General features: G+C 41.3%; 2 protein-coding genes across 4 annotated transcripts; one reads left to right on the top strand and one right to left on the bottom strand.

The window, feature by feature from the left end:
• Positions 1–30,756: 30,756 nt before the first annotated feature.
• LOC135104040 (uncharacterized) lies at positions 30,757–39,032 on the bottom strand. The gene is made up of 4 exons (XM_064010915.1): positions 38,986–39,032; positions 34,030–34,126; positions 33,482–33,632; positions 30,757–31,839 (listed from the first exon to the last, which is right to left on the bottom strand). Exons 2-4 carry the CDS (start codon positions 34,105–34,107, stop codon positions 31,238–31,240), a joined length of 831 nt encoding a protein of 276 aa, XP_063866985.1. The 5' UTR covers positions 34,108–34,126; positions 38,986–39,032; the 3' UTR covers positions 30,757–31,237.
• On the top strand, positions 34,050–45,016 carry LOC135104042 (uncharacterized). Of its 3 annotated transcripts, none has more exons than XM_064010918.1 (4): positions 34,050–34,178; positions 40,829–41,523; positions 41,838–41,956; positions 43,850–45,016. In XM_064010918.1, exons 2-4 carry the CDS (start codon positions 41,511–41,513, stop codon positions 44,021–44,023), a joined length of 306 nt encoding a protein of 101 aa, XP_063866988.1. In that variant the 5' UTR covers positions 34,050–34,178; positions 40,829–41,510; the 3' UTR covers positions 44,024–45,016. The 3 variants fall into 3 exon arrangements, with proteins under 3 accessions (XP_063866988.1, XP_063866987.1, XP_063866986.1); XM_064010917.1 differs by lacking the exon at positions 34,050–34,178 and adding an exon at positions 43,382–43,515; XM_064010916.1 differs by lacking the exons at positions 34,050–34,178; positions 41,838–41,956 and adding an exon at positions 43,382–43,515.
• Positions 45,017–55,000: the final 9,984 nt, after the last annotated feature.

Raw genomic sequence — 55,000 nt, 5'->3', positions numbered from 1 at the left:
GTCTTACCATTTTTTATGAATAATTGTTCATTCATTTCAATAGGACTGTATTTTCTCGTTTATTCTTCAACTGTTGCTTGTTTTGTATGGAATTTTTATTTGTTGATTTTGTTTACGTATAAAGTTTGTATCAGATTGTTACTAACCAGATTCCCTTGAAATTTATAATAAGGCTTTTTTTTTTATGTTTCATTTTCAAATAGAGTAACTTTGTAGTATGTTTGTAAATTCGACACATGTATCCCCATAGCAACATATAGTTAGTTTCTAGTTATAGGGATAGTTTAGGTCAATACCAAGCTGTACAGTCTTAAAATTATATGTTTTGGTTATAAGGGTGACGAAATTACCTGAATTAAACTCCTACAGCATTGAAACACATTTTTCAAGGCATATGAAAAATACACTCTCTGGGGAAGATCTTTCTAACACTCGTGAAGAGAGATTATGAAGATACTGTAAACAAAAATAGAAAAAGGCTTGAATATTACGGTTGATAAAATAAAGTCTCATATTCATGCACGATTTGACGTTTTATCACTCTATTTTTTGACAAAGTGAAGTGGATGTTATTATGGTTTTCCAGAGTCAATAGGAAAAACACATTGAAAACCCGACCAATCATCTCTCTGGCGTTTGAAAATAGTGCTGTTGAGAGCCCGAAGCGTTTAAAAATACTGACCAAAGGAGGAAATGAAGGAAAAGTACGTCTAATTTTTTCTAAATAAGACGATCGAAAGTAATAATAAATGAAGAAGGAAAATTAGAGAAGGAAATGAGGAGCGTGGCATGAAAACTACTGCAGGAATTACGAGACAATTATTTTGATATTCGTGACAATTAATCAATCAAGGGAAGGAAAACAGAGATCTGGGAGTGATGAGAGCGGGTAATTTGTCATGAGAGGCGTGCATTAATTGGATCACTGGAGACACACTCGCTGCTGACGGACATCAAAGTGGTTATTTGCTACCTGGCTGCCGCGGGCTTACTGGCAGATTTAATGCTGTCAGCCAGGCGATCAAAATTGGAGTCTGTAATTGGGCACCGTCATTGAGTACTCATTCTTATTTATTTATTTTTTTTTTTTTTTCATGTTAGTGTGTTTAGTTGTGCTTTTTTGTGCACATTGATGTTTTTATTTTTATTTTTTTCTCGTTTGAAACTTTTTTTTTTTACAATGTTACTCTGTGTATGTCCGAAAGTATACCTATGTTTTGTACTTATTATCTCTCTCTTTGGACAAAATTAGAATTTTTTTTTCTATTCTTACAAAAGGTTTTGTCAGTAAGAGCACTGTGTTAAAAAAGAGTATCTCATTAAGAGAGATTACAACTGCATCAACGAAAAAAAAGAGGGTTATTTAATCTTATATATATATTTTTTTTAAATTTATTTTTAAATAAAGAGACTGAAACGTGTGGGCGGAGCAGTGTCTGTGTGTGTGTGTGTGTGTGTGTGTGTGTGTGTGTGTGTGTGTGTGTGTGTGTGTGTGTGTGTGTGACATGTATGTATGCATGCATGTATGTAACTACGTAACTGTTTCTCGCATCTTCATTTTTTTTCCACCAGTCTTTGTTGTCCTTGGCCAGAGCCTTTCTTACTTTAAAAAAAAAAAAAAGATGCAGGAACATCACAAACTTCTATTATGTAAATTAATTTAACTCGTGATTGAAAAGTGACTCGTGGTAAAATTACAATGGGAAAGGACACAATGGAACAAAAAAATAAATAAATAAATAAGTACAAAACCAGGAACAAAGGTAGTTATCAAGGAGAGAGGACAACACACACACACACACACACACACACACACACACACACACACACACACACACACACACACACACACACACACACCAGAAATAAATCACACGAAGGAATATGACCAGCGTTAGATTTATTACACTGCACTCTGGGTCTCTGGGGTCACCTTTAAGAGTCAGGCGCAAGAGTACGTGTATCTTGATAGACAAAGCTGCTCTTGTCTGCCTCGCGACGCCATGACACCACCACCACCACCATCACCATCACCACTAGCACCACCACCACTGCGCCGCCGTCTGGGATAAGCTGCGTTACCCTCAAGTCTATCCAATCGAGTGGTATTATTCATAAGCATATGCTACGAATCTTAATCTCCCCTCCACTGCGTCTTTCTCTCGTTTTCTGTTGCCTCCCTTTGCTTTGCGTCTCGTCTGGGTCTCGATGTTGTTGCTTTCAGTTTGTTGTGAAGGTTGTTGGGACATTTGTCTTGCATTGGTGTTTGGTGTGCTGGAGGCTTGCGGAAGGTAGTGTTGTAATCCTCTTTCACATTAGTATAGAGTTAATAGGGAAGTTTAAGAGAAGATTAGGCCAGTTTATTTAAATAGATGCGGGGTTTGCTATTTCTTTCTTTTTTTTTTCTTGTCTTGCCTCCTTTGTGAGTAAAGATGTGAATGAATTAAAAGAGATTGGTCGTGGGCATATATGTACGAGTATTTTACAGGGCTATTAATTTAGCTTATGTTATTATATGATTTATTTTTATTTTTAATGTAAACTCGACGTATACATTTCATTAACAGACGAGTTCTTACACTGCTTGTCTGTATATTTTTGTATTACCATGATTGTACTCAAATATATACATTCCAGCAGCAGACAATTATATATATATACCATCTATCTGCATATTTTTGTATTATTCAGCATTTATTACCATTCCTGTACGATTCTGTGTTACTTCCCGTCCTGGCTTAGTGTGGAAAGGAGCAAGTTAATAATGACTCATGCAGGCAGCCTCTCCCGCACTGCGCCACCGCCAAGTAACGTAAGGCCGCGAGGGAAGCTGCAAGAAGCCACCGGCGCTACACGTGGCAGTCCCGGTGCATTCATATACTAGTGCTATCTCCAGCGTCTTATGGTCCGGGCGCGGTGTAGTTAAACCGCTGCCTTTAATAGACTTTGGGTTCAGGCAACATTAGGAGGAACTAAGCACGGGATCTTCAGTAGTTCTAATGCTCTTATTAAACACCACTTCTCTTTAAGTTCGTTTTCTAAGACCATAGGGATGTTCAGTCAGTCTCGATTTTTTTTTTTTTTTTTTTTGCCATTGATGATGCATGTATTGTAAATTATCGCTAGAATCAGAAAAAAAAACACTCTTGCGAAAACCTTTTAACTTCCACTAAATGCTGTGAAAATTTGTCGTGTTAGACGAGGAAACGTTTGAGATTATGGTTCTAACAGAGGTGGATAACTATTTCACGATAATTAACAACACTACAGCGCGCGTTTGCGTTTTGTTCAGTTCTTCCACATGAAACAAGAAGAAAGACCACGAAGACCAAAATATATAGGAGTATTTTTCACACGAGGTAACCTTTGAAATCATGAACTTAACAAAATCAAACAACTGTTTCAGAATTAACACCAATATTGAGAGCCCGTGTTTGCTTCTCAATCCTTTAGGTTAGGTTAGGTTAGGTTAGGTTAGGGATAGAATAAAGACACACAGAAAGACCACATCAGGCAAAAGATATATACGTTTTACCTTCCCTCTTTCCCTTTATCCACAATGATATACCGTCTGGTCGATAATAACCTTTCATAAATATTCAGTGGCAATTAAGTATTTTGATGATCATTCGTGACGTGCGTCTAATGCCCCGTGACATTACCTGGAATCCGTGGAGGCCCCTAGACTTAAAGGGATTTTCAGTGTTATTCCTCCCTCTTCCTTTCCCTTAAACAGACCCACATAATGATAACAGAGAACGAGACTGACTTTTTTACTCACTCTCTCCTACGTTTACACTGAGAGACGTGTGAGTACCCTATTAATTCTCTCTCTCTCTCTCTCTCTCTCTCTCTCTCTCTCTCTCTCTCTCTCTCTCTCTCTCTCTCTCTCTCTCTCTCTCTCTCTCTCTCTCTCTCTCTCTCTCTCTCTCTCTCTCTTTCTGGGTGTGGTCAAGCGCATGCAGAGACCAATTTGAATTCATTGTGTGTTGCGGCAGGAATGTACATCAGAGGAGGAATATGTTTACTTCTGTGAATGCTGATGTGCAGAGAGAGAGAGAGAGAGAGAGAGAGAGAGAGAGAGAGAGAGAGAGAGAGAGAGAGAGAGAGAGAGAGAGAGAGAAAGTGGAATTACATAGGAAACAGTGGAGAGAGTGGGAGGGAAATTGCAGCAAATATAGATTTAAAAGCCAGGAGAGAGAAGGAGGTGGGGGAGGAGGAGTAGGAGAAGGAGGAGGAGGAAGAGGAGGAGGAGGAGGAGGAGGAGGAGGAGGAGGAGGAGGAGGAGGAGGAGGAGGAGGAGGAGGATAGGAAGAAAAGGAAGAGGGGGGAAAGAGGATGGTAAGGGTAATTACTTGCAATGATCGAAGGAGGTACCTGGACTGGAAGGAGCAATCTACGTTTTTTCCTTTCGTCATTTTTTCGCTTTCTCCGCTTTACAATTAATTTAATCATTCAGAGAGAAACGAAAAAAAAAAAAGAATACCGCGTTTAATTTCAAACCCTTCTTCTCTCTTTTAAATCGTCCCTAAGTGATCACCAACTGCGTACATAAGTGAATGCGCTTTTTGTCTTCCAGTTTTTTTTTCTTCTTTTTTGTCTCTTTCCTTTACTTGACGCAACTTCCTGAAATCAAGAACGCGGGCGATTAGCTTTGAAGGACTGACTAGGTAATAGCTGCAGGCAATTCTTATCCATTTCTTATCCATTTTGGCAAGGAAAAAAAAAAAAAAACTAAGGTGAAGACTCTTAACGTCTGGTCAGGCGAGTGAGCGAGTAAGGAAGAGAGGAGAGGGAGAGCCAAAGGGAGAATGAGAGGGTAAAGTAAGATATCAACATGAAAGGGCAACGACTTCGTGGCTTTCAAAGAGAAATGCAGATGGAATTGGCCGAGGCAAATTGGGGAGGTTGAGGCCCACGAGTAATAGTGTTAGTGGAGACGAGACAGGTGGAGGCAGCGGCGGCCAGGTGTTGTGAGTGCGGCAGCAGAGGAGGAAGTAGGAATGAGAACAACAAGAGAACAAGACCAACAACCAAAGGGAAATGTACGTAGTGGGAAACCAGGAGAGAAACAAAGAGATGGTAAAGTATTAGAATTCATGAATAACCACGAAACAAGTAGAAAGGCGAAGAACAAGAGAACAGCAAGAGGAACAACCAAAGGGAAACGAACGCAGTGGGAAGCGAGAGGAGAAGCAGAGATGGTAAAGAATTAGAATGAATTAATGTATAGTAGCCACGAAAAATAAATAACTCAATAAAAATAAGTTCACAGCGGCAAGAATGCACCGCTTCTGAAGACCAAAGACACACACACACACACACACACACACACACACACACACACACACACACACACACACACACACACACACACACACACAAATATAAATATCAAAATACGTTCTCGTTATTTCCTGTGTAACTAACAATGGTGGGAGCACAAAGGCTTGGAGGGAGGACTATTCTATTCCCAACGCACGCGTATTCATGTTCAAAGTATATCAAAATTTAACTTTCCCTCCGGTCGCCCTGTTTTGCTCTGCCTTTCTGGAAGACACTGAATGGAAATGAAAATAACACATGCATAAAGATCAGTTCCATTGTGATTCCAGACCAGGTGTTGAGGGCTCTGGGCAGCGACGCGAGGGCCGGGCGAGGACTGAGAGTATGGGGAAAGAGGAGAGGATGCAGGAAGTGAAGTGAAGGAGGACGTGGAAGTGGAAGGGGAAAGAGGAACAAGCAAGCAAGGATGGAGGCAGGATGTTAGTAGCGGATAAAAGGTGAAGAGAAGGAGCCCCGAAACGTTGATAGAGGAAGGGAAGGAGGGGAGTGAAGGAGACACGATGGACGAAGAGGAAGGAGGCTGAAGAGAGAGACAGAGAGAAAATGGAATAGAAGGAGAGAAGTGAAGGAGAGAAGAAGGAAGTAGATGAGGATGGAGAGAGATACAAAGTGAAGATGAAATAGAAGTAGCGAAAGACAGGAGACACAAAAGAAAGAAAGAAAGGAGAAAAGGAGTGACGAAAACAGACAAGAAGGTTGAAGCATTAAACAAAAAAATAAGAATATGACTTGAAAAACCAACATTCCACAAAACACAATCAACGCCGTGAGAAACATTACTACTGCTTCGAAAAATTATGGAAGCTTGTATGCAAATGAACAGCCAGTAGCAAAGAATTATACACAGCAAATCCAAGTGTTTGAAATCTGGTTCCAGTTTCACTATTTTTCTTTCCTTTTCATTGGAGGCTTGTCAGGTGCTCGGGTTTGAGTAGAAGAGGAGAGAGAGGGAGAGAGAGAGAGGAGAGGAGAGGAGAGGGGTGAAACTCAGAGAGGGGCGGGTCACTACTCCCTCAGGAAACAAGAGAGACTGGCCGCCCAAGTCTAATATTTGGCGAGGAAGTTGAGCACCGTGGACATGAGGGTCAGTCTCCTCTACCCTCTGCCCTCCTCCTCTTCCTCTTCCTCCTTCTCCTCCTCCTCCCCATCACCTACTAATACCCTGCCTTTACCCACTACCATATCTTACTTCCCATTCCTTATAACTACTAATACCCTGCTACCATTCCTTGCCACGCCGCGCCATACATTCCCTCACGCCATTCATAGTGCCTTCCTCCCCTATTGGATGAGGGTGATAGGTGGATAGAAGAGAAGGATAGGTGATGTGTTATGATACAGGGACTGCCACGTGTAGGCCTGATGGTTTTTTGGCAGCTTCTTATATTTCCTTATGTTGTTTTGTTCTTATTTTACATCACATGATACGAGGATCCGTTAAATGCTTCCTTCCTTTTTCTACAGGACTATTTTCAAAGGCCACAGAGATGATTACTCGTGTTCTGAAGGGTATTTTTCCCATTGATGGTGTAGAATCCTCGGTAAACTATAACTAGAATCATGAAGACGCCAATAACTTCCAGTACAGCATGTGATAAGAGATGGACGATGAAATGTACCGTACCACACAACACCACATTCCACAGCATTGCTTTGTACTGCACCTCCCGAAAGACACGTCACATCACAGCAGCACAACACCACGTCACCTCTTTCCTTACTCCTCCCATCCCATCACTTGTTCATATCACTGTACATCACACGCCACCTCTCTCCGCACCGCACCACACACCGCACGCCACATCACACCACACACCACAGCACTGCTTCATACCATACCACACCCAAGGAAAGCGTCACATTGTAGCAACGCCAGGCAACAAAGTACAGTCTTGTCATTCCGCGCTGTTTCCTACATTTAGTTTAACCGCATCATTCCAAACCCGTCAGTGCTCTCTCTCTCTCTCTCTCTCTCTCTCTCTCTCTCTCTCTCTCTCTCTCTCTCTCTCTCTCTCTCTCTCTCTCTCTCTCTCTCTCTCTCTCTCTCTCTCTCTCTCTCTCTGTACCAGTCACTCAATTCTGGCGTTTAGATTTCAGAGCGGATTTGCTGCTTGCCCTAATCTGTTCTGGTGCATCCGTCACTCAGACTCGCTAGGGCTTGGGGGAGGAACAGGATGAAAAGGAGGACGGCAAGGGAGCGGAGGAAGAGACAGACAAGGGACCATATTCTGAAACACTTCTGCGCCGCACCTTTACTATATTCAAAAGTATGTAGTAGTTGAAGTTCTTGTGTTTATTTTTTACGGTTTTTTTGATGGATTAACAAGATTTCTACGTTTTTACACTGAGAAACACTCTTGAGAATCTGGCTAATCATCATCTCAGCGGGCTTTGAAAATAGTCTTGGTGAGAGAGCAGAGTGTTTCAGAACATGGTTAAAGGACAAACACTGAAAGAGAGACATAAAGCCAGCATTTCACAGCATCTAGAGAGGAGGGGTTGAATATACGTAGAGTCTGGCGCACATATTGATGCTTCTCTCTCGCGTGTTCTCAGAGGCGAATTGGGCTAATGTTGTCGAGCTGTCGGGTAAGGTAAGGCGAGGCGCAGGAGGGTCAGGAGGGACATGCAGTAGGATGGCAAAGCGAGGTCACTTCTGGCCGAGCTTAGTGTGTTTCTGGTCAATTAGTCAGCTTGTGTTCATGTGACGTAACCATGCTCTTGCTCTCTCTCTCTCTCTCTCTCTCTCTCTCTCTCTCTCTCTCTCTCTCTCTCTCTCTCTCTCTCTCTCTCTCTCTCTCTCTCTCTCTCTCTCTCTCTCTCTCTCTCTCTCTGTGTGTGTGTGTGTGTGTGTTTATTTCTCTTTTATCTTAGTAACTCGATAATTTGATTTGTTAGTATTGCTCCTTGCTGTTTTATTTTCTACTTGCAGTGTAAGTTTGTTGCAAGGAAGACAGGAGGCGGGCGCAGCTCAGACTCACGAAAGACTTGAGTTTCTTTCGCGGCGCTGGGCTCCGGTGCTCAGAGACGCCCGGGGGAGGGAGGGAAAAAGTGTATAAATATCAGATATCCAGCATCATTTGCCTCACTGAGTTGGTTTTCCCTTCAGCGCCCCCACTAACGTCTTGGGTTTTGCATAATGCGCTAGCTGTCTTACCGGTTTGGATGTGTTTCTTTATGTTTATTTCTTATATTGATTGTGATGTGAGTAAAAGTATGAGAGATGTATTACTAGTCTTTAAATGTCCGGATATGTTTGTTTATTTCGTCGTGTGTTGATTTCATTGTGAAAAAAGAATGTGAGAAAGGACAAATTACTCGCCAGTTGTCTTTAAATTCATGGATTTGTTCTATTTTGTATTAGTTTCGATGTGGAAAAGGAGTGCAAGAGATGGTAAGTTGTTCACCAAGTGTCTTTAACTGTTTGGGTGTATTCGTGTTTATTCTGTCGTTTTGCTTGTGATGTGAGAAAGAATATGAGAGGTGATTGATTACTTATTTTAACTTGCCTTTAACTAACTGGATTTATTCGTCTATTTTCGGCCATTTATTGATTTCTATACGTGAAAAGAATGCAAACGGTGTTCTTTTTTGTGCTTATATTAAGGACACATTATTTTAACTGTTTGGCTTTTTTTTTACTCATTTTGGTTTCTTCTTCTCTTTCGTTTTCATTCCGTTTTTTATTTTTTACTCGTCTATTAAAAAAAAAAAAAGAAGAAAGAAAATGAAGCGGTGATTGATTAGTTATGTGTTGGTATTGTCCATTAAGATTTGAACTGTCTGTATTCATACACGTATATATTCTATTTGTTAATGCAATTCATTGTCGAAATAGTAAAGCACATTTAAGGTCATGGATTAGTAGACTGGTATTCTATCAACCATAAAACACACATAATACATACATTGATATATAATAATATTGATGTATTCTAAAACTTCAACTAGAAATCATGTGGCCAATAACAGTTTCTGGTGACTGTTTGAAGCTTACCAGCACAACACGATACTAATTGGCCGCGTGGCTGCAGTGCGTGGGATCGAGTCTCCTGCAGAAGACACATAGAGGACATGTGCCTGTTAATCGGGCTAATCGTATTATAGATCTAAGTTAGATTGTGATTTCACTGTAAAAAAGTTAATACCTACATGGAATTATGGTGTAACTAAAACTAATGCTAGAAATTAAGAGAAAATTATTTGAATGAATTACGTTTATTTTATTGGAAATTTTTAAAAATGTGTTTTTAATAATTTTAATGGCAATGAGAAGTAGTGTTGTAGCTGCATATATAAACACTTAGATTTTATAAATTCTGCGACATAGAAATGTTTTGAAGCTTATAATTCAAAACAGTAAAGCAATTCTTTCACACGCACAGATAGATAAATAGATTTTTTATTGAACACAAAATACAAACACAAAATAGAACATAATGAAACACACACACACACACACACACACACACACACACACACACACACACACACACACACACACACACACACACACATAGCATCTTCAGGCTACACACAACAGTTCTTTGGTCAAGTTCTCATGTGCACAACAATTCTCCCATGACTCTGAACCTGCGCTGCCCTCCCCGGCGGCTCATGAGTCAGTCACTCCTGTCGCGGCAAGGGTGAGATGTGTTGCTCAACTCGTCCTCCTCAGCTGCACTTTGCACCTTGTTTGCCAGCGTCCCAAGTTGTCAGCTGAAGTTCTTCTCTGGAAACACTCGCATGGCCGCCCTCACAAGGGATGCTGCCGTGCCCTGCCTCAGTTCATCGCCACATGTTATTTCAGAATTTCGGACGCCAGCGAGGCAGAATGATGCAGACGCTTGGACATACAAGAACCGTACTGGAATTTGTCAACCTGTAATAGTTGCTTGAATTATGGTGTTCTTTTGGTTGTTGGTAGAAGGAAGATACAAGAAGTCGTCAGGCCAACATGTGGCAGTCCTTGCAATGAAATTAGAAAAAAAAAGAAAAAAAAATACATAAAAAAAGTACATAAATATCTTCAAAGTTTAAATGATTATAGGATTTTTGCAGCGTAAGTATTAAGGAAAGTTTTCAAGTCATGATCCAGCATAACAGCCGATACCATAATATACAGTCATATTTCATACGTTATTTTATTCACAGTCTAAAATTAGTGACTCATTTTCCACTGCCATATCTCCAGTGATATGTCGTCCCTGTGACATTTATTATTATGCAATTTACTCCACTACCATATTTTCAGAGTAACAATGGCTTCTTATTTTTCTTTTTTAATTTTGCCTTATTAATTAGTTAGTCAGTCAGTTAATCAGTCAATCAGTTAGTCAGGCAGTCATTTATTTAGCTAGATCATTTGTTAGTTGGTGAAATAGCTAGTTACTTAGCAGGCTAGTCATTCTTTGCCAGTTCCCGCTCCTGAAGGCTTCTAGAATGGAAATACACCGAGAGCTCACAACACCATATCTCTTAGCAATCCTCACCACCACTGAGGAGAGAGAGAGAGAGAGAGAGAGAGAGAGAGAGAGAGAGAGAGAGAGAGAGAGAGAGAGAAACAAAGAATCACCCCCAACACCTCCCGCTTCCCCCTTCCCCCTTCCCCCGTCACGAATAGAAACCGCGAGGGAGAAAAATGATCAGGGATTGTCAAATGGCGCCGAAAACTACCAGCAGCTGTCACCGCGCATCCATAAATGTAGCGCTTGCAATAAAGTGGCTGGAGCTGATGCAGACACGGGGCTCCGGAGCGTGCGGTGAGCGTGTATTGTGTGGCGCTCACCAGTCGTGGCTGTGGGCTGTTTGTGAAGGCAGTGTTTGTTTATGTTTGTTTGCGTCAGGTGCAGGTTTACCGGGAGGGAGAGAGGGAAGAGGGAGAGACAGGGCAGGGAGTGGCTAGCGGCGGTGTGGTTGTGGGGGAGGCTGTGTGTGTGTGTGTGTGTGTGTGTGTGTGTGTGTGTGTGTGTGTGTGTGTGTGTGTGTGTGTGTGTGTTGTTGTTGTTGTTGTTGTTGTTGTTGTTTCATCCTCTTCTTCTTCTATATTGTCAGTCTCATCATCGTCGTCATTATATTCATCATTGTCATTTTCTTCTTTTTATTTTTATTCTTATTCCTCCTCCTCCTCCTCCTCCTCCTCCTCCTCCAGTAAATAATGCTGTTTTCCTGCTGTTGTTCCTTGTTCTGCTTCCTGAGTTTTTTCTTTTTTTTTTTTGTCTAATTCCCTTTTTTTTTCCCCTTGCAACAGTTTCTTTCCACCGAGAGAGAAAGAATGTCCCCTGTGATTGATAAGTGTCACCTTCTGTGTAACAATTATTCAGTCCCTCTTTTTTTTTTTATCTCATTATAGAAATAAAAAAGGTTTCTTGCTATGTAAAAAAATCAATGCTGTCACTCACTTTATAAATCATCCCTCCATTCATTCCATTCATCCATTCATTTTATATCTACATACTGTACATACATGCTTTTATACAGAAAAAAACATGCAGAGCTATATTTTCAACTTGCTAGCTAAATATAATCCTAAAATTCTCTCTCTCTCTCTCTCTCTCTCTCTCTCTCTCTCTCTCTCTCTCTCTCTCTCTCTCTCTCTCTCTCTCTCTCTCTCTCTCTCTCTCTCTCTCTCTCTCTCTCTCTCTCTCTCTCTCTCTCTCTCTCTCTCTCTCTTTTCCATGCCACATATCTTACACACAACACCTGCCTTGTCACTCCAGGCTGGCTGAAAAAAAAGAAAATTCAACCATGATCCGCTTCTTCAGTCCGTTGATCTGGTACTGCCTGCCTTACTGCCTGACTGCCTGACTGACTGACTGACTGACAGCAACACACACACGCATACACAAACACACATGCGGAAGACACGCGGCAACACACCGGCTTGCTTCTTTTGACCTTTGGCCGCCTTGGGGTGCACCGGCGAGGCTGCGTTGTGATCTCTAACAAAAATACAAGCATTGGATTTCCACTCTAGCTTCCCCCTGCTTCGCCTTCCTGCGCTGCTCAGGAACACGCCGGAAGCTGCCTCCCCGGAGAACACGCGTCCCTTGGCTTAACTCAGACTTTATCATGGGCAGAGTTACCGCGCGTGGAGACGTGGAGATGCGGTGTGGCGGAGCAGAGGTGGACGACACGTGTGATGATTGGCATGTCCTTGTATGTGATTGATGGCAGGTGTGGGTTTTGTGTGGCCCTATGACACTTTCAATCTAAAGCTTTTGTTGTGTACTCTTCACCAATGGGAGTATGGGGCTGGGTAGTTTTCTTTTTCTTTTTTTTTTTTTTTTCTCTCCCAAGTTGTCGTCGCCGCCTCCGTCGTCGTCGTCCTCCGCTCCTCACAAATGATTTGGTGTCTCCCCATCCCGGATCTCCATCATACTCAGCTGGAGTCCTCTTTATAAAACTTCCCATTCCTCTCGCTCTCCTCAAATCTTCCAAAAGCACTCCTTCCTTCTCTCCATCTCCGTCTTGGCCTTCCTCCTTCCTCATCTTCTCCCACATTCCCTGCCTGGCATTCTTTCTTCCTTTCCTCTCTCTTTTACGTCTCATCCTCTTCCCGCCCACCGCCCGTCCTCCTCCTCCTCCTCTTCCCGTGGGTGTTGACGCAGCGTGCGTCGGGAAGGAGGAGGCATATCGCGCCGGATAAATTATGCTCTTTGTTCTCTGCTCCCGCTGCCGTGGACCAAAGGATCAGACGGACTCAGCGAGCAGCGAGCGGAGCGTCGGCGACGGTGATTCCGCTCTCATAGATGGTTGTCATAAATACGAAGACGCTGCCTGAGTGGTTGGCACAAATACTCCGGGACAGCACGGACGCCTGCCAGGAATCCGACGAGTTTAACGAGATGAATGTCATAAGTTAGAAGGATCTGCGCTGAATGGCCGCTGTCACGGAGCTGAGTTACTGTCATTCACTGATGGGATAATGCTAAGTGGAAGTTTTCAGCGTGTTTTATATTTTTTTTAATTCACTCTTTTTTGTATTGTTTGATTTGAGTTGTAATGTGCCTTCCTCACTTTCAGAGCGCAGCGAATGGAGATAATCCTGATCTTGGACTTTGATTGCTATAATGGTGGTGATCGTGATAACACCAACAGCAACAACAACAACAACAACAACAACAACAACAACAACAATAATAATAATAATAATAATAATAATAATAATAATAATAATAATAATAACAACAACAACAACAGTAAACCTAACAAGATAATAAGTTAATGTGCCATCATGAAACTAAACAATGGTCATCTCTAATATGAGTATCTTCTCTTAGATTGTCGTATGGTCGTACTGAATCCCCTACAAGTCTGAGCAGCTGCCATAAACATTAATAGTAAGTGAATCGTCCAAACACCACAAAGCCTGACTGAATACTTTACTTAAACATCACCAGAATAACTTTGGTCCTTATTCTTAAACGTGCCAACATCTTTAACAGGCTCTAATGGAAGGGAGTGGAGTTTTTAAGGGTGTTTTCATAATTGTAGTGATAGTTTAACAATTCCACATCATCAATGAGAAACAACGCCTGTGATAACTCGACCAGTCCTTTCAGTGGCCTTTGGTAATGATAATGATGAGGGAATAAGGATCTTCGTCATGAGGAACGCGAGTCTGATTGGGTAAAAGATAGTCGTGATACAAGAAAGAGTCCAGTGGGTTTCATACGTACAAATCGAGTAAGTCTTTGATACACAAATTAATACTGCTTTACTTGAAAAGATTGGCAAATAACAAAAGTATCTATGCACGTATAGAATAGATGGAAGTGGTTGTTAGAATTACCGTGTGTGTGTGTGTGTGTGTGTGTGTGTGTGTGTGTGTGTGTGTGTGTGTGTGTGTGTGTGTGTGTGTGTTTACGTTTTTGTAACACGTAAGAGCACTTCTTTCAACAATGTATGTCAAATTTTTCGCACTCATCTCTCTCTCTCTCTCTCTCTCTCTCTCTCTCTCTCTCTCTCTCTCTCTCTCTCTCTCTCTCTCTCTCTCTCTCTCTCTCTCTCTCTCTCTCTCTCTCTCTCTCTCTCTCTTACAACCTTCACATTTATCTATATCCTCCTCCTCCTCCTCCTCCTCCTCTTTGACTTTTTTTTTCTCTCTCTCTCGTCCAAAGAATGAAAAAAAGTCAAACCACACGATTTTTTTCCCTCTGTGTGACTCCTCCCAATTTTTTTTATCTTTTTTTCTACCCACACAGAAAAGAGGAAAAAGAGAAAGGGAAGGTACTTTTTGTTATAGTTTCCCAGAAATATTTCCCTTTCCATCGACCTTTCCTTGACTTACATTGCAGGTGTTATTTTTTCCCATTGTTTTTTTTTTTTCAGGTTTAGTTTACATTGTGTCTCTACAAGAATCTTGCAGAGAGAGAGAGAGAGAGAGAGAGAGAGAGAGAGAGAGAGAGAGAGAGAGAGAGAGAGAGAGAGAGAAAACTTGGTGACTTCTTTAGGATGGTGTTGGAAGTTCATACCTGCATCTTTCTTTCCTAGTGATTTTTTTTCCCTCCTCCTCCTCCTTCTCCTACTCCTCCTCCTCTTCCTCCTCATCCTCCTTCTTCCTTCCTTTCCTTTCTTCTCAAGCCATCACATTTTTGCACCTTTTTTTCCTCTCAGTTCACTGCATTTTTTTTTCCTACTTCCATTTTTTTTCTCTTTTTCATCGTCAAATCTTTCTTTTCACCTCTTCCTCCTCCTCCTCCTCCTCCTCCTCCTCCTCCTCCTCCTCCTCCTCCTCCTCCTCCTCCTCCTCCTCCTCCTTCTCCTGTAAGAGTCATCCTTCTTTTGGGACTTCAGATTCACGCTTCAGTTATGGGAGTGTTTGGCTTCTTTGCCTCCTCCTCCTCCTCCTCTTCCTCCTCTTCTTACTCCTCCTGCTGCTGCTCCTCCTCCTCCTCCTCCTCCTCCTCCTCCTCCTCCTCCTCCTCCTCCTCCTCCTCCTCCTCCTCCTCCTCCTCCTCCTCCTCCATATCATTCTCCATGCATTTCTGTTTGGCCTCAATATAAGTTTGTGTGGAATATCTCTCTCTCTCTCTCTCTCTCTCTCTCTCTCTCTCTCTCTCTCTCTCTCTCTCTCTCTCTCTCTCTCTCTCTCTCTCTCTCTCTCTCTCTCTCTCTCTCTCTCTCTCTCTCTCTCTCTCTCTCTCTCTCTCTCTATCCGTGTATCGAAGCGAAGAAGGTTCATTAAAATTCTGGAACACAAGATGTAAATCACATTAGTTTTCTTGACACCATCTCCAGATTTTGTGGGGCGTCTGTTGCTGGGACACACACACACACACACACACACACACACACACACACACACACACACACACACACACACACACACACACACACACACACACACACACACACACACACACACACACACACACACACACACACACACACACACACACACACACACACACACACTTATTTCTCGTGTCGCAACAAAGATGTGTAATGATAGATTATATGAAAATGTCTTTGTTTTACTTTCTCTTATAGACAAACCGTAATATTGAGTTTTCTGTGTTTTTGATAATGAGTTTAATAGGATTTTTTTTTCTCTTTCGTATTAGTCCTCCTCCTCCTCTTCCTTCCTCTCCTTCTCCCCTCTCTGCATTTTTTTTTAATCCACTCCTCTTTTCTCTGTTTTTACCACAGCTTTCTTATTTATATCTTTATTATACCTACTTGTTCCTACTCTTCTTCCCTCCTCTCTTCATCTTCCTCCTTATCCTTTTCCTCTTTTTATCCTATTCGTCTTCCGTCTTATTTTCTTAGTCTTCTTCCTTATCCTCTTCTTCGTCTTATGTTCTTACGTTCCTGAGTCTTGTCCTCTTCCTTATCTTTTCTTCTGTCAGTATTTGTCTTCCACCACCACCACCTCCTCCTCCTCCTCCTCCTCCTCCTCCTCCTCCTCCTCCTCCTCCTCCTCCTCCTCGTCGTCGTCGTCGTTCTTTCAGGTACTATACTTTTCTATTGTTTTAGTAATCGGGATAGAATTGTGAAGCTATTACTCCACCTGGAATTAATAGTCAGGGGGAGGTGTTCCTTCCTCTCCCTTTCCCCCTCCATGGTCTGACTTATCACCCCCTGTCTTCCTTCTCTTCCTCCTCCTCCTCCTCCTCCTCCTCCTCCTCGGCGTCCTCCTCTATTGTGAGCTTACCCATTTGTTGATTGTCTTGTGTATCTTTGTGTGTGTGTGTGTGTGTGTGTGTGTGTGTGTGTGTGTGTGTGTGTGTGTGTGTGTGTGTGTTTGTGCCTGTGTCGTGTTTGCTTTTTTCCACTTTCATCTTTGTTCTGTTTTTCTTCTTGTCTTCTTTCCTATTAATTTGTTTGGCTGCTTTCGTTCTTGTTGTATTTGTTTTGTCTTTGTTTTGTCTTCAATTTATTTGTTTGCTGAGGTATTTGTTTATTATTTATTCATTTATTTATTTATTGATTTTATGGTTGAATAGAAAGACGTTGTGTTTGTTTGCATCCTTCCGTTTTGCCTTCAGATATCTTCACCTCTCTCTTGATGAGCGTATTGCGAGGGTAGCCAGTCTTCTCCACAGCGCTGATCCTGCTACCCATGCACCTCACCTCACTTCTTCATCTTACGCCTCATTCACTTCAATTAATTTCACTTTATATCTTTTTTTTATCTTTCCCTCATCTCATATCACTTCATGTCACCCTCACATTCCTCGTTTTCATGTAAGAAGGACACTGGCCAAAAACAAAAAAAAAAAAGAAAAAAAAAGAAAAGAAGCAACCAGAAGGCCCACTTAGGTGCCAGTCCCGAAAGAAAGGTCATAAGGTCTTGAAACCTCCCTATTGAAAGAGCTCAAGTCATAGGAAGGATGAAAAATACATTACTTACCACCTTGCAACGTCTCATCCCGTCACACCTCAGATTATTTCACCTTACTTTACCTTACTTCCCTTTGCTTCACCTCACCAGCTTGCACCGCCTCGCCTCATCTCACATGATTCACCTTACCTTTATCTTACCTTACTATACCTTACTTCACCTCGCCTTGCATCGATTCGCCTCATCTCACTTCAAATTATTTCACCTTACTTTACCTTGCTTCACCTCACCACCTTGCATCGCCTCGCCTTATCCCGCCTCGCTGTCTTCTAGGAACACCTCCTGCCGACACAAGGCCTCGGGGAGTGTTGTATATCATTCGTCCTTTAGCTTGTCGGCGCTACGCAGGGCGGGCGAGAGGAGCTTCCCTGCACGCCAACATATTAATCTGAAACCAAGAAAACGCCATTGTTATGAGCTACGCCGCACCTCTGGAAGGAAAGGGGGCCGTCCGTCACGTGTGTGTGTGTGTGTGTGTGTGTGTGTGTGTGTGTGTGTGTGTGTCTGAAAAATAAGAATAAGGCTTTAATAGACAGTTTATTTACAATGGCGCTCTAACTTTGTCTTTTGAAAAAGTATGAATGAAAGAAAAAGGAAATAAATCAGGAGTCGGGAAGTAAACCAATGTAGCATTTAGAAACGACTATTTGTGTGTGTGGCTGGGGTGTTGTAATAATTTCAGTATGGTGTTTATTTTAGTCACAGTTTCGCCTTTTTTTCTGTGTTAATTCTCTCCTTTGCTTTTGTTTTTAATATTTTTTAATGAAAATTTCGCTAGCTCTTTTAATATTAGCTGTCATACTTTTATTAAGCATTTATTGTTTCATTTCGTTTTTTTTTTTTTTTCTGTGAGTTTGGATTTTTGTCAGACGTAAGAAAATAGTTTTACATTTTGCCTGTAAACAACAACAACAACAACAACAACTACTACTACTACTACTACTACTACTACTACTACTACTACTTACTACTACTACTACTACTACTACTACTACTACTGGACTAGAAAAGAATTAAACAGCATGCAATTTCTTTTACGTCTTTTTTTCTCCGGCTGTCAGGAAAATGAAAAGTAAAGCGGGTTTTGTATTCTTTTCGCCGAGGAAATGAAAGACTTATTCCTGTAATGAAAATATAAGAGAAGTGACTCCCATTAATCATCCGAGACATTCATTGTTGCCAAAACCTGGGCAGCGTGAATGTTAAATGTGTGAAAGTCTTGATAAATCACTTGCTTTTTCTTCTTCCTTCTTTGTGTTGGATTATTATTTTTTTTTTTTTTTGCCTGTCAGCTTGCCAGTCTGCCTCTCTCTCTCTCTCTCTCTCTCTCTCTCTCTCTCTCTCTCTCTCTCTCTCTCTCTCTCTCTCTCTCTCTCTCTCTCTCTCTCTCTCTCTCTCACTTTTCTACCACTCTATGTATTTCTTCTCTCCTTCCTTACCTTTCTTTGCACTCCCATCGCACCAGTGCCTGCCCTTTCACCTATAAGGACAGCCTCCCAGCTGCCTGCCTTTATTCCCCATCATTATATCTCCTCTGGCCAATGACTTCCCTTTTCTCTTTCTCTCTTGCGTTGCTTTTGCCTTCACCACGCCTTCTGCCTCGACGCACTGTCTTCGCGAGGCTCTCTTGTGTGTTATTGTGCGGCAGCCTTTGTGTTATTTGTGTGTTATTCGTGTCCCCCGGCGTCTGTCTCACCCTGCAGGAAGAAAAATATTGTGTGACGCTGTTTTCTTTGACCCGCAGAAAACAAGGGGTATGTAATATCCGTGACGGTGGCTCCGGAGGAATTGTTGTGACGAGGAAAATATTAATCTGGGCCACTCCACTCCGCGCTGCGAGGAACCTGCTGCCCTGCGATGGGGAAGAGATAGAGAGACAGACTGATGTGTTTTGTTTTTCGTCAGTGATCAGGTGCGAGTCATGGTAATGCGGGGAATATTGCTTTAGTGATGAGGTGGTGAAAATAGTGATGATAATGACGATAGCAAGAGCAGTAAACAGTAGCAATAACAACACAGCAATAGCAGCAACTAAAATAACAATAACATTAGTAGTAGTAGTAGTAGTAGTAGTAGTAGTAGTAGTAGTAGTAGTAGTAGTTGTTGTTGTTGTTGTTGTTGTTGTTGTTGTTGCTGCTGTTGCTCTTGTTGTTGTTGTTGTGGTGGTGGTAGTAGTGGTAATAGTGGTTTTGATGATACCATTGATAATATTGAAAGAAAGTAATAAGTAATGATGATAATATATTACTGAATATCACAGCTGTCTTTTGTTAGTTTTTATCTGTATTTCTGCAAGTCATTCTTCCTTCTCCATTCCTTTCTTTTGTTCTTGTGTGTGTGTGTGTGTGTGTGTGTGTGTGTGTGTGTGTGTGTGTCTGTGTGTGTGTCTGTGTGTGTGCTCTTGTTTGTTTGTTCTCTGGCGTGTTTTGTGTTTGTGTGTCCCTCAGCGCGGCTCACACAACCCTGAGGCTGGCGCTGGGGTAACAATTCACAACTAACAAATTTCCTTACTGTTATGAAAAAATATATGCTTATTCTGTTCCATAAGATTCAGGCAAAAGTCAAGAGTGCGTTATCTGACAATAGTGGGGAGAAATGTATCCTGTCTTGTCTAAAAGCGAAATTTAAGAAGACATATGCTTGGATTTTTCAGTTTTTCATAGTGCAGCATCAGAGAGAGAGAGAGAGAGAGAGAGAGAGAGAGAGACTAAGACTAACAACACAATATAAATCCCACCAAGACACTGAACCACAAACGAGCATCAGCCCTTGAAGATCAGAAAGCAGGTCATGTCCTCATCCAGGGTCGCCCTAACAAAGGCCCATCAGTGGCGCCGCTCCGTATTACCGTTTGTTTCAGCTTGGTGGGAGGCGGGAGGCTGGAAGGCTGAGAGGCGGAGAGGCGGCAGCTGGCCCTCCACTACCTGGGTCGAGATGGAGCAAGTTCGTCACGAGTTCTGTGCTGTAATGAAGCAGAAGCCTATAAGAGGTTTGACGAGCAGGGCACTGATTAAAACGGAATGGTTAATTAACGGAGCGCCTTAAAGGAAGTGATGAAGGGGAGCAGTTAGCGGCTTTTTTGTGTGTGTGCTTGTTGGGTTAGTGCCGTGTGAGTGTGATAGGTAGTATTGAGTTAAAGGTTGATTAGTAGAAGGGAAATGGGAAGGTACTGGTTCTTAAATGGGATTGTATATGAGTAGATTAGACGGCATTTTTTTTTTTTTTTTTTTGTATGTGTGTGTTTGTTGGTTTAGTGTGTGAATGTGATAGGTAGTATTGGGTTAAAGGTTGATTAATAGAAAGGAAATGGGGAAATATTAGTTCTTAATGGGACTGTACATGTGTAGATTAGACAGCAATATTTTTTTTTTTATTTGTGTGTGTTTTAGTTATCGTCCAAATATAACAATTACTAGCGGGTTCAGGCTTGATAACAATTAGATTTTGAAATAGGAGATAAGAATAAACTGGTTTTCAAATAAGCTGCTACGTGACTAGAAGAGGTTCAACAATATTTTACTTTTTTTGTGAGTGTTCGTTGCGTATCGTCTAAACATGAAAGACGAAGAATTTAAAGTAGTAAGGAGATCAGTTAATGGCTCTTTGTGTAACAATGAATACCAGTGAGAGAAAAGGCGCCACGAGGACGGGATCATAGCGCCGGGTGTCCTACAGATAACAGGGAAGATAGCAGTCCTTGAGTCTCTTGTTATTACTCATCTTCCTCTGCCTCTGCCTCCTTATCTGGCGTGTTTGCATTTAGTATTGATGCTGCATTGCACTGAATTACAATGTTACAGCCTATTTGTATTTGTATCAGAAATCAGAAGAGTTTTTACGCTCCAACTGGAAAACGTGGCATAAGTGTTCGGATGATAATCAGATGAATAGTCAATGTCCCCTTGTAAATAATACGTTTGACTGAAATGATGAGTGATTGAACATTATGGTGCTGCAGAAAAGAGGTCATATGCAGCTTTCAACATAGAGAGAGAGAGAGAGAGAGAGAGAGAGAGAGAGAGAGAGAGAGAGAGAGAGAGAGAGAGAGATTTTAATGTATGCTATTTAGAACATTTTGTGTATGGTTGTGTGGAGTGATAGTATGTGGGCAGAATTCTATTAAAAGCCTTAATGTTTATCTCCTCCTCCTCCTCCCCCTCCTCCTCCTTTTCCTCCTCCTCCTCCTCCTCCTCCTCCTCCTCCTCCTCCTCCTCCTCCTCCTCCTCCTCACAATCATTTTGGCTTCCCCTTCAAGTGCAGCGTCATCAGATGCCTTTTATTTATTTATTCTTATTTATTTATCTATTTATCTATCTGTGTATTCATTTATTTATTTATTCATCTGCTTCCTTTTTTTCTGTGTTTGTGTATTCATGAATTCAGTTTTTTTTCTATTTTCTTTATGTATTTATGAATTTGTTTATTGCATTCGCTATTGTTTCTATCCATGAATTGTCGACACCCATACGCGTCCATTCGTCCGTCTCTTGTTTTTCTTTTCTTTTTTTCTATTAATTCTGTTTTGCACTTTTTTTTCACATGGCGCCTTTCATTTTATTTTTCTAACCTTGAAAAATTACGTTTTGTAGTATTGGCTTGTGTCACCACTGGCTGCACACACACACTCACCCACCCACACACACACACACACACACACACACACACACACACACACACACACACACACACACACACACACACACACACACACACACACACACACACACATACACACACACAGAGGCAAGGTCAGAGATACACACTGGCGAGACAGAAAAAGAAATAGATATACGAGCAAGACAAACACACACACACACACACACACACACACACACACACACACACACACACACACACACACACACACACACACACAAGGGGAGTCCTTTCAAGGTCATAAAAGAACCTAAAATGGCGCCTAAAACTGATCCTTGATGGTAAATGAACCACAGACTCCCGTTTTACCACCTCTCTCTCTGTCTCTCTCTCTCTCTCTCTCTCTCTCTCTCTCTCTCTCTCTCTCTCTCTCTCTCTCTCTCTCTCTCTCCTTCCTTATTTTCGTTGTTGTTGTTTTTGTTGTTGTTGTTCTTGTTCTTGTTCATTTTTTCTTGTTCTTGTTCTTGTTCTTGTTCTTGTTCTTGTTCTTCTTGTTCTTGTTCTTCTTTTTCTTTTTTTTATGCTGCCTTAATTGCTTCTTCCTTCAAATCCTAATTTACATGTTTTTTTTTGTTTTTTTTTTTTACTTTTATATCATCTTTCTTCTGATCTTCAGTATACTTTCATTATTATTTTTTTTTGATTAACAGTATTTGTGACACTTTCATCTACTCTTCTTCCTCTTTCTCTTCCTCTTCCTGCCATATTCTTAGTGTGCTGTTTTTGTTTTTCTTTAGTCTTTGTTCTTCTCTTATCTTCTGTGTTTTTTAGTTTTCATATTTTTTTTTTTTGGGTCTTTTTTCATTATATTTCTTCTCATCTGATGTTATTGCGTTCTCCTGTCGTCCTCTTTCATCATCTTCCTTCTCTCCTCTGATATTTTTATGTTTTTGTCATTTTCCTCCTCTTCCTCATTCAGTCGCCACCTCTTTATCGTTCTCCTTTTCATGTTCCTCTTATGTTCTTTCGTTCTTCCGTTCCTGTCACCTTCCTCTTGCTCTTCTTTGTCATCCACCTTCTCTTCTTCGGTGTTAATATGTTCTTGTCACTTTCCTCTTCTTCCTCTTCATCCTTATAGTTCTCTTCTTCATGTTCCTCTTACGTTCTTTTGTTCTTATCACCTTCCTCGTCCACTTCTCTTCCATCTTATTATGTTTGTCATTTTCTTCCTAGTACCCTTCCTCTCCGTCTTCGTTGTTCTCCTCATATTCCTTATTACGTTCGTTCGTTCTCATATTCCTTGTCCTCTCTCTCTCTCTCTCTCTCTCTCTCTCTCTCTCTCTCTCTCTCTCTCTCTCTCTCTCTCTCTCTCTCTCTCTCTCTCTCTCTCTCTCTCTCTCTCTCTCTCTCTCTCTCTCTCTCTCTCTCTCATCCTCCTTCCTTCCTCTGACGATAGTTCGCTCTTGTCAATTTCCTCGTCCCCTCCTCCTCCTCCTCCTCCTGCCCCAACTACCCTCAGGCTCCCGGAGTGCCTCTGTGGTCCCTTCAAAGGTCGGTTTTGCCTGCCCTTCAAGTCTCGACCCAAGGCACTCATTAAAACTTTGCCGGCCAGCTAGACCCCACCACCTCCACCCCCTCCCCTCACGTGACCCCCATCCCCCCACCCCTGATGGCCCATTAGCTGCTGTGAGCGCGGCCAACCTGATGGATGAACGAGGCGGGTCACAGGTCATGGCGTTCTCCTCTGTTATGTTCGGTTCTGTTCGATTCGGTTATGTTCGGTTTGGTTTTGTTGGTTCTTTTATTCATTTTATTTTATTTTGTGGCTTTCTCTCTCTTTTTCTTTCTTTCGTTGTCATTCCATTTCGTTTCCTTATTTGTTTTGTGTTACGTAGTTTTTTTTTCTGTTCCGTTTTCCTTCTTTTTTTTCTCTCCATTCTTCTCTTTTCTTTTTTATTCCATTCGTTTTCGTTCTATCTTTTTTTTTATTTTATATGTAACATTCATTTTGTATTTCGATTACATTCTTTTTTTTTTTTTCCATTCGAGTCCGTTCTATTAATTTTCACATTCATTTCACTCGATTCTTCGTATTCCTTCTTGTCACCTTGTGGTTCTTTATTCTTCTCCCTCTCTATTCTGAAAAAAATAGATAAATAAAAAATCTTTGTTTCTATCTTGATTAATTCACGCTTGTTTTCTTTTCCACCCTTCCTTCTTTCCATTTATTCCCCCATCGCTTCCCTTTGTCCTCTCCTTATTTTTCCCCCTTCATTTCTTTGATCTGTTCTTCTTTCCATCATTCATTACATCATCCCATTTCCATTTTTCTATCCGTTCATTCCTTACCTTCCTATTTCCTTTTCCTTCCTTCATTCTACCCCTTCGTTCCTTCACTGTCCTTCTCTCCATCCTTTCCACCATTCATTCTATCTCTCCATTATTTCACTGTTGTCTCCTTCTTTCATTCTATCCTTCCACTTCTTTCTTTTGTCCTTCCTTTCATCATTCATTCTACGTATCCTTCCATTCCTTTATTTCCCTTCACTTCCTCCATTTCTTCATTGTTCCTTCCTTCCACTCCTTTACTGCCCTTCTCTCCCTCCATTCCTTCACTGTACTCACCCTCCATCCCTTTTTCCCTTACTCCCCATCTTTCTCTTCCTCCCCATCCCTTTTTCCCCCTCCCTGCGGTTCCTCCCGTGCTGAATGGTCAGGAATGGTGAATGTGTTGGTGGTATAATTATTCTCACTTTTTTTGTATTGTTCTTCCCCGCTCTCCGTTTAGCGTATCGTGTGGCATGCGTCTCTCTCGGTCGTGTGGGATCGGGGCTGGTTCTCATTTTCACGAAGCTTCAGCTCTTGGAAACGCCTGCGTGTGCTTTGGTGGCGATTTGCATTCTCTTTGTGCGTGTGTGTGTGTGTGTGTGTGTGTGTGTGTGTGTGTGTGTGTGTGTGTATGTGTGTGTGTGTGTGTGGTATGTTTCCCTCTGTCTCCGTGTATTTGTTTTGATATTTGTGTATCTCTTTGTGTTTGTTTTACGGTCTGGCTGTCCTTTTTCTCTCTCTGTCTCTCTCTTTTTTCGTGTGCTTTTGTTTGTGTCGTTTGTAGAAGAACGGTTAGTGAGTTTATCATTATTGCAAGATTCAATTAATTACTTTTCTGATATTTTCTGTATGTATGTATGTATGTATGTATGTGTCTATCTATCTATCTATCTATACTATTTCTATTTCTATCTATCTGTCTGCGTCTCTGCCAGTCTGTCTAGCTTTCTCTTCATCAGTCTTCTTATCAATGATCGATCTCTTTCATTTCCACACCAACATAAAACACTGGAAACAGAAAATTGCATGTCAAGAAGAACGGGATTAATAAACCTGAGTCGTGACGCCGGCTCGCTACAAAACGACTCGTAATATTTTTCCTGTCGCCCTGACGAGGCTTGGCGGCGTTGGTGGTGGTGGTGGTGGTTGTGGTGGCGGCGCCCGTCACTCCATGGCTGTCTCTGTGTTTAGCCTCGTCTCACTAACGGTGAACATCTTACTGGTCACTTTCTTTCACTATATTATGATTTTCTGATATTTTCTTCATATATATATCCTCTCCCCTCCCACCTCCTGCTTTTCTTGTACCTCTAAATATAAGTTTTTCTCCAATTACTTGTTGAACAGTTAAAGTGATCGGGCGACGCATTACTCCTGTCATTTACATTGTGACTGAGTTTGCATCGTCAAAACAGACTGCACGCTTCGAAAAACTCTCGCTCTCCTTATCTTTGTGCCGAAATTCATCGTAGCTTGTACTGAAGACATTCTCTCTCTCTCTCTCTCTCTCTCTCTCTCTCTCTCTCTCTCTCTCTCTCTCTCTCTCTCTCTCTCTCTCTCTCTCTCTCTCGTACGTAGCCTCTATTTATCTCTCATTTACATACTAAATCTCTTACAAACATCGCCTCGTCTTCCATCCTTTGTAGTTACCAAGAGTTGATTTTTTTTTCTTTTTTTTTTTTTTGGGGGGGGGGGCTCGGTAAACACTCGCCGGTCTGCCTTCCTTGACGAGTCTGGCCTGGGGTAGGAACTAGACCGCCGCGTGTCCCTGCAGGCTGGTTGGCGTCACGCTGGGGCGGGGACTATATTTTAGTCTGGTGTCTGCATCGCCTCCTGCTTCATTAAGATTAGGGAAGTTTGGGTGCGTTTTTCTGCGTGTCTGTGTCTGTGTGTGGGCGGTAAGTGGATGTCTGTGTGTGTGTGGTTTTTATGTGTTTTCTTCATCATGCTTTATTTTACTGTCTTTTTGCTACTTTCACTGCTCTTGTGTCGTCTTAGTGTTAGACAATCACCGTTTTCATGGTTGTTTTATATTTGCTTACCCCGTCATTCAGAGGTCAGTGAACTCATATGTCGACTTAATATACTTGTATACTTAGTGGCTTTTTTGCAGCTTCCCTTGTGTTTTTGTTATGTTCTTATGTATTTATAGAGAATGTAATATCCTTGTTGTGTCTTCCCTTACGTTGTTATGTTACTCGTACATAGTTATAGAGAATGTATTATCTTTGCCTGAGTTTCCCTGCCATTTTCCTCTCTCATTTGTCTGCTATTTGTTCAGCTTCTCTATCTATTCATCTATCTATCTATCTGTCCATCTATCTATCTATATATCTATCTATCTATCTATATACCTGTCTGTCTGTCTGTCTGTCTGTCTGTTTATCTATCTATCTATCTGTTTGCCTCTCTGTCTGCATGTCTGCATGCCTGTCCGTATATCTTTGACTGTATGTCTGTTTGTCTACATGGTCACTTCATCTTTTTGTCTGTTTGTGCATGTACTCGTATGTAGGTACGTACGTACGTCTATGTCTGTTGGTCAGTCTGTCTGTCTGCCTATTTTTCAGTCAGTTTGTTTATCTATCTGTAACCATCTATCTATCTATCTGTCTATTTCTCTGTGCATCTCTCTATTTATAAATCTATCTATCGATGTGTCTATAGTCTATCATGTACGTATTTCATATAATTGCCTTCCATTGCAACAGCTTCAGCGAACTCTTATATTTAGCAGTACACGTACAGCAAAGGAAGATGAAAGGAGATGCAGTGTGTTTGACAAGGGAATGGGGAAGGGGAATGAGGAACGGGGGTGATTACTCTCTTTGTCTCCTTTCTAGTGCTGTATTATTGCTCTTCCTTTGCTCCGGGACTCGAGGAGGTCTCTGCGTGTGTCTGTATCGAGGGAATGAAAGAGTTAATCTGCTGCAAGCCTTTACGTATTTCTTCTTCTCTGAAAACATCCAAGTCTTTTCTATTTCTGTTTTGTCAAGGCCATTTTGTTGATTGAAATATTTTCTTGTAATCATTGTTGTATTTTTTTTTTTTTTGTGATTTTTTTTTTTTAGCTATTTACTTTCATACTTATTTATTGCCTTACTTGCTTCCTTCCTCCTTGACTTAATACTTTTCTGTTTATTTATTTATTTATTTATTTATTTGTTTATTTGCGTGTGTGTGATAAAGTTAGATTAAAAAAAGAAAAAGAAATGTGTATGAACTGGTTCTCAAATAGAGTGGTAGATGAATGAAATAGTCTAAGTAATCATGTTGTTAGTGCTGAGTCATTAGGGAGCTTTAAAAGAACATTAGACATATTTATGGATGAGGATGACGGTTTTTTTTCAGCTTCCCTTATTTTCTGATGTTCTTATGTCCTTATGACTCAGACAGACAGAGAAACAGACAGACATTTAGACTCCTACAGGTACATTAATTGAATTTGAACTGTCCGATATCAGTGTTCCGTAATACACTGAAGTCTTAACCTAAATTACCTGCCTAAGCTCAAAAGAATACAACAAAATTCCTTGAAAATCTGAGCAAACAAAATACGCGAACTTTACAAGAAAAAAACATGTATATTTTTTGTTCCGGAAATAGCGTTCACTCACCCCTGGGAATATGTTTTGCTAAGGAAGTGTTCGTGCGTTGCCATCATTCTGTGCAATATTGCGCAATTTTGAGCTAACGATGTTGTCATATTATTCCCTTATTTATTCTTTTTGGTGACAGGATAATGAACCGAAAAAAGTAATGTTTGTATTTAAGGTGCTTGTCTTAATATATTTCTTTAGTTTCCTGTTTGTTGTTTTCCTCAATATTCTTGCTGTCATTATTATTTCTATTAGTAATTGTAGTAGTAGTAGTAGTAGTAGTAGTAGTAGTAGTAGTAGTGGTAATAGCAGTAATAATAGTAGTAGTAGTAATAGCAATAGTAGTAGTAACAGCAGTAGTAGTAGTAGTAGTAGTAGTAGTAGTAGTAATAGCAGCAGCAGCAGCAGTAGTAGTAATAGTAGTAGTAGTAGTAATAGTAGTAGTAGTAGTAGTAGTAGTAGTAGTAACTAAATTGAACAACTTTATGACTCTTTCTATATAATTCACTTTTTGTGAGCGGCAAGTTAGGCGAGTTTTTTTTTTTATTTCTCACTTTGTGCCCTTGGACAGTCTCCTCGACACGTGACTAAGTAGTAGTAGTAGTAGTAGCAGTAGTAGTACCAGCATTTTCCTTCTATTTATTGAATTCAATGTGTATTTTTTCCTTTTTTCATCACCCCTTGCAGTAATATTTCTCCTGTTATTTTTTCTTTTCTTTTTTTTTACCATATGGCAAAAAAATAAAAGTATTTTTTTTCCCTTTTGCGTCATCCCTTGCAGCAGTTCTTTCCTTTTTACTTACACATTTATATTTACCTATTCATGAAACTTCTTTACTTATCCAAGACACTTCTCAGAACTTTGGATGATCATTATTCTATATAGGGACTGCACCTTCAGTAAGCCTTTTATCTATAACTCTTTCTTACTCTACGCCAGTGCTCCTCTAATAGTCACTGGTTGCCGCGCGGCCCACCCTCCCCACTCCCTCCTCTTGATACTGTTGCAGCTGCACCCACATTGTTCTTTTGTGGTGGCGTCACTCACCACTCAATACAAATCATGGCACTGTACTCCCTCCTATCGGCTCCTTTGACTCCACACGCCCTCATCTCCCCTTAACTTCACACCTGTCATGCCCGCACGCACCACACCTGACTCACCAAACCTGCCTTCATTCATTCTTTCTTTTTTTTTTTTTTCTACGTTCATGCTAACTATATCTGCCTCTTTCTTTTCTTTCTTTTTTCTTTTCTCTTTCTTTATTCCACGTCCAGATTCATCACACTTGTCTTTTTTCTCCTGTCTTTTTTTTTTTTCTTTTCTCACTACAGTCTCTTTATCTTCCATTTGATCTAAGAAACGGTGTGTTTGTACTTTTTTTTTCCTAAGGGAATTCATATACGTGCTGTTGTTAGTGATTCATTAAGACATTGTTTCTCTGCCTGTCTTTCTGTTTGTTTCTGTCTGTCTGTCTGTCTGTCTGTCTGTCCGTCTGTTTGTGTTTTTGTCTGACACTCTCTCTCTCTCTCTCTCTCTCTCTCTCTCTCTCTCTCTCTCTCTCTCTCTCTCTCTCTCTCTCTCTCTCTCTCTCTCTCATCTCTCTCCTCATCTTCCTCGTTCTTGTACTCGTCTTCGCCGTCATCATTCTTTGTCTCCTCTTCCCTCTCCTCCTCCTCCTCCTCCTCCTCTTCCTCCTCCTCCTCTCATTGTTTCCATCCTCATTGTTACCATTATTTCGAAGATTACTTCCGGTGCAATTCTAAAACTAGCACACGTGTCACGCTTCCTTTTATCTATTCTTGGACGTATTATATATAATTTTATACATCTATTGTTTTTTTTGGATGAATTTGATTTTTGTATATTTGTTTATTATTATTAAATAGTGTGTGCATGAGAGAGAGAGAGAGAGAGAGAGAGAGAGAGAGAGAGAGAGAGAGAGAGAGAGAGAGAGAGAGAGAGAGAGAGAGAGAGAGATTTGTATAACCTCATCGAAACAGAAGAGTTTGTAATATTACCAAAAAAGAAGAAGAGCAAGAGTCTGCCTTGACCAACCTCAGCCTTAGTCACCACCTGCCCGAACACAACTGACAGGTGGCGGTGGCCTCTCAGAACCTTGACACACCACCACCACCACCACCACCACATGCGTCACTCACTGCACGCCCTCCTTCTGCTAGTATTAAACATTGTACCTTTGATCGAAGCGTGTATGTGTGTGTTTGTTTTTTTTCTGTCTTTCTTTCTCTTTTGCATCATCCTGCTCTTCCTTCTTTCTTTATTTTTTTCCTCGTAAGTTCCTGAGTGCTTCCTAATTCCTTTTCCTTTTTTTTTTTTGTCTTTCTTTTGATGGATGTTTGATTGTCTTTCAGTGTCCCGCTATTTGCATTGGTATAATTTTTGTGGATAATATTTTGTTTCATTATTTTTTGTCGTTTTTTATCAGCTTGCATCTCATTATCACTAATTTTTACGATCTCTACAATGCCAGAACCATTTTTTTTTTCTATTTGCGAATGTGCGTTCTCTCTCTCTCTCTCTCTCTCTCTCTCTCTCTCTCTCTCTCTCTCTCTCTCTCTCTCTCTCTCTCTCTCTCTCTCTCTCTCTCTCGTCCCTCCCGTTATCGAGGCACGGGTGTTGTATATATATACCTTTTTTTATTTTTTTTATCCCATGTACGTGTGTGTTTTGTGTTTGTTTTTATTTGTTTGATTGTTCGGTATGTGTGTGTGTGTATGTGTGTGTGTGTGTGTGTGTGTGTGTGGACATATTTCATGTTTGTATTTTTGTTTGTTTATTTGTGTTGGTGTTTGGTACTGTCGTTTGCTAGTACGGGGAATGGTGGTAGTGGTGGTGATGTGTGTGTGTGTGTGTGTGTGTGTGTGTGTGTGTGTGTGTGTGTGTGTGTGTGTGTGTGTGTGTGTGTGTGTGTGTGTGTGTGTGTGTGTGTGTGTGTGTGTGTCATCACTTTTAAACACAGCTGCACGGATTAACTTTCCCAAAAATATATATATAATAATAGTAATACCCAAAGATTTTATCGAAATCTTTTTATATATACAAACAAGTCATACTTATGTACATTTTGGCGTTATTTTCCATACATACATGCAACACAAACACTTCATTTCCTTACACGCCTTAACAGTAATACTATGTCATGAAACACCGTATTTAGTAAGTAAGAACTTTTAAGTCTAAAATCATCTGTGTTAGAAAGAAAATGTAAAAAAACTGAGCAAACGAAAGCCAGTGATGAGAAAGGATAGCAGAGGAGGAGGAGAAGAAAGATGACGAGGAGGACGTGGCAGATGTGTTAGTGAGTGAAGGGAGGAAACAGGGAGTAGATAGAGTTATGGCACTATTAGAAGAACAACAGATAACAAGTAGCGGTGGATTACAGTCATAGAGGTAAAGAACAGAGCGAGACTGGAGAACACGAGGGAATAGGAAGTATGATGACAGAGCTGGGAGACTAGAAAAGACAGGGTGATAGAAGAGAGGAGACAGTGATAGTTAGGGGCCAGAGACGACAGTGTGATAGGGAGGCGGGCTATCATCAGCCACATATCCTGACATAGACGAGCGGTGCGGTACAGACGAAAAATGTGCATTGTATCCTCTCAAGTAGTTATCCTGCAGGGGCGCCGAGGGACGTGTAAGGGTGTGGGCCGCCAGAGGGTTGACCATACTGTAATGTGGACTTATCCCTGCGTGCCCTGGGTCCCTTGGAATGCTGCCGGTCCACTCCGGTGTGTTGTTCCACGAGTATATGGTGTGGTGGAACCCTATCTGCCCTGGCGTGTACTCCCTGCTGCGCCCCTCGTGGCCCCAGGTCGGGTACGTGGTGGGGATCACTGCAGCTGGGGGTACTGCTTTGGGCTTGTTGTTGGCTGGGCTGGGGAGGGTCTGCGTGCCCAGTCTAGAGGTGGAGGGGGTTGTGGATGGGGTTACTTGGATCCTGTTGGGGGACATGGGCAGCAGCTGGTAGGTGGAGGAGCGCGGCGTGACCAGGACGGCGTTGGCGGGCATGCCTCTGGCAGGGTGGGAGGCTGGCAGCTTCTTGAAGGCGCAGCGGGCGGCGCAGCACAGTGTCATGAACCACACCAGCAGCACCACTGCGGGACACAAACATAGCAACAATAAAAGAACGATGCAGGAAGACAGGCGGCCTACACGTGGCGGGCCTGTATCCCTGTCATGTCATTCTATTATCTGATACCCTCCTGATGTTCCTTACTGACTTCACTGACATGATGACTGACTATTATACTTCAGCTACAGCAGTCTACTATTACTACTACTACTACTGCTACTAATACTAATACTAATACTACTTCATTAACTACAATTACCACACTAACTAGTACATCCAGATAAAGAGTACGTAAGATCTCAGCAGAGGAAAAAGAAACAGAGAGAGAGAGAGAGAGAGAGAGAGAGAGAGAGAGAGAGAGAGAGAGAGAGAGAGAGAGAGAGAGAGAGAGAGAGAACTGGGGAAGTGTAGCTACAGAACTAAAATTTCCCTTCAACGAAATGGAGTTGAAGAAGCTCGAAAGTTCCTGCCACTGCTTAAATAATTAAACTTCCCTTCACTGGCCTTGCTTCCTCGCCCTTAAATCTACTTATTTCTCCTCCTCCATCCTTCCTCATTCATGTATTTCTTCTCTTCTATCCTTCCTCATTCATTTATTTATCCCCTTACATCCTTTTATTCACTTATTTCTGCTCTTATCGTTCTCCATTCACTTATCTTCCCTCTTCTATCCTTCTTCATTCACTAATTTCTCTTCTTCCATGTTTCCCTCTTGCTTTTTTTTTTTCATTTTTATAGTCGAATATATTTTCAATGTATTTATTTACTCATTCACTCTTGTCTATTTATTCCTTCGTCAGTCACCTTATCCCATTTCTCTCTCCCCTCAGACAACACAACCTCACCCACTCACTTTGCGCTTATCTATTCCCCTTCGTTAGGTATCTTTTCCCCATTTCTCTCTCCCCTCATTCTTCACCTCTATCCACCACTGCAGCGACCCTCCATCTGTCATTTCTCACTCACCTCTCTCACCTCGCCCTCCTCTATCTATTTTCACTCCGTCCCCTTCACGCCTCCTCCTCCATCCATCTTCAATCCACTGCCTCACCCCATATCTGCCCTACTTCGCTCCCTTCACAGCCTCCCAACCTCTCCTTTCTCTCTTCTTCCACGTAACAGTCTGTCTCTAACCCTCGCCTGATCTCTAACTAACATCTTTCCACAATATTCAGACTTCACTTGTCTTCCTTCTTCTCTTGTCTTCTTGCTCATTCTACTGTTTATCGTCTCTATCACATTTTTTTTCCTTGCTTCTTTTATTTTTTTTCTTTTCTCTTACTCTTCGCTATATTTCTCTTCCTTTACTTTCCGTTTCTATCTACTACTTTTATTTTCTTGTCTTTCTTACCTTCCATTCTTCTTTCAGTGATTCTTGCTGGTTTTCTCTTTAACGTTCACACTGTCCATTCATCTGCCCTCCCTCCATCCACCATTCTTACCTCCCTCACCCTCCTTTCTTCCCTTCACACCTCAACCCCTCTCCTTTCCAACCATCTACCCTCCCTCCACACACCATTCTTCCTTCCCTCACCGTCCTTTCTTCCCTTCACACTTTAAATCACTCTCTTCTCCTACGACCTACCCCAAAGAGTTAATAATCTACCCTTTCTCCACACACTGTTCCTTTCTTCACACCTCTCCTTCTTCCCTAACAGACTCACCGCCAAGGACAATGCATGCCACCCCCGCCATCCACAGCCCGCTCTCCATTCTGAGGTCCGCAGTGAAGAAGACCAAGCCAATCATAGTGCAGGCAGTACCAAAGGCGGCCAGCAAGAAGATACAGGTGCGTCCAGTCCTTCTTCCGCATATCTGGCGATGTTAGAAGTGTGACTAGAAGGCAAAGGTATGATTATGATTCCCGTGATGTAATGTAATGGTGTCGTTATGTATGTGGTTGTGTTGTTAGTAATGTTTTTTGATAGTTCATAGTGTTTAGAATTATGATCATTGTTTATTTATTTATTTATATGTTTTGTTTATTTATTGATTCGTCTACTTATATGTATTCATTTCACTGTTTTTTTTTTTTTTTCTTGTATGAGTGTTTCGTGTGTCGAGTCAGCGTGTATGTGAGTGTGTGTGTTAGTTTGTTTATTATGAATGACCAGAAAACTAATGAGTCTCTCTCTCTCTCTCTCTCTCTCTCTCTCTCTCTCTCTCTCTCTCTCTCTCTCTCTCTCTCTCTCTCTCTCTCTCTCTCTCTTACCTGGGCTCCATTATACAGGTAGGGCGGGCCAACCATTACCATCCCCCGCCGCACCTGGCCCGCCTCCGCCGCCGCCATCCTTCAGGCGCCCCAAGCACTGCAACAATAAGCACAGGTCACCTTATTTGTCCCGCACGCTGCTACTATTTGTGAGTTATTATGATTTTCTTAGTTTGTATCTAGTTGTCAGTAGTAAAAATAATGGTGAGGGTGAGTGGTAGCAGTAGTTATTGTTGTTTTTGTTGTTTTTTGTTGATTGTTTTTTTTTTTTTTTCCTGAAGTTGTTTTTTGACCTTGACCGGCTTCCCTTGTGCATAAAAAATCGTAGTAGTATTAGTAGCAATGGTAAGGGTAGTGATAGTAGTAAGAGTAGTAGTAGTAGTAGGAGGAGGAGGAGGAGGAGGAGGAGGAGGAGGAGGAGGAGGAGGAGAAAGAAGTTAAAGTACAAGGAAAAAACAATAAGAAAAGATGAAGTAAATGAAACAGATGGAGGAGGAGGAGGAGGAGGAGGAGCACCAGCACCAGCACCAGCAGCAAAGCTTTGTTCCCTAACACACTCAGCTCCCAGCCAAGGTCACAGCATCTGACAAGCAGCAACGACTCGACTGCTGATGCTGGCGTTCTTTCTCGCTTGTCTGTCCAGAAGGCGTCAGCTGAGTCCTGCCCCAGCCACTGCAGCCATGGGGAGGGAACTCAAGCCCCGGGAATGACCTTGCCGGCGCTGTAATTACGAGATATAAAGGCTAATAATAATGTAGTTGATATAGTAGAGGAGTTTCGTTCTGAGGCAGAGCGGTATGCGGCTGGTAATCCTCTCATTGTGTGTGTGTGTGTGTGTGTGTGTGTGTGTGTGTGTGTGTGTGTGTGTGTGTGTGTGTGTGTGTGTGTGTGTGTGTGTGTAAGAGAGAGAGAGAGAGAGAGAGAGAGAGAGAGAGAGAGAGAGAGAGAGAGAGAGAGAGAGAGAGAGAGAGAGAGAGAGAGAGAGAGAGAGAGAGAGGCGGGGAGGGGTTAAAAGTTATCCCTCATTTGCAAGGATAATACACAGGCGATATTATTATTAGCAGTAGTAGCAGCAGCAGCAACAACAGCAGCAGCAGCAGCAGCAGCAGCAACAACAGCAGCAGCAGCAGCAGCAGCAGCAGTAGTAGTAGTAGTAGTAGTAGTAGCAGTAGTAGTAGTAATAGTAGTAGTAGTAGTAGTAGTAGTAGTAGTAGTAGTAGTAGTAGTAGTAGTAGTAGTAGTAGTAGTAGTAGTAGTATGCCTGAACTCTTGGGATGTAGTATGGTGGTCCACGAGACTGTGCCTTTCCACCGGGGGCAAACGGGGCTAAGAGTGTGAGCGGTGTCCTTATGGCTGTGTGTGTTACTTAGTGGGGCATGTTATATAGTAGACAGATAGACATAGATCATCATCATTATTATCATTGTCACCACCACCAATCCTTGCAAAAAAGTTAAAGACATCTCTTTCATCACGAGCGATCATGTCCACCTAATTTTTTCGCCTCGCCTCGAGAGTTCCCATGGTGCGCGGGTCACGAGGCGCAGCAGGTGGTTGTGTTCAGAAGTGTTTGGCGGGGTCAGGTTCCTCTCGTGTTTTGTTTCGCAGGCTTTGCAATCTTATGGCCAGAAGTTGAGTGAAGTTCTCCACTCACTCCTACTTTTTCATGTTTACCCTCATCATTAAGTGCTCTGATGTGCTGACAGTCTCTGTACACAAAACTTCACGACTAGTAGATTCTTAGCAGATCAAAGGACTTGGCCCGTATTCTTAAAACGCTTTGTTTTCTCATCAGTAACCTTCTCTGTTCACTCCTGCTGTTTTATGTTTTCCCTCATTTCTAAGTCCTCTGATGTGTTGACAGAGTCTAAAAATCTTGGCAGCTGATAGTCTAACAGATCAAAAGATTTAGGTCAGTATTCTTAAACACTTTGTTCTCTTATACAAAGGCCACAGAGATGTTTACTCTGGTTTTCATAAATGTTTTCTCGAATGACGATGTAGAATCCTTGTTAAATTCTTACTAGAATCATGTTAGCATCCCTGAAAGCTCCAATATGTTTCACCTGAGAATGCTAAATTAGTCGGGGTAAGACGCTGAAACATTCGAGAATAAGGATGTTAAGATTGAGAGAAGACGCTAAAATTGAAAACATAAATGCCAAGACTGAGGGAAAGTTATAACCCAGTAGAAGTGAGTGCGGTGTTACTTGAGCACTGACCAAGTTTCTATTTGTTTATCCGGAAGCCACAAACCCACCACCAACATGACACTGGATACCACAACGCAACACTACTTTTAGACCGAGTGTAAATAGCTCAAGCAAGCAGTAAGAAATTTATGCTTATCCTCTTCCTAAATCTATCTTCTACCTCACTCCCTCAGAATGGGTAACCACATTCTGAGAAGCGAGTCACTAGGGAGCTTTACATGATTAGTTTTGTTTACGGATAAGGTTGATACTGGTATGTGTTATGCATTGACTGTCACATGTGTTGTGCTACTGAGTTCTTGCAGCTTCTTTTGTGCTCTTATATTCTTATCCATCTTCTCGTGTTCTCTTCTTACGCTGGCCCTCAGGCAGTTGTATTATCTCTTCAAGTTCAATGAAATAGTTTGGTACAAGTTTAGAGTGCAAATTTATGACTACGAAAAATACCAATGACAACAATTGAAATGACAAAATAGCTCAAACTAAGGATACTAACCAATTAATGTTGACATAGCTGTCTATTTCTGTCAGAATAACATATTAAAAATGTCATGTCTGCCCTTTCAAAACGAACAATATTATCATCATATATATATTTTTTTACAGTGTTTCCCCTCTCCTTAAAAATTTCTTATTGGACATAAAAAGAAAGGTGAAAAAAAAGGTCTGCAAAACGACTTCCTCCTTGTCATGTATCGCATTGACACGCGAGCTTCTCTGGTGTCATTACTGAGTGTCGAGTTGTATCGCTTGTATTTGCTTCATGTCGCAGTGGAGATGATGTGTGAAGAAGGGAGAGAGATGTGCCTTGGTAGAGTGAAGGAACTGAACGGCAATCACCTTATTCTTGGACAATCTGCGTTTATTTGTAGCAGTTTCTCTCTCTCTCTCTCTCTCTCTCCTCTCTCTCTCTCCTCTCTCTCTCTCTCTCTCTCCTCTCTCTCTCTCTCTCTCTGTTGTTATTGGCGTAAAATGTTTGGTTCTATTGGTTTATGTTCGGAACATTTTTACTTTCCATAACTTTTCCTTCAATATTTAGACCCAGTTACATGTGACCTATACCGTTGCTAAAGAAATGTTATTCCTCTCTCTCTCTCTCTCTCTCTCTCTCTCTCTCTCTCTCTCTCTCTCCTCTCCTCTCCTCTCTCTCTCTCTCTCTCTCTCTCTTGATATGGTTGGTCTAATTGCAACCATGTGCAGCGTGCAGGGTGGGAGCCAAGGCTGTTTATCGAGTGTTGCGTTGTCACTGCACTGAGGTTAGCGAAATGTCATGATCTTTTAAGTAAATAAAAACACAAGAGCATAAGGGAAACTGTGGGAGGCCAGTAGAGCAGCACACGAGTCACAGCTTAACAATCTGTCTGTTTCCCATCTATCTTTTTTGTCCACGGTTTTTTTTTTTTTTTAAGTCTTCCTATTGACTTGGCGCTTACAACATGATTACTGAGTGTATTTCATTCATCTCTCACTCGCTTTGGACTCAGAAGTCAGGTTGTTAGTGCTAAGTCGACAGGGAGTTTTAAGAGACTAGGCAAATTCATGGACTATATTATGATTGGTAAATATAGGTAGGCATTTTTTTCTTTTTTTTTTTTTTATATAGGGAGTTGCCGCATGTAAGCCAGATCACTTCCTGCAGCTTTCTAACTTTCTTAAACGTGAATTCATTTTTTCTAGTCCTGTTCTGAAAGTTAAACCCTCGGAATGTTATTCCCCAGCGTGACATGCTGAATCGAAGTGCTAATATTATTATGCGATCTATTAATTATACATAACTATATGTAATAAAGCCCATCTCACTCTGGAACACGAACTTATAATTGCCTGGTAACATTGCGTACCTAGTTATAGACGTCATTACCTTTCTCGTCACTCACAGAAGGAAGTGCTTCTATAGCTTTTATATATCTAACTTGACTTTCACTAATGACAGCACACTATGATGAGCTGCATTAGGAATGTAGATGAAGATCTCGAAAAAAAAAAAAAAGATTGTAAAAACAAACAAGTCTCGCTTAAAGAGGGTGCCCACTTGTGGCTATTCAAAGAAAACGGAAGGGTACACTATAGTAAACTTAAGAACAATCTGCCTATCTCTCTCTCTCTCCTCTCTCTCTCTCTCTCTCTCTCTCTCTCTCTCTCCTCTCTCTCTCTCTCTCTCTCTCTCTCTCTATATATATATATATATATATATATATATATATATATATATATATATATATATATATTATATATATATATATATATATATATATATGTTATATAGTTGGGACACCGTCCAAGAGAAGAAAAAATTCCCCCCCCAAAAAAAAAGCCCAATGAGATGCCGGTCCCCGTATAGGGTTCGAGGCGTTAGTCAAAAATTGAAGGATAAATGTCTTGAAACCTCGCTCTTGAAGGAATTCAAGTTAATAGGGAGGTGGAAATACAGAAGCAGGAAGTTGTTCTTAAAATATCAAATCAGTGGGTAATATTATTAGGCTGCCGTATCTTGCCATTTCTTAAACTTAATTTATCACGGCAGAATTTAATATTACTAGTACACTCAAGAAATTAAATGTTCAGGTGCTTTTTATTTCAATTTCCTCAATATAACTAGATAAAAATGAAATGGCTATTTTCCCTTTAAACTGCTCAAGTACAACACGAGTGATGTGAAGAATGTAAATTTAAAAGCTTTACTCTCCTCTTGTATGAAAAGTCACATTCCATGCATCTCATTGTCATTCTCCTCTGTACTGACCTTAACAGACCTCTCTTTTCCTCACGTTCTTGATTAGGAAACGTAGTACACTTGTCTCGATCCTGCAGATGTTTGTACCGTGGTGGACGTCTTGTTGGAAGTGGTTGGTTACTGTCAAGGAGGTCGAGTACTCAAACTGGTGCACACGAGTTAAGTTTCTCAAAGACCTCCGAACATGTACAACTACACACACTTCACTCTCGTTTTCAGGAAGGAGTGCCCGAGGTCAGGTGTGCTTCCGTTTCAGTTTTGTCATGTTTGCAAGCTCTGGTGGGAGATGGAAGTGAGTCAGGGTTCAAACATCCTCGTAACCTGGCACCATCTCTCCACGTCGCCGCCGCCGCCACGGCCTCGCCTTGCATACACTCTTGGTTTTGCCTGGCGGTTCTCAGGACTCAGTAAAACTTAGTCAACCTCCGCGACATACAGACACACGGCCAAGCACTACGCAATCACTATCCTGCTGCCGCTGTTAGCAGTTCAAATCCTCGTTCTGCTTGAATACTCCGAAAACTTCAGGAATAAACACTTGGTGGCAACGCGGAGTGTGAAGCAGCAGTACTACTATAAGCTACCCACGGCAAGCTGTATGACACTCTCTTCTGCCGTGTAAAACTGCCAGGCATACGATTCTATATTTTATTCTGGGATAATTTGTTGTTCTGTTTTATTACCACAGAACGCCAATGATTGATGCTCATGGACGTGTAAATGAGTGTGATTTGTTATGAGAAGATTTGAGTGTTTTAGATTTTTTTTTTTTTTTTTTTTTGTGTGTGTGTTTAAAGGCGACTTGATTTTATAGTAATGACTAAGAATGTTGATTCATAAGCGGCTTAATTCTTTCTAGTTGTTGCTGGCCTTGACGGAGGTTGGTGGTCTGTTGCAGCGATTCAGGGTAACGGTTTCCTTGCTATCCTTTCAACTTTCACTGCTCTCTTAGGCCTAAAGTGTGAAAGATCACATCATACGAGTAAATGAAACTTTATCCGAGTTCTTCACTTTTTTTTTTTCATATCAATTAGGCCATACTAGCAAATCTTTCGTTACTTAACACACTGCCATCACTACCATCACCACCACCACCGCTAAAACATCATCACCATCATCAGCAACGGTAACAATGTTCCGTCTTGTATATCGCGTAGGAGTCCCACAACTGTTCAGTGCGCATATACATTACTCAAAAAAACACCTAGCTAATACTTAGTAACTTAAAACTATCACCGACATAAACAACTATGAGGAAGAATGTGGAAACTTGCAACTTTCTCTTTCTCTTTTATTGTGGAAGCATTAAACTTTGCTTGCCTGCCCGACCGCTCTGTCTGGCAACGCTGAACATGCATCTCATCAACACTGGGTAACAAATGCCCTTGACAACAGAGGCGAAACCAGGAGAACATTGGGTCTTATAGGAGAATCTGTATGCAGAAGAACAGAAGGGGAAATGTCCTTGCAGTCTGTGAGGGCACTACTGAGACTGCTCTCTCTCTCTCTCTCTCTCTCTCTCTCTCTCTCTCTCTCTCTCTCTCTCTCTCTCTCTCTCTGACTGAAAAGAAAAAAATATGCTCAAAACGTTTAATAGACACTACTAAGTCTGCATAATTTCTCTCTCTCTCTCTCTCTCTCTCTCTCTCTCTCTCTCTCTCTCTCTCTCTCTCTCTCTCTCTCTCTCTGTGTGTGTGTGTGTGTGTGTGTGTGTGTGTGTGTGTGTCCAGAAAGCAACGGGAAGAACAGTATAAAGAAAACATGTTTGCAATATATGACAATTATCATTGTAGCAGTTTCTCTCTCTCTCTCTCTCTCTCTCTCTCTCTCTCTCTCTCTCTCTCTCGTGCAGATCATATCACTAGCTCAGAGTGAGGAAACAGTAGGGTGACAGGGCGTGTGTGACGGGTGTGTGGCTGCGGGAACAGTAGGGCGTGTTCGAGATGAGGAGTGGTGGCATGGACTAGACTCTAGAGCGACAAACCCGCCGGAGACCTTGGGGAAGTAGTGGAAGAAGAGCTGTGGTGGGGATCGTTGCTCGGCTGTGTTATCATCACCCCACCGGTGTTTATCGATCGTCCACGGAAGCGCCACACCAGTAACCTACATCGTGAGCCCAACCAGCAGTGAATGAAGGCGCCACAAATTCCGAGGAGGTGATAATGTAGTTGTGAATCGTGAAAAATGTGTTTAAAGTATCAACTCCGTCCATGTAAGTGGCATGAAGAACCGAGGGAGTGAGTGAAGTTGTCAGAATCCGCCAGACGTCCGAATTGTGTTAGTTGTAAAATGAACGTGACTGGGATTTGCTGAAGGGAATTTGATCTTGTTGTTCGGCTTTAACGTGCAATAGGGAACAGAAAGGGAAGAACGAATTACAAGGTTACAAGGTACAAGAGGACTTCAGACGATCAGGAGACGTCAAGATCAGATCCTGCTGGCACAATCCTACCTGGCTACTCTCCCTCCCCAAGTTAAGAGGAACTACGTGTTGCGTCATTATTGAAAAGCAGCAGAAACTTGACGGCGCAAGGATGACGACCTACCGTGAGTCACCGTCTTGTCTTATTGTTTATAGGCATTGTCTTTAATTGAGCACATTATCATCTCTCTCTCTCTCTCTCTCTCTCTCTCTCTCTCTCTCTCTCTCTCTCTCTCTCTCTCTCTCTCTCTCTCTCTCTCTCTCTCTCTCTCTCTCTCTCTCTCTCTCTCTCTCTCTCTCTCTCTCTCAAATGTCTACATTTTTTTTCCTAGATCTTTAAATATAAGGTACTTCATCCTGACATCCTGAAAGAACAACCTTTTCAGTAGATTTCACTGCCTTTCATGAACCGGAACTCAAATGCATGTCTCCTCCACAGAACCAAACACACAGCAGGTGCCCAGTAACCAAGTATTGTTAGTTGTGCACCAGCCGACGCTGGGTCACAGACTGCCCCGTTTCTCCTCTACCCGCGCTTACCTGAACCGCGGCGCCCAGGTATTGCTACTCTCTCTCTCTCTCTCTCTCTCTCTCTCTCTCTCTCTCTCTCTCTCTCTCTCTCTCTCTCTCTCTCTCTCTCTCTCTGCATCCTGAGATATTGTTTCTCTTACGTGTATGTAGTGTTCACGTATACCACACACATTTTTACCAACTTGACATTTCTCTGTAAGACATACAGGTTCTAAGTTACTCCAGTGAGGACAGTGGATGTGACAAGTAGGGAGGATCAATTAAGACGCGTACACACTTGTTGATATCCACCTGTTGTATCATCGTTGCGTGTCAGTCACTAATACGATACAGTGCCACACGGTCATGGACTATACTCCAAAACACTTCTGCGCCCCACCTCCACTAAGGGTGTTTTTATGGTTGTAATGGAAGATTGATAAGTTTTCTACGTTATTAACAGGAGAAAAACTTTTAGGAACCCGCCTGCTCGTCTCTGTAGCCTTTGAGAATAGTCGTGGTGAAGGAGCATTTTTTATTACTAGACTATGCATCTATTTGTTGCTTATCCGCGTGTTTTGGCATTGTTGCGTGGTACGACAGTGTCATTCATTTTCTTTCTGACTGCATTGATGAGTTCATATATTCTACAATTGGCTGTGACTTCGTACATTTTTACTCATCACAGTATAGTCAACAAAAAGAAAAGAAAAGAAAAAAAAAAAGCGTTGGTGAATTTTCAAAATTCTGGAAGTAGGGAGATGTGCAGTGGATCAAGTATGGTGGCTGACTTAAAATGCCAGTATGTGAGTGGAATCTTTTTATCATATTTTGACATTCAACGGTGCAACGCTTCCCCGTCCACACTGATTCGCCATAGTGATGCGATACGTGGATATGCAACAAGAGTGTACACGCCTTTAAATTACATAACTGATACTGGCTGCTCTATGTGGCTTCTTCAGGCTAAAATGTGTGTGGATTGTACGTAGCTGAGACTTGTGTTGTGGGTGTGGGAGGATGCAGAAACGTCATGGAGTCATGGTAATGCATGACTGGTGGGCTGTGTCGTCTGTTGTCACTTCCTCCAACTTTTTTTTCCTTCCATAATCACTACTACTACTACTACTACTATTACTACTACTACTACTACTACTACTACTACTACTACTACTACTACTACTATTACTACTACTAATGGTTCTTTGAGAGGCTGTAATAGTAGTAGCAGCATCAATACTAAGCAGGAGCAGTAGCAACATTAACAGCATTATTATTATCATTATTATTATTATTAGTAGTAGTAGTAGTAGTAGTAGTAGCAGTAAAATGGTTTTTATTACAGAAGAGCTTGGCAGGTTATGGCGATATATGTGATTCTGCTGAAGTATATAATTAATTATGTATCATAATTTATTTCCACTCTTGTAAGTATCTAGTTGCTTAAATTGTTTCTTTCTTTCATCGTCGCAGTTCAGCAATGGGTGTCAGTGTTTCCTGCCACAAATGTTATTGCTGATAGTTCTGGGCTCCTTGTTCACCTTCATGGGACTCAGCATCTTGGCCATCCGGGGTGCTGGCAGGCGTGGTGATGCTTATGCTAGGAGGTGAGCCGTGGTGTGGAGGCCAGCAGGCCTCGCCCGTGTGGGAGGAAGGCCTGCTGACTGGTGTGTTTGGTTGCATGTGACTGAAGGTTTCTCCAGTGTGGTGAAATTAGTTAAGTGTATTTATTATTATTATTATATATATATATATATATATATATATATATATATATATATATATATATATATATATATATATATATATATATATATATATATATATATATATATATATATATATATATATAAAGTTTAATGGGTGCAAGTAGCAGTGCACCAACTTATTTACGTATGTTCTCTGATTCTTCATGTCTGACATCAGTCTCTCCTGCTCCAGGTGGGCTGCTGGGTGCTGGCCTGTACCTTATCCACACTGCCAAGAAGCAGTTCAACAGTCTTCCTGCAAACCATCCTGACCGCACCAAGTACGCCTGCCAAAACATGGTTACTGATGGCTGGACCTACCAGACCCCCACCATGTACACCATGCCGCCCATGCAGCACCATGTGATGGGGCACCACTCATCTTCCGGCGGCCAAGTCTTCATCATGCCAAACCCGGTTGGTGCGCATGGCAGCCAGACGCAATTCGTCACACCGCCGCAGCCAGGCCGCACGTCGCCTGGCGGTACTTACCGTCCTGAGAACGACCCGCCGCCCGCCTACAGTGATGTGGTGCACAATATATAGAGTGTTGAATAGCGGCGAGTGCTTTATATTGGTTGTTCAAGACAAAACAGGTGATCGTGACACGTCTTAGTGCTCCGGTGTTGTGATAAACACGTTGTGTTGCTGTCTGAGCTCGTGTTGCCGGAAGCGTGACGACCCACGTGCCGCAGCGGTCGCCTTTGTCCATTGTTGATATTGATTCATATATTTTTTTTATAGAGAAAACTTATTAACGTACACGACTAGCGTCTTGGTGTCTGGTGTATGGTGTATTGAAGGTATCGCGGCACGCTGAGCTTGCTCGTATTTTACTCGTACATCACCCCGGAGCCGTGGGAAGGTTGTGTTGGCTGGGTAATCACATCCAGGCGTGGTGCGGGAGTATGTATCATAATATTGTGTGTGCTTGTGTGTGGTAGCGGAAATTGATTAGCACGCACGGTGCGCCTTCTAACAGTCTTGCTCCATGGTATATGGGCATTATAGTATATCATTCACAGAAATCTGAATAACAAACGTTATGCAATTTATATAGCATCAGTTAATTAATTATACCACTGATATGTTTTTTTTTTCTTTTTTTCTTTTTTTTCCATTTTCGTCGCCTGCACATCAGTGGCGTGTCTCTTAGCCTTATGTGGCCACAGGGTGAGCCGAGCTGCCTCGTCTTGCCGAGGAGGAATTTATATCGCCGATGCACAAGGAGGAAGCAAACTAAGCATACATTGCACAAAGCGCTAATTGAACGTCCTGCACAAGGAAAATGAAAATGCTTCCTATGCTTATTAAATGTTAAAGATGAATGTTACTTGATTATATAAACTGAAGATTCACAGACTTGTTTTGTTCTTTGTCCTTGTCACCAGTTGCCATAACGAGCTGTATGGAAACACTCCGCTGCGGCACACTGGAGTCTAATATGATACCGCAGCAGCACGAAAGCCTCCCCTGTGGTGAAGGGGCGGGCTGAGCTACGCTGGCTTTGGGCGTGCTGACGACTGCCTTGCATCATAAAAGGACACAACGCCCAGTGTGCACGTGCGACCCGGGAATCTTTGGTCCATGAGCCAGCGTCTCTGTCCTGCACCCCCTGACGGAGCTCAGGAAGTTATCCAGTAGCTCAAAGAATCGAGGGTGGCTGGGTATCAAGGCCCCACAGCCTTTGTGCTCACAGAGCAACCCGACACCATGCTTCACACGCTGCCTTGGAACACGAACACTTGCTTGTCATGGAGAGCACAGTTGTGGTCTTCTTCAGACTAGAAAACTGTACCTGCCTTGTGTATAGCAGCCTGAACAGATCTACTGCTAACTGAAAAGACTCAATTAGAGGCACTACTGCCAGTCAGTTGATGCATGCAAACGGCTCACATATTCCAAGGTAGTACACGGTCCAGCGTTACGCCGGGGTGTCAGGCCAGCGTGCTGCAAGGCTGCTACGTACAGAGCTGGAGCCACACGCCTTCCTTGTTTACGACTATCTGTGATCGGGATAGTTTCCGTCACCATCGTGATATTACAACAACTTGGACTGATTTATTTAACATTCCTGTGGTCACTTAATATATATACTCGTATATATATATATATATATATATATATATATATATATATATATATATATATATATATATATATATATATATATATATATATATATATATATATATATATATATATATACTACACATATATATATATATATATATATATATATATATATATATATATATATATATATATATATATATATATATATATATATATATAGTATATATATATATATATATATATATATATATATATATATATATATATATATTATATATATATATATATATATATATATATATATATATATATAATATATATATATATATATATATATATAGATATATATATATATATATATATATATATATATATATATTATATATATATAATATATATATATATATATATATATATATATATATATATATATATATATATATATATATATATATACATATATATATATATATATATATATATATATATATATATATATATATATATATATATATATATATATATATATATATATATATATATATATATATATATATATATATATATATATATATATATGTGTGTGTGTGTGTGTGTGTGATTTCGTGGGGTCTTTTCCTTAACATTACTTTCAGTGGACAGACTAAATTGTCTGTTCTTACTTGTACTGTCATATTATCGGTGCTTTCTCGTACCCGCTTTAAGTAATCCACAACTTGTTAGTAATTAATGTTAGTTTTACTTGCATTTACACTAACATTTCTCTATTGTGACCTATGTCTATGTATGAATGTACCTCTCTCTCTCTCTCTCTCTCTCTCTCTCTCTCTCTCTCTCTCTCTCTCTAACGATAATGAGTTTCCAGCCTTCGTGTTCCTGCAGGAGGCGGAGGGCGCGTGTGGGGGGGGGCGGCGCGGCGGAGCAGGGGAGCAGGGGACACGGGAGGCCGTGCGTTCCCTTCTGCGATACACGTCAGCGGCACTCAATCAGGTGGAGAGGGTTAGTGAGGAGTGGCGCACACCTCGCCCTCCGGGAATATGGAAAAAAAAAAGAAAAAAAAGAAAAGTTTCCAAAGAGGTTTCTGCGCATGCTTGTCCAATTATGAAAATAAAAAAAATGTATGTAAATATGATGGAGTTCTGTGTGAGTGTATTTTCTCACCTTGATATTTCAGCAAAGGGAGAGAATAAGGGAGTAATTCGAAGTTTCCAGAGGCAGCTGTTTTATTTTGGCTCTGTACAATATGATAAGATAAAGTAAAAACTGTGTCATTAGCAATCAAAGGGCTAATGGATATAAATGCAGGAGGGAACAGACTCAGAGGAACTGATACACTGAGACGCCTGAAACGTAGGTGGAAAATTCTGAAAACGTGAAGTAGGTACAGGAGGATGATTTTGTTTGCTTGTAAGGGAGGAGGGAAAGACGAGTGAATAGTGGGAAGAGAGCCGAAGTGAAATGCAGTGGGACATGAGAGTCGGCGGGCAAACATAGTTGTGTAATATAAGGAATGATATTTCACGACTGTGGCATCACGTAGGAGAATCTAACCAGAGCACCTTGGAGGCAGTTCAGTCTGGTGAAATGTGTTGGTATCCTTCCCAGATGGCTAGAGAATATATCCATGCATTTAGTTTTCTGTCAACCTGAAGACCGATTTATTTAAGTGGGAAGACGGATAATCTAATGATGGAGAGAAAGACTTTGTGACTCGCTTGGCTGAGAACAGGGCAGCGACACACACACATGCACACACATTTTACATTACGCTTCTGTCTGTCTCCATCTCTCCTGCCTATAGCAACAGAAGCAACAACAGGAGTAAGAACAACAATAACAACAACAACCGAATAAATAAATGTAATCTTCAAATTTAAACTCGTTACAAAAAAGAAAAAAAAAAGAAAAATTCAAGATCAACAATACAGCATCCAATATCTTTTTAATTCATCAAGTATCGGGGAATGGAAACGAGAGCACCCACAAACAACAACAACAACAACAACAACAACACACACACACACACACACACACACACACACACACACACACACACACACACACATTCACATATGCAACGTAGGTGACACAGCTTTTAGATTGATGACTGAAGGCGGCAACGACAGAATGACATTACTTCTGCAGGAGAGACACACGTGGGCAGGGCGGCTTAGGACGACTCTGGTGTGTGTGTGTGTGTGTGAGTGGGTGGTGTGGTGTGGTGTGGTGTGTGTTTGCGTGAGCGGCATGTAATAGGGCTGTGTGGTGCACGGTGATGGCGCAGCTGGAGTGAAGAGGGAAGGTGTGGTAGAGAGAGAGAGAAGGAAGGACGTGAGGGTGGGCAGGGTGAGAGGGAATCGCCTGACACGGTTTAGTTGATAACAATTTACTTATTTCCCTCGGTGCTCCACACTAGGAAGGAATGCAACGCGAGAACAACAACAACGGTAGCAACGATGACAGCAACAATATCATCACCATCAACAATAGCAACAATAACAGCAATATCACCACTACCACCCAACAACACCAGGCAGTAACATCTATAATACCACCACCACCACAACCCACAACAACAACAACAATAAAAAAAAAAAATGCCACTACCACTACCACCACCACCAACAACAACAACAACAACAATGATAATAATAATAATAATAATAATAATAATAACAATAATAATAATAATAATAATAATAACAATAATAATAAACGTCAACGGTATATAAAGCAATTAAGTCGCATCTGTCCGTCTAGCAGCATTTCATTCATCAAGTCTCTGATTATGAGCTTCGTAGAAATGCTTATACAAGAAGGTATTCTGTAAATAGTCGCGGTGACAGTGTTTTCCTTCACGCTTATTTCAAATCATCTTTAAGAGCTATCCTCTCTCTCTCTCTCTCTCTCTCTCTCTCTCTCTCTCTCTCTCTCTCTCTCTCTCTCTCTCTCTCTCTCTCTCTCTCTTCTCTCTCTCTCTCTCTCTTTCCTTTATATTATCAATTAATATATTTACATTTGGACAGCGTCGACCATCAAAGCAAAGCAAGCGATCTATTTACAAGTGAATAGACTCTCTGATAATATGTTTCTCATGTTTGTAAATGGCTTCCACTTTCCTCCTTCCTCCTCCTCCTCCTCCCTCCCTACTCCTACTCCTCCTTCCTCCTCCTCCTCCTCCTCCTCCTCCTCCTCCTCCTCCTCCTCCTCCTCCTCCTCCTCCTCCTCCTCCTCACCGCAGCGATATTTAAAGAACGTGTTTATCGTAGTTCTCATTATACCCAAATGAACTCCCCATGAAGTACCCACAAAGCGCCTCTTGTTTGCTCTTTCTTTAGTGTGTGTGTGTGTGTGTGTGTGTGTGTGTGTGTGTGTGTGTGTGTGTACTGTATGGTACCGTCTTTTCTTTTGTTCTACTAATTTCGTACGTGATGTTAAACTTGCTTATTTTCGTCAGTGACTCTTCTCCATGTGATGACTCCTAGAATGTCAATAATAACGTGAATGGTTCAAACTCTTGCGTCCTTTTCTTGTCATCCTGCCTCCCCTCATGGTCCAGGCTATCTTACTGCCTTCTTTATTATGTCTTTTTTTTTTTTTTTTATCCCTCACATCCCTCCAGTGTTCCTCTTCTTCCTCCAGTATTCTCCCCGATTCATTCTCCCTCATCATATTACTTTTTTATGGGCTCTTAATGTCCAGCTTACGTTCTCTAAAATTCCTCACGTGTCCTCGCCCTTCTTCATCTCACATCCCTCGTCGTGTGTTTCTCCTTTTCCTGTCTCCTTATGCTCTCATGGTTTTCTCGTGCCCAGCTTATCTTCGAGTAGCGGCCGGAGAGTCAAAATGAATTATATGTGGGTTATGTGGTTGTGACTTGACTGGTATGAGCCTTAGTGAAGAGCCACCGAAGTTTGTTATTTCAGTGCCAGTGTCACTACCACTACCTTCAGTGTTATAATTGTACAGTCATGATCAATTGCCGTGTGTTCTTGCGCATTTCATTTTATTCACTTTTCCTGCGCCTGAGTCTTTTGATCAATCTTGACCCTTTCATGGCTGGAACTTTTTTTTGGAAATAGGTAGGTATATATTCCATACATGGACTGCCACGTGTAGGCCTAACGGCATCTTGCAGCTTCCCTTATTGTCGTGTTCTTATGTTCTTATGTTTATGTATGTATACATGTATGTATTTATGTATGTATATATGTATGTATGTATGTATGTATGTATGTATGTAGCTATTATGTTTGTGCATAGATACAGAGGTGGATAAGAATGATTCATCTGTGTCTTTGTCTTTGTCTCCCTATCTGTTCGTCTCCTCCTCCTCCTTTTCCTCCTCCTCCCACACAAAAGGAAATCCGTATCTCTCTCTCTCTCTCTCTCTCTCTCTCTCTCTCTCTCTCTCTCTCTCTCTCTCTCTCTCTCTCTCTCTCTCTCTCTCTCTCTCTCTCTCTCTCTCTTGCGATATATTCTCTTCACTTCTGTTTTTTAGTAATTTATTTTATTTATTTGTTTAACCTTGATTTTACTCAGTATCAATAGATATCATTACAAATCAAGACATCTCCTCAGTAGCTTTGCCTTTTGCCCCTCAATTCTTTCCGCCAACGACGCTATACGAGTCTGTAGTTGCGGTGCATTAAAGAAATCAGCCAGTCAGTCAATCAGTTAACCAGTCAGTCATTTATTTACAAGCAAACAATATAACAATCGGTCGGTTAATGATTTTCGAAGACAACTTTCTGTCTCTCCTCTACCGTTGATGTTGGTATTGTTCTGCTTCGTTGTGTTCACCTTTCATTCATTCATTCATTCACTCATTTATTCGTTTATTCATTAATTTATTCATCTGTCTATTAATTCGTCCACCTATCTGTTCATTTACTCATCTGTCCAGCCATCCATCCAATCATTCATTCATCTATCCATTCATTCATCCATCCACTTATTTATTTATTTATTCATTCACTTATTCATCTGGCCATTTTATTAATCTATCTATATATTCATTCATCTATCCATCCATCCATACATCCATTCATCCCTTAATCGATTTATCCATTCATTCATTCATTCATTCATCCATTCATTCATTCATTCATCTATTTATTCATTCATCCATTCATTCATTCATCCATTTATTCATTCATCCATTCTTTCATTCATTCATCCATTCATTCATTTATTCATTCATTCATTCTTCCATTCATCCACCCATCCATTCATTCATTCATTTTGCGGTCCGCTGTTCCTTTTTTTTTCTTTTTTTTTCAGAATCCACAATGTTTGGAGAGAGAGAGAAAAAAAATATAACGCATAAATTCTAAACCACCTGTACGTACGTAATTAGTTTGGTTCATTTCATTCTCCCATGCAACTTTACACCTTTGCATCCCGACAAACACCCGCATGGACAATTGAATGTTAACGTCAGGTAATCTAACAAAAGAAAAACCTTTGTGTAACTTAACTGTAAAATTCTTTTGTGTACACATTTGTCCATCCGATATATCCATGCCTCACACACGCTCTCTCTCTCTCTCTCTCTCTCTCTCTCTCTCTCTCTCTCTCTCTCTCTCTCTCTCTCTCTCTCTCTCTCTCTCATCTTACTTTGTCCTCACAGTAATAATAATATAAAAAAAATAAGGAAAGCCGCAATAAGCCATCAGGCCTACACGTGGCGTTCCCTTTATAAAAAAATATATATACACATTTTCACCTACCATTGTAATCCATAATTTCGTGTAATATTTTTTTAAAGTTCCCTAATACCTTCGTACTAACAACCTGATTACTGAGTACTCCATTTATCCGTCACTGAATTCTGAGAACCAATGTCTTCCTATCTCTTTTAAATCTAACTTTTATCAAGCTGTAATCCGTTACTTTGTGTCCTATCCTGTTTAATGACCGTAGTGATTTTGCTTATGTCACCTGTGTTATACCCTAAGGTTTCCAAGTCACTGAGGTTCCGAGTACTTATTCTAAAACGCTTGGGACTCTTAGAAGGACTATTTGGCAAGGCTACATAAATCACCAGTTGAGTTCTCCTTAGGGTGTTACATCTCACCGACCCTGCTAATCGTTCAAGGACCACGGAACACCCTTCAAAACCCCTTAAATACTAGTAGAGTATATTACATGCTAATCGAGAGAAGACACCTAAATGTTTGTAAATTTGGTCCCTTTTCTGTAGCTCAAGATTGCAGTAGTGCCTTGTTACATGACCGGAGATGATCTGTACTCCAGCGTCATTTGGCTGTACATCACTCCTTGTTGCTTCCTTCCTGCAGCCTAATATGGGGACTAGATATTCCAGTGTGTTGTCAGTGTTTGTCAGTGCCGTCCCTAGTGAAAGGAGACGCCGCGTACCCTTATCACCGGCTCACATTGGGAAATAAACCATTGTCCCCGATGCGTGTGTGCACTGCTTGTCTTCTAATTCCTTCACTCCCAGAGACTTCCCACACACACACCGCGCGGACCTTCAAGGCACAGCAGAGAAGGGGAATATCATCGGTGTGGGAGGGATGTTAAGTTATCGGAACAGGAGAAAACGAAGAACTGATTATGTTGTTTCGCATCATTAGTAAAATCAGTATTATTAAAATCCCGGTTCGTTTCCGTGAAGGCACGCTTATAACCTCCATTTTTAATAGCATGAGTTGACAGCGAAATGATACAGTAAATGTCATTCAGGGAAGAGTAGCACTTGTACCGTGGCTCCCTTCATCATATCCAAAGCCACATTAGGGTGTTTGTTGGAAGGGTGAGTGGGCGGCTTTCCTAGAACTGGTAACAATCGAAAGGTCGTGCTCTTCAATTAACTTCATCAACGGGACTTGTCGGGAATTAATATCATTGCCCCAAGGGATGGAAGTTGCCGGGGAGACTCACAGATTAGTCTTGTAATATTTGATAAGACGTATAATCCCATAAGGGAGGTGAGGACACACTGCTGGCACCAATTGTGACTTGAGGCGCACTTTAGTGATGTGTGGAGGCTGACAACGGAAAGATAAATTGGTGATGTTAAGAGTGATGGCAAGGTTTTCCCAAATGAAGACAAACATGCATGAGGTAGTGTTGGTAAACGATAAGTGATACATATTTATTGGCACTTAATTCTGGAATATCCCGCTGTAGTAGGGACTGATATTCGTATTCGTTACAGTAAAAGAAGAAAAAAATTCAGAAGGCAAATCTGGATCACAGCGCCCAACAGATGTTATCTTAAGGAACGGTTAGATTTTAAGTTTTCCTTTGATTGGAATCTGCAAAGGATGAGCGGTACTTGATTAATTAAGTGTCCCTACGACTACGCATCATTGCCTCAGAAGAAATGGGAACAGGAACTATAACAACATGTACTTCATTCCTACGCTTAATAATAGTTAGTCAGCGATATGAACATTTAGCCACGTCTCTGGAAAGGCTCCTGTCTCAGCGCTCTCCGACAAGACCAATGATTCTCATAAAACTAGACGCTGGTGAAATCAAAGGATAATATCGAACTAACATTGATAAGAGTTTTCATCCGAGGGCTTAGTTAGTTTAAGGTAGGTTAAGTTAGGTTGGGTGATGATGGTTAGGTCTAGATTCATCCAGTGCATTAATTTTCACTGCAGACTCTTTCATTATGTAGATCACAATTTGACAAAGCTTCATATTTTGCCGAAAAATAAATGTTTAGTGTTTCGAAGGTAATAACATAAATATAACTAAGTACTTCAGTAATCTATAAATCAAGTAATACGTACACCAAGTAGTGATGTCACAGAGTCTAGTAAATTTCATATCTACAAACTGAATAGAAAATAACACATAGACTCATTAACTGCTTCATATTACGAGCTCAGAGAAGACCAAGAGGAGCCGCAGATCTGACAGTGTTAGTCGTGTTACACTGTAGGTCTTGTGAAACATTACTTCTGACTCTTCCTTCTGATATGGGAAGCCTTTTAACCTCTGACATATGACTGAAATTGAGATGGATCATATTTCCTTTAGCATAGATCACTACGTCCCTTCCAGACAATGAGATGGATGGAGTGTAATGGAGGAAAGTGAAACATTTAGACATACACCATTTTTGTTCATCAGCCGCCATGTAATTTTCAGCCAAAAGTGTGTGAGTGAAAATTGAGAGAGAGAGAGAGAGAGAGAGAGAGAGAGAGAGAGAGAGAGAGAGAGAGAGAGAGAGAGAGAGAGAGAGAGAGATTCTTTAAGATTTAACTTGCACACACACACAAATATCTAATCAAGACCACCATTTTTTTTTTCCTTTTTATCGTCCCTTTCGAATTACCGGAAATGGAGGATAAAAAGAAAGTAGGGGAAAAAAAAAGAGGGAGTGAAAAAGAGACACGGGGGGGAAAAAAATACCACACACAGTCGAACGTAAATGGAGCAATTGGAACCTGGACGCGGAATGCAGCCACGCCGTCTACCTCCAACCAATAAAAGTACAGCAGAGAGAGAGAGAGAGAGAGAGAGAGAGAGAGAGAGAGAGAGAGAGAGAGAGAGAGAGAGAGAGAGAGAAAAAAAGTTCAGGTCCACCCCATGCAAATTTCTCGACACACACACACACACACACACACACACACACACACACACACACACACACACAATAGTAGCCAGAATGAATACGTTCCATTACAACAGGTCATAATCGTTACGGGAATGAGATACTGTCGTGGAGGTGAATCGACCCGCTAATGACACTAATAAAGCAATACATCTACATCAACCTTCTTTCTACCTGCTTATCTATCTACCTATCTATCTATCCGTCTGCCTGCCTGTTTGCTTCCTACCTTCCTCCCTGCTTGTTTACCTGCCTCCCTGCCAGCCTGTCTACTTACTTCCTTGTCTACCCGCCTCCCTGCCTCCTGTCTACCTGCTTGTCTACCTGTCTGTCTGTGGTTCCTTGTCTATCTGCCTCCTGTCTGCCTGTCTGCTATGTCACGCCACACATGCTCCAGGAAGCCAGACTATGGAAGTTTTTTTGTTGTTTATATATTTCCTGGATAATGTTCGTGTACTGTATTGGTTTGAGTTGTTTTTTTTGGGGGGGTTTATTGTATTTTTGAAATGTGAGTGTTGCTTTTTCTATTAGTGTTTTTCTTTTCTTTTCTTTTTTCTTCCTTTTTGTGTGTTTGTGTTCTGGTGGTTTTGTTTTATTGCGTTTTTTTTTTTTCGTTTTCATGTCTGTTTTTATTTATTTTTGATCTTTTTTTTATTATTACTTTGTGACTGT

The sequence above is a fragment of the Scylla paramamosain genome, chromosome 10 (genome assembly GCF_035594125.1).
Source record: "Scylla paramamosain isolate STU-SP2022 chromosome 10, ASM3559412v1, whole genome shotgun sequence".
NCBI lineage: Eukaryota > Metazoa > Arthropoda > Malacostraca > Decapoda > Portunidae > Scylla > Scylla paramamosain.
This window is presented reverse-complemented; position numbering and strand designations above follow the sequence as displayed.

Coding starts and splice junctions, on each gene's coding strand:
- LOC135104040 (XM_064010915.1), bottom strand. CDS start 34,107: ATGGCGGCGGCGGAGGCGGGCCAGGTGCGGCGGGGGATGGTAATGGTT. Junction 33,633..34,029: donor ACCTGTATAATGGAGCCCAG/GTAAGAGAGAGA, acceptor TAACATCGCCAG/ATATGCGGAAGAAGGACTGG. Junction 31,840..33,481: donor GGCATGCATTGTCCTTGGCG/GTGAGTCTGTTA, acceptor TGTGTCCCGCAG/TGGTGCTGCTGGTGTGGTTC.